Source organism: Mustela nigripes, chromosome 1 (genome assembly GCF_022355385.1).
Source record: "Mustela nigripes isolate SB6536 chromosome 1, MUSNIG.SB6536, whole genome shotgun sequence".
Lineage (NCBI taxonomy): Eukaryota > Metazoa > Chordata > Mammalia > Carnivora > Mustelidae > Mustela > Mustela nigripes.
Genome location: NC_081557.1, coordinates 76,662,728 through 76,733,450, shown reverse-complemented (window position 1 = coordinate 76,733,450; position 70,723 = coordinate 76,662,728). Strand labels below are relative to the sequence as shown.

The 70,723-nt window shown below is 51.4% G+C and overlaps 1 protein-coding gene across 4 annotated transcripts; it reads right to left on the bottom strand.

Moving 5' to 3' along the window:
• Positions 1-10,475: 10,475 nt before the first annotated feature.
• Positions 10,476-60,880, bottom strand: IGSF9B (immunoglobulin superfamily member 9B). Of its 4 annotated transcripts, none has more exons than XM_059413588.1 (20): positions 60,554-60,880; positions 49,268-49,465; positions 47,061-47,207; positions 41,499-41,650; positions 41,107-41,224; positions 39,599-39,740; positions 39,098-39,243; positions 36,371-36,513; positions 35,913-36,053; positions 35,713-35,829; positions 35,285-35,435; positions 34,071-34,182; positions 31,512-31,687; positions 30,259-30,485; positions 29,286-29,370; positions 26,681-26,842; positions 26,261-26,306; positions 24,035-25,684; positions 16,176-16,297; positions 10,476-13,498 (listed from the first exon to the last, which is right to left on the bottom strand). In XM_059413588.1, exons 1-20 carry the CDS (start codon positions 60,615-60,617, stop codon positions 13,290-13,292), a joined length of 4,308 nt encoding a protein of 1,435 aa, XP_059269571.1. In that variant the 5' UTR covers positions 60,618-60,880; the 3' UTR covers positions 10,476-13,289. The 4 variants fall into 4 exon arrangements, with proteins under 4 accessions (XP_059269571.1, XP_059269548.1, XP_059269561.1 ...); XM_059413565.1 differs by lacking the exon at positions 10,476-13,498 and adding an exon at positions 22,487-22,532 and having other exon boundaries at positions 16,213-16,297; positions 34,059-34,182; XM_059413578.1 differs by lacking the exon at positions 10,476-13,498 and adding an exon at positions 22,487-22,532 and having other exon boundaries at positions 16,213-16,297.
• Positions 60,881-70,723: the final 9,843 nt, after the last annotated feature.

The following is a 70,723-nucleotide window of genomic DNA, read 5'->3' as shown; positions in this document are numbered from 1 at the left end:
TCTGTTAGAGTGGGGGCCCAGTTAGACAAAGATGGAATCAAACAAAATCTGTCTTCATCCCATAATTGAAAAGCCAGCATATCTTCTAGTTTGTAAGGATCTCGGGCAACGTAAAAAAAATCTACCAAGTTTAAGAACTTTACCAGCATTAGACTGAGCTGAGCTACTCATTAGTTTTTGCTCGAGTGTTATCCTCCCAGAGAGGCCCATTCAGGCAATGTTTTAGGGTGCAAACAACACCCTCCCTCTGCACTCCACCTGTCCCTTATCCTGCTCTATTTTTTTCCCCAAAGCACTTATCATCTTATTATAGTCTACGTAATTTTCTTATTGTGGTAATTGTTTATTGTGTCTCCCCGCCACTAGATTAGAAGCCCTAGAAGAACAGAAACCTTATCTGCTTTGCTCGCTGATGGATTCCAACTGAATGGAACAGAGACTCACGCATAATATACCCTCAGTACATATTTGCTCAATGAATGAAGAGTCCTTCCTTAATCTCCAAGCCTCAAATCCTTCCAGAATCAGGTTTAGTCATGAGTTTAAAAATTTTAGGGTTAATCAGAGATACCTAAAGCCAGAGGTGAGATTAGAAGATACCAGAAAATACTTCCTAGGTATAAATAAAATTAGAAAATAAACTTTTTTAGCAAATGTTTATTTATATCAAAATACAAAACATTTCTGAAGCAGAGTAATGTTACATGAGGAGCAATTGAATACTCAACTTCTTTTAATCAGTTTAACTTGCAACACTCCCAGGATACCTTCACCGGCTACACATCTTGTCATTGGATATGCCCTTTGTCCTCTTTTTGTTTGCGTATGTACGTGTTTGCTTGTTTTGATTTTTAACTCACTATATGAACGTGCAGTGTTACTGGCGATGAGTTGGTTAGTATCCAGCAAGCCTGAAAGCACCAGCAAGTGGAGCCTGGCATGGCAGCCTGAGCCAACACAGGCTGCAGATCTTCTCCCTAATTGAGTTTGGGGTGTCACTCGGTTTTTTAACTGGCAAGAGTCTAAGGCCAAAGGAGTCCTTGGTAGCCAGGGCAGGCATTATTGCTTAGGGCCACAGAGCAGGTGTGGCTTGGCGGTCATCTCAAACCGGGTCTTCTTTATGGTTTGGGAAGCAGGGGTAGGACAGCCAATTGAAACCCATCTGGAGGGGTGGCAGCTAGAATAGACCTGGAGCCCAGGAATGGAAGTCAAGGGACCCTGCAGGAGGAGCCCCCTTCCCCCAAGAAAGCAAGCAAGAGCTGGAGAGATGAAAGGTTTCTCCCCATCTTGGCAGTCTGTGATTTGGTGGTTGGAGGTGCCTGCCTCTTGGATGGGCTCTTCATAGATGCTTAGCATTTGGAGATTTTGAGGGAAAAGCACCTGGTTAAGAGTGTAGCTGTTTCCATACACCTCCATTCCCCGACAGAGAGGAAAGGGAAGGACAGGAAATAAGGGAGATGACACACTCCCCCTTTCATTACAACTAACCCACTTCCAGAGCCAACCTGGGTCTCCCTTTCAGACCCTCGGTTAGTGCATTCACTTTGGCATTGTACACCTGTAAGCACACACACGTACACATCCACACAGGCACACATACACAAATGCCTGGTTTCCTTTCAGAGCAGAACAGTGTCCCATCTTCACCATCATTCTCTGCTCCAAGGTGTCCCCTTGACCCACAGGTCCCCCAGCCCTAGCCCCAGCCCCAGGCTTGGCACACGCTGGCACTCCCAGACTTTTGAGAAGAGGGTGAGAGAGAGCAGGAAGCTCACCAGAGACAGGCTATACAGAGTGTAAGTATGTTCATATAAGGCTTTGGTACAGCACCGATTTAATGTTCTTATAGTTTGATTTCTAAATTGTCTCTTAGAAGAAAAAAAAAAAAAAGCTTACTGAAAAAATAGTGTTTTTATTTACTTTTGAGTTACATACCTGAAGTTCAAAAAGTAAGCCTCTAGTTGCCATTCAAATTCACACTTAAAGGTGTTCTGTGTGCAGCTGTACAATTTGTTGGTTTGTCTTTAATAATTAACCAAAGTCAGCCAACCAATACCATGAAGTCAGCTGCCCATGATAACTGACTTTAACCAGTCCATACATAAAGAAAAGGGAGAGAACACAAAAGCCACCCCCATGTCTCCCACCCCCAACCCCTAGGGGGAAAAAAAAATCAAATAGAAGACAAAATACAGCAAGATTTAAGGAACCAGTGGGACGAAGGAGGTTCAGGCCAGCTGGCCTCTTCAAGAACAGCACCATAAAGCACCCTAGCGCAGTTATGTGGTAATACTTGACATTCAAGAATGGAAACGAGGTTTGAATGGTCTTCACAAGAAGATCTGGCATGGGTAGGGAGCAACTCCCAAAGAAAGCTGAATAAGGGGAAGAAAGAGGTTGAAATGAGAGCAAGAACTGCCATGATGAAACTGATAGTCACATCCAGGTTCCTCAGAAAAGAACTCATAGAAGAGCCTGCCAGGCATCTGGAGGTATGGAGTTTTTAAGGAGGTCTTGGGGAGGGGGCATTGGGAGCCCCTCCCCGCCCGCACTGCGTAGCCACCCCCACCCTCTGTGTGTCCATAGGCCACCGGGTGAAATGGGCAGAAGAAATTCATACAAAATTGCCTCCAGGTATGTGATGGAAGAAGTCTACTCAGGATGACAGAATCTGCCCTGGTAGAAGAGAAAAAGCTGAAGGTGAAGAGATCCAAGCATCCCTGGCATGAAGCAGGATGTGGTCCCTGCGAGTCAATGGTTGTGGAAAAGGAGCAACGGGGGAAAGCGCATGCCATCCGTGCTGCCCTTGGTCTCTGGCCCCACAGATGGTAGTGTGGAAATGAAATCTGAATGAGATGTCAAAAGATCTTTTGAGATTGATGTATACGACTTGGTACATGAGGCTTTAAACTGCTATTCTTCCCTAAACCAACCATTCCATCTAAAGTTCCAGCAGTTGAGATCATTCCATAAAGCATTCCCTCCCAGTCCCTGGGTACTGCAGTGTGGTTTACTAAACAACAGGAGAGACCCCCACCGTCCAGTATCGTGGCCAATCCCTTAAGGACAAGAGGCGTTCTGTGCAGGCTCTCCTGTTTCCCCACCTCCCACTTTTTATATTTATATTGCCCAAAGTGGGGCAAAATGGACATCTACAGCTAAGGAGAGTGGAAGGGCCTACCAACAAGCCAAAGAGCAATAGATAAACCCCTCTTCCCCAAGCTCCTGGTTGATGATAAAGAGGGAAAGGATATGACCCACCCAGATCCCTGGGTGAAAAATTCCCAGTGACTGAGTCTACTCCAAACTCTTGTTCCATCTAGCAGACAGAGGTAGCAAAAGTAAAACAACTCCACAGGTTCTGCCACCAGCTACCAAAAGGGAAAAGCAAAACCCTTCTACCTTCAAAATCCCTTCTACCACAGGGGGACCAAGGAGCATGGTGCAAGCTTATGTTGGGCTTAGAGCTTAGAACAGCTCATGTTCCCAACAGGGGCTATGGGCCTCGCAGGCCTAATCAGAGCACCCATCCCATCAACCTGTCCCATTCCATTAACTGAGAGGTTCAAAGATAGGAAATCTTGCTTACTCCCTATATAATCAGATCTCAAACCATTTTGCTTCCTGTGCCTTTGTAAAAGGCTGGTTCTTCAGAGAAACTGGAGATCTACATTAAGTTATCTATCCTTCCCCCCTTCAGTGTCTATCTTCTCACCATCTTTCTGAGGGCTTATGGCCAGGATCATGAAAAGGGTAGAAGAAAGCATTACATCCCCTCCAAGCTCCAAAATTCCAAAGTAAGGGCTATGTCCCCTGTCTTCACTTTTCTTTCCCTAAATGAAGAGTCAACTAAAGGTTAAAGAATGAAATGGGAATGTGGTCAACAACTTTTGACCTTGTATACTTTGATGCTGCTGAGGATTCTTAAGGATCAAGCCTTGAGTATAATGTGGGAAGAAGTAGAGTTTTAGAGCAACTGTAGATCTACTGAGGGTACTAAATATCTGAGAGGCCTGGGATGCTAAAGTGATTTATTTTGCTGGTTGCATGAGTACCATAAATGGGACAGGGTTTATGGACAAAGAAAGGATGATCACTTTAAGAGAAACAACAAACAAACAAACAAAAGCCAATAATGGAAAGCCCTCTTTGTGTGGAGGCTTGGGTAGGTTAGAAGGGGTTAGGTTGTGAGCTGGGAAGGGACATAGAATGTGCTGCTTTGTCTCTTGCCCAACCTCCCTGAAAAAATCTTACTAAGAAACACCTGGCTATATCCTCCTTTGGCCTCCTGGAAGACTGCAGAAAAAGTTAGTGAAGGATGGACACACAGCCAACTGGACTCATATTAAAGCCCTTCCTGTACTACATGGACAAAGCCCATTTTCCTTCAGTATCCTTGGAAAATCAGAAGTGTTTTCAGCAAGTTATCCTGGGGCCTCTAGGATAGTGCCTGAGAGAATGTCAGAGCCCTATAAGGTCTACACGGGGGTAGGGGGGGCAGTCAGGCCAGAAGTCAGAGTCCAGTTCCATCCTAATCTACTCTTCCCTTAAAACCCCCAAAAGATAAAGAGAGCCCCTTCCAGTGGCTGAAGCATCTGAGTCTGTCTAATGATCAGACTCCCTAAGACAAAAGCTCTTGGGTAACATGACACTTTGGTTGGGAAGGAGGAGTTAGTATTGCCTTTTGTAGCTGATGAGCAGGATGAGAGCAGAGAGATTGCAGCCACAAGTCTCTCCCAGGCTGCCTGTACCATCTGGCCCTTTACCAGCTTCAAAGACATTACTCTGAGCTCTTGGTAAGTCGGAAGAAAAAGCTAGCATCCAAGAGACAATTGTTGACTCTGCGAGGTGCCCAGCCCTTGCAGCATGTGAGGTCTTGAATTCTCAAAGAGGTATTCTTCAGGCCACACAGAGTTTCCTCCTCCAATACAAGTGAGCTCCCACTCTCTAGAATCTCCAATTCTGGGCCAAATTCTCCCAGTATATTGTTGGGTTCTGTTGGTTCCAGGCCAGGTGGCAGGAGGTTCTACACAGCCTCATCCTTCCCATCGTGCCCACAGTTCTCTCACACCTCATCTTCCACTCAGTATCCCAGGATCGGACCATCCCATTTCCAACAACACCTCATTTTCCAATTAAAATAATAACTGTAAAAAGCATATACGATATATCTATATTAGATATCACATTCACAAGGGTTCCAAGAATCTGCAGCAAAAATGACCAGGGTATTCTTCTCCATGTCTGAGCCTTTGCAGGCAGCCTGGCCCAGCTCTCTCAAGATGCTGCTGTCTCACAGCCACACCCTCCAGGAGTGTTCTGAGTCAGGGTCCTACAACCAGGATAAGTACTTCTGTAGGCCCACAGGTAATCCTAACCTTCTCCTTTCTAATGCAGCTAAGACAGATTCCTTCAGAGGAACTGGGTGCCAACCCTCAGCAATAAGAGGATAGATTCACAGTCTTCAACTCTCCATACTCACTGTAGTAAGCACCTGTGCCAATGTGCTCAAGCCCCAGTGTCCTAACTAGTGACAAGAGATACTGGACCTGTGTTCCTTGCGGCTATCAGATCCAGCAGCTTCCCACAACCTTCAGCTCACTTGTCCTTTCTGCAAGTGTATTATTTGTTTTGCTATTTTTTTAAAATTTCATATACACACATTTCTATCAGAAAGACCCCAGCAGCTCTGAAGAGAGAGTATCTCAGAGGAAGAAAGGCATGGAGAAAGGACGGGGGAGGTGGGGACATCAAGGCATGAGCTAGTATTCTAGACCACCTGCGGAAGGCAGTCCTGCTCAAAACATCTCTAAGCACAGGTACAAAAATAAAGCAAACTATGACTTCATATAGATATATAGATATATAGATAAGCTAGCTAGATAGACTTTATATAGGTTTTCTGTATATTTATATATGTGCACCAAGGGCGTGAGCCCCACTCCTCCTGCCTAGCTTGAGTCTCCTGTCCTCCCACTTCCCACTCCCCAGATGCCCCGTTTGCCTGAAGCCTCCCACTCTTGACGACTGCATCTGATCCTTGCACCCACCCACCTTTACACAAGTTCCCCTCTCTCCTCAAAATAGAACAAATTATATGTACTTATATAATTTTATATACAATCTCCATAAAAAATACACTAAAGATGGTATACTCCTAATTTCACCCTCCTACCTAAACAGAAGTTGCCTATCAAAGAGTCAACCAGAAAGAGGGTCGTCTAGGCCTGCCTGGTGCTACTCAGGCAAATTAGTGTGTCCTTATAAACCCTACACACACACACACACACACACACACACACACACACAAACACCCCAAACCACAAACAAACACACCCCATACCAACACACAACAAACGTGCCAGACACAAACACCCGCATTCCACAAACACACATACCACACTCTGATATACACATACCACAAACACGCCAAACAAAAACACCCACATCGCACCACAACACACGTGCCCCCAAACACCACATACACACCATAACCACTCACATCCACACACTACATACATACTCTCACACCCCACACATTCACACACGCAGACAAACCGGACACCCTCACACCCACACAGCGCACACATTCTCACTTCCTGAGCCCAGGAAAGGAACACAGACTAGACAGCTGGCTGGGCCTGGAGGCCGGGGACATGACCTGGCAACTTTAGAGGGGCATGTGAGACAGCCCCATTTCTCTGACCAGCTAGGATGCTGTCTACTCATGACAGACCTCTGACGGTTCATGTAGGCAAGAGAGATATTCATTGACAGAATGAAAATTGCCTTCCAAGGGTTGCAGGATGACCATGAGGAGGTTTATTCCTCTCCATCACAGATGAGATTTCTAGATGACCGAAGCCAAAAGGAAGCAAAAAGCCTCTAAGTCCTCATCACCCATGAGGGGGGTCAGCATTTGCCCCTTCCACTACTATGGAAAAACCCCACACATCACCCAAAAGCATGCTCACAGTATTTCTAAGGCTGAAAAATGTAAGTCCCCTATCCCAGCCCCACCCGACTCCCCTCCCAGATTCCCTGCCCCACCCAACCATCTCCCCATCATAAACCATGCACACGTTCAAGATCCCTGGAGCCATAAAGAAGTGGGGTAAGAAAGGAAAGGCCTAACTGGTGTGTATATGGAGTGGAGGTGGAGAGCTTGCCCTAGTTCCTAAAATAAATCCAGGAAATCCAGTGCCAGGGAGAGGTGGGGATGGTAGAGCACATTTCGAGACTAAAAGGAAGAGGCCCAGACAGACATTCACGTCCCTGTCTAGGGAGACAGGAAAGGCAAAGAGCCAAGGTACCAGGGACAGGGACTGAGAATCCGTACCCGATTCTCCCCAATCTGGCTCTCCCAGCCAGGCGTCCAGAGCTAGCAATCACTTCTTCAGCCCTCTTCAGAAACCCCAGCTACTAGTATAGACCCATCACAGAAAAGAATACCTAAGTGATTTCAATTGCTGGTTGTTGTCCTACCAACGTATTTATTAATCAAGATATTGCAATTTTTCCTTTTATAAGGTATGACGAGCTATTAATGATATTTGTACTAATGCCTAATTTTTCTTTATCCTACCCAGAAATCTTTGGGGTAAGGAGGGTCTTTAATTCAGACCCAATCTATTGGAAATTATTTGATCAGCTTAAAACAAGGTTATGAAAATACTTCTACCCTCTCAGCAACCCAAAACACCGAGCACATGGTGAGGATATTTGTTCATGAAAGACTTATTTGAAAGTATAGACAGGGGGCCCAGAAATAAAGCACTGGGCCAGTTTGGTTTTACAACCAGTTGGAAGGAGGGGTGGTAATGGGTCCCCTCCCTAACCTAGCATCAAGCTGGTAGGAGGGCTAAAGTCCCACCTGGGCTTGATTTTTATGGACTTCTTCTAAAGAAGAGATTTTTAATTCTACCTCTCGATCTGAAAAGAGGCAGGGTTGGAGACATCAAAAAGGACAGTGGAACAGTTGGTCTAAGCTTAGGGAGAAACTCGTTTGTCCTTCTGTGTCAATCAGACTGTGGCCATACCCTGTCAAAGGAGGAGAAAGTGAGAATCAAACCTCTAGGTATAAAGCCACCGTGTGGCTTCGTGGTCTGAAGGCAGTCTCTGTGCCTCAAGAAGAAAAGGTGACAAATAAAAAAGCAAACCCCAGTCCTTCCTCTCCATCACCAGCAACATCTTATGAGCGGTTTAAGATCATGGGAGACAGGGAAAAGGCCATCCGCCGCTTCCACTTATGAAAACAGACGAATGAAGCTTATGAGAATGGGTCCTGCTTCTCTAACGACACAGAGGGGGCAATACGATGGGGATCTCAAGACAAGTCTAGCTTTGGGCCTGAGGAACTCTTAAAAACAAACACAAGAAGCTGAAAGACATCACAGAGAATATGACCATGTTTGGTTTGGGCACTTAGTGTTATAGGCTAATTCTAGAGGAAGCAAGGAAGTCCGGCTAAGCAGCAAGACCTCTTACAAGATCCAGTCTGGGCCTATGTGCCAAGACACCTTACTCTTTTTTTAATGACTATATCACCCTCCCACACCTGTCCCCCCAAATGACCTTCACTGCTACTACTCTCCAGCCTCCCCCCCCCCAGACAACCGCTCCTTTTTTTTTTTTTGGTGTCCCCCCCCCCCCCCGACTTGTACACTGCACCCTTAGGGGTAACTAAGTTATCACATGCCCCATAGAGAAAGGTAAGGCTTAATGTCCCTCCGCTTTGGCCTGTCATATCTCAGAATCCCCACCTTCTTTCTACTTTGCGATTGACCTAGCTCTATATTCCCTTTCCAGCCTTACAGACACTACGCCAAAGAATCTGACCTCCTTTCTGTGCTCCAACTCTCTCCCTTTCTTGAAGTACCCCACCCGATCAATTCCCTTATTCAGTTTAGATCTGGACCTTCTCCCCAAAGCAACAAGTGCAGCCCTATAGGGCTCCAGCCCTCCGGCCTGCCAGAGCCTGTCTCCCTTTATTTTGGAGAAGATATGAAGGCAGAGCTTGCCCAAAAGGGCTGGTGAAAATGCACACTCTTCCCCAGGGGGAGCAGTGGGGATGCACTCAGGGGAGCTGCCTTTCACTCCTACCCATCTCTCCCCTTTGACTCCTTCCTACTGCTCCTTGGAAATCCCTGTGATGGCGCCCAAAGCTTTACATGCAAGCAAAGCAAGCCCAAGATTAACCATTAGCTTCTCTTTTCTTATGTTTCTATGTAGTAATAAAATGTACTTTATGTACAATTCTCCCCCAGCCCACCCCAACCCCCCAGAAGGCTTTTCTAACAAAACTGGAAGAAACAGCTACAGCCACGCATCCCTTGGCCCTGGATTCTAATCCCGGCAAGTGGCAAAGTCACCCTGATGCTTTGTGAAGTCTGTTTCTCCCTTGAAGCTATTGTTTTGTCAACTCAGCAAAAAAAGCCAACCAAACAACAACAACAAAAAAAAAACTCAAGATTTTTTTTTTTTTTTTTAAAAAAGCTTGTCAGAAAATTCCACATCTGAACCCTACCCAGTTTCCTCTGTGTAAAAGACATAGGAAAACAACTGGAATCAGTACAACCCTAAATATTTTCGATCCCAAATCAAAATAAAGACAGAGAGCATTGAAAAATATTAAATAATTACTCACCCCAATCCACCCCTGTTTGAGATGCCCCTAAGAGCATGATCATTGGACACAGGCTCTTCAAAGTGGGGCACAGACCCCACCAGGCCTGTGGGATGAAGCACCCTTCCTTCCTTCCTATAGAGAAAGTAGAATCTCCAAAGATCTCTCATACCACCCCCCACCCCATCTCTCAAGGAAAGAAGCTAGGGAGGCAGGTGGGGAGACACAGTGGTAGGGCTCACCAGCACATGCTGAACTTGGTCACAAATGATGATCCACACACATGACCCCACGCAAGCCATGAAACCCACTCAGTGTGGTCAGCCAGCAATCAAGGAACAGGATTCGCCTTCTCCTTATTGCTCATTTATTCCCCAAGCAATTGCAGTCTCAGACCCTCCTACATGCTTTCAGCTTCAGGCTCCTCCAAGAATCATGTACCCTTGTCCCAGTCTGCAAATCACTTAACCCTGAAACAGTCACAGTTTCTAGTCAGGGTGCAGAATGAAGGGGCAGGCAAAAGTCTGAGACACAGGAGTAGGTTCTTATCCGAGCTGCTTCTACAGCAAAGGTACCAGACCATAAAAGACGAAGTCTGGAAGACATTTGATGGCCCACAGAGTGGAGCACAAAAGTCATAGGAAGCTCACGAGTGCACATGGCAATTGTTCAAGGGCAGAGTACAAAGGACATTTGGTCCCTAGAAATGGCTACACCCCCATCACACAAAGGTGCACAACCACACCCTCACATATGTGCACACACCCAGCATGGGAGTGTGTACCTACGACCTTTAACCTCCATCACACAGACAGAGGGGACTATATTCTGCCAATTTCCACTGCAGCTCTTCAAGGAAGGACTGAAATAGCTCCCAGGGGTGCAGGAAGGCTGCCAGCCTTCAAGGACACTGTCACAAGGAGGCCGTCTTGGGAGGAGAAGTGAGTGTGAGGCCACTGAGAGATACGTTTGTTGTGTGTCCTTTGCCTAGCATTGGGGATGCCCCAGCACAACTGCCACTGGGTGGCCAGCAAAAAACCCAGCTCCCACTATTTGGTCTGATGTGCTGAGGTAAGGGGCACTGCCAGAGGAAGAAGAGAAGACAGGAGTCAGCACCTTTGTTAGCCCTGGAGATAGCTTGCTGGTGGGCCCCCTGGGAAAGCACAGCCACAGTCTGAGGCACCTCAGCCCAAAGACTGGCTCTCAGCCTTGTAGGATATCCAAGAGAGGCAAAGCCATCCACCTCATCTTCCCCTCTTCTTTGCTAAGCTCAGGACCTGGAACTCCTAGTGCATGGGGATCAGAAGATTGGCCCAACTCACCCTGAAGTCCTACAGCTCTGGCATCCCACATTCACATTTCAGCCAGGATCCACCCTGGTCAGCAAGCCACACACCAAGAAAGGCTACAGACTGAGCCAGTGTGAGACCCGTGTCCGTTCCCCACACGCCCTAGGAGAGGTACTCAGCGTGTCACCCATCGGGCACGGTAGCAGAGGTAGTGCTTCCTTGGAAAAGCAGACGGAGTTGCCCAACCTCTGCTTTCCCGTTTCGCTGGAGCTGCTGCCCAGTGGTAAAGTCAGGGGTTTTAGATGCCCAGAGAATGGCGTTAGCCAGAAGGTCCAGGATCCACCCCAAGGGTGCAGGCCCAGCCCAGAAGAGTAGAGCAATCAGCAAGATGAGGGCCAGAAACTGCCCCCTCCCTCCTCCATCACAATGACTCATCGCCCTCAGAAATGAACTCTGGTTGTGTGACATGTGACAGAACAGTCCCCCCTCGCTAGGCGAGAGAAAGGAAGCACCAGGGCTGGTGTGGCAGAGAAGAATCCACTCCCCTAAGATGGAAGCTCCCAGTAAGGAGCAGCTCCCCAGCTCTCAGAGCCTCCCCCTGCCAAGGTCATCAGAGCTAAGCCACTAGCAACTGCAGTGAGACCAGCAGAAGCCTCCTGGGCTTTGACCTGGCCAACATCCAAGCAGACAACAGGGGAGAGGCAGATGTCCCCAAACCCACCAAGACAACAGCACCAAGAAGGAAATACTTCAAGGAACCTGATAGCCACCTTTATTCCCAGGCAGCCAGGGGGCAGGCTCCAACAGAAGAAGAGGGGAAAGAGCAGACACACCCCCATATATCTTCAGGACCTTCTGCCCTGCTCTTGAGCAGCACCATTATCTCATTGGGAGAGAGAGATCCATCTTTAGTCACTGTAGGACAGCCTCACAGAAGCTTCTGGGTGCTAAGAGCTTGAACTAGGACAAGATTTTGGCAGAAAGAAGGATCAGAGCCCAGGCCCCTACCTACCACCCCTTCCACCTTCACCCTCCACCTCAGCCAGCTCCATGTAAATAAACCTCGAGGGAATGAGGGGTGCCAGGGGACCCCCAGAACCCAGAAGCCTGAGGCACCCTTGCTTCATCCGATCCCATCCTGTTGGAGCTTGGGTCCACGGGTTGGAGGAAGGCCCAGGGCAAGGAAGAGTCTGCAGGCGGCACGTGCAGAGATGGAAAGGAGCCGCAGGCGGGCTCCCCACAAGTGGCAATTAATCAATCTGGGGAATTAGCTCCCACAAAAAGAAAGGAGGAATCCAATCAGCGCCTTTGGAACAGCACTCCAGAGGGTGCCGAGCCAGAGGCAGGATATAAATAGAGCCGCGGCAGCCTGGCGCTCCACACAGATGGCTCCAGAACAGGAGCCGGCCCTTGGGCCACAGGGCCCCCAGCCCCAGCTGGACCAAGAGGGCCTGACAGATGAGCGTGCGTTTGTGCAGGACCTGCCTCTTGGCCCTCCTGCTAAGCAGCTTCTACTTCTGTAGCAGGAGCCAACCCGTGGAAGAAAGAAAGACACCAGTCTGCCCTTTGCTGGCCACCCTCTCTTCACCTAGGAACCAAGAAGTAAGGGCTTGCATTTAGTTCTGTGGTAACTTATTACCTCCCCCCCAGAGCAGGCAGCTGGCCATCATGGGAAGCCCCATTCCTGCTCTGGAAGGGAGAAGGTAGAGAGATGAACGGTGAGTTCAGCGGAGAAGGCATGAATCCTGTTTCAGAAGGAATGACACCCTGGACAGACATCAGGACGCCCAGCCGGCTCTCTGCCGATCCTCCTTACAAACCGCACAAGTCTGCTGCCCTCCTCTTCCTTCCTTCACTGACCACAGAAATAAACAGCACTTTGCTTCAATGTACATATATATACATAGAGAAACCCACAAACTACATACAGATGCATTTGTATCTATATCTATATATATGTAGAATTGGAAGATGGGGTGGGCCGCCCAGCCCTCTTCCAGGACTTGAAAAAACTGAAACAGAAGCAGAGAGCAGTAAAAGCCATTGCTTTCCCCTTCTTCACTTCCAAAGGTATTTGAAGAGGTGAGAAAAATCAAGCCAGTGAAGAGGGGAGAGGCGGGAAGGAGGCTGATCTCTCCCTGTCCCCAGTTCACTTCCTGATCTCTACCTACAGGTCTGCCCCTGGCCCGCTGTCCCCAAAGTGAGACCAGCTGGCCAGGATTTGGAGGAGGCTGCACTCCTGCTGGAGAGAGGATGAGCAGAACAAAGGTCGGAGCAGCCCCCCAGACTACCCCTCAGCTGGCACACCGTCATCCTCCCTCCCCCGCCCCTCAGCCCAGCGTGACCACCCTAGGACAACTTAGAGTTGTGTCGCGTCACAGCAAGGTGGCGTGGCCAGGGTCATCATGATCCACGCTGTTAAGAATCGCTGTCTGGTCTTCCGGAAGCTGGCGGTGGCACAGGTCTGAGAGGCGGGCGAAGGGGTCAGGCCGGGAATGTCTCTTCTTCTTTCGGAGGCAGACGGCTTCATCGGGCCACAGAACCTGGGAATCTGGAAGCTGCTGAGCCTGGGAGGCAGAACCGTCTAGGGAGAAGGGAACAGGTGAACCAAACAAACAGGAAAAAAATCAAGTGGGTGAAAAGGAAGGTGGTCCCCCTCACACGCTCACCATTTTCATCTGCTGAGACATATATCCTGGCTCTCCAGTATGAGAATAAGAATCACCAAGTGCAACAGGGCCCAGGAGCCTGGTGGCCAAAGGGCCTCCTGTTCTAGAATCATCTGTGCTGAGAACCAATGACCTGAGTCTGCTCCCCTGGTCGTTCCGAGGGTCAAGAAAGCAGGATGGGTCTAGTCCATCAGCATTTCTTTTTTATCTTTTATTTAATATTAAATACTTTTATTTAAATCTCTTATCTAGTATTTCTAGTATTTATATTGTTATTAGAGTAATATCTGTTTATTTTTTAGTGCCTCCTGGGAACCAAGCATCATTCTAGGTTTGAGGATCCGGGCTTCTAAGAGTGGGTTGGAACTCAATACACTTTCTTCACCCTCTTGTCCCCCAGCAGTGACAGACTTTACCCAAGATTTCCATCCTTGCAACAGAGCCAGGTGTGGCCCTTCCTAGACTCCCTGGGCCCCTCTTCTATCGCATGGCTCTTCTGCAGATACAGCAGTTAAGTGCTGGGTGTCTAGAAAACTATACTTGAGTGTGGAGTAAGAAGGAAGAGACAAACATTAAGGACTTAAAAAAATACAGAAATGAAATTTCCAGATACTGAAAGACCTACAGAGAAAGAGGCAAACAGGGCCACGCGAGGGCAAAGGACTACAGCACAGTTCTAGTCTCAGAAGAGGAGTAGAGTCTCGAATGACAAGCCTTCCAAAGCTCTGAGGGAGAAGGGTTCCCAGCAGAAGGAGGGGCAAAAGTGAAACCCACGGCTTTAGAGCGAATGTGCCGTACTCGAGGGACCGAAGGAAGGCTATCATAGCTGAAGCAGAGCGCGCAGAGGTCAGTGAGGCAGGGAAGACGGAAAAGGGTATCGTAAGGAGTTTGAAATCTGCTCTGGTTGCAGTGGGAAGCTTCTGGAAGGTTTTCATCAGATGCGTGTGTGTGTGTGTGTGTGTGTGTGTGTGTGTGTGAGTGTGCACACTGCCATGACTGAAAGACGATGCTGTTACATCTTATAAGATCACTTCGGTTGCTGAGTGTAGAACATACTGTCGGAGGAGCAAAGGATGAAGCAGGACAACCTGGAGGCGAGTGCAAGGGTCAGGGTGCGGAGGGCAGTAACTCAGAGTTCAGTTTCAGCCATCGAGGTGGAAAACAGTGGTCAAATTTAGGATCTGCTATCAGAGTTGGGAGCATAGACCTTACCAAATGGATTGGACGGGATGTGTGAGAGCAAGAGAAGGAGCAAGGCTCACTTCCCCAGCAGCGAGGTCGGGAGTGGTGATCTTTAAGAAGCTGGGAAGAAGCGGGGAGAGACAGATTTGAAGAGGATGATCAATAACTCTATTCTGGACATTGCAGAGGCTTGTAAAACATCTAAGTGCATGTTCAGCAGGCAACTGGAAATATGAGATTTGAGTTCATGGAAGAGACTGGAGCTAAAAACAGACATTTGAGAGCCATCAACATGTTACAGGGCACAGGATGGTGAGACAGAACAAGAGGGAGTACAGGCATCTGAGGTGGCTCTTTCTGTTAAAACAAAACAAAACGTAAATACATAGGTAGGTAGGTACATGGCTCTTCAAATGCAATGGGCTTAAGGGGGCTGAACATTCAGCTTTAGGCTCCAATTTCTCACCCAAACCCTAAAAAAATCATTTTTCCTCTTTTCTGCCCCAGTATTCCCATCTATAAACAAATAGGATAAGAGCACCACCCAAAGGCTAAGTGAGAAACAAGTGCTCACTTCTTCCAAAGATTCCGGGGGCCTCTGAGGACCTCTTTTCCATAACCCAGTCCCTAAAGAAAGTTACTCTCCAGTAATTAAAGATCTGCAAGGAAACGGTTCAGCTGCCTTTTTTTTTTTTTTTTTTTTGACACCTTGTGACAAGATTCCTAAAACCATGGATTAAAAGAAAAAAAAAGAGTACATAATAAATACTAAAGAATGTTCTAAGTGTAAAAAAGGGCTGAATTTTTTTTGCACTATCTTAGCAGCTACTGATCAATGCTGGATATAAACATCAGACATACTTCAATAGAAATGTCCTTTCTATGATAAGGAGATTTCATCCTATCTCTCTAAGAAAAGTTTGGTCATCCTGCAGAGGCTGCGTCATGCCATGATGTCCCCTAAGCACTGAGTAGGACCCCATAATTCCCACGTCCGACTAGAAGGTCTGAAATAATAGAGAAGAAATATATAAAGAAATAGAGATAGTTCCAAAAGATATATGGCAGAATGGAAAAAATTAAGATACTACTTATGTTGTTTTAAAATGCATTAAAAAAATACATGTATTTTATCAAGGTGTATGCATGGAAAGTCTCTGAAAGCATGCATCCTGCCAAGAAGGACACTTCCCAGAAGGGAAGAAACAATCAGGAGGATGATCAGAGACTTTACCTTTCTAATTTTCACATGAAAATTATATTTATGTATTACTTGGTAATTAATATTAAAAAGAGATAATAACACAAGCTGGTGCATTTAATTCTAGAGAAAACCCAAAGATGGGATCCTGAACCAAACAATCTCACAATATCGGCAGAGAGGGGGGAAAGAGAGGATCCGCCATTTACCGGATCGTTTCTTTGACTTCGAAGAGCCCTTGGATGACTTTTTGGGCTTCTTTATCCGTTGGTATTTCAGAGCCTCCAGCCTCTCAGGTGCAGCAGCATTCCCGGGTGCAGGTGGATGTGTTCTGGAAGGGACAATTAGAGAGGCACAGGTCAGCTCCCAGAAGAGGGAGCTTCTGAAGAGGGGCTGGAAGAAAACCATACAGCTGACCCACAGGAGGACAGAGTCCCAGGCATCCACAGTGGTTCCTTGACACCTGCCTCTTGATTGCTCCTGGAAGGGAGAAAGGCCAGTAGAAAGCTCCAGCGGTGGGAGGCCTGCCTCAGATGGAAACCAATCTGCAGGGCAACCAGAAGACCTAAGAAAGGGAAAGAGAGACTTTAATCTTGAGTTTCATCACATGTCACTCAAACCAGGAGGAAGAAAGTCAGAGAAGAAAGCAGCTTCAGTGACCAAAGTTGTTCGAAAGCATCATAACAAAGACCTTTAAAAGAAAAGTAAAAGGGCAGGTTAAAGCAGGAGGTGAGGAAACCTATCCCAGTGAATGGACTATCCTCCTTTGGAAAAGAGAAGGCCAGGGCCAAAGAGAAACCCCAGATCCAGTGAGATGGAGGGTACATAAAACCCAGCTTCACTGGGCTTCTTCCCGTGTGCCCACCAGACTTAGGCAGAACCCCAGCAGCTAACAGCAACAAATATTTGTCATCTGCCCACATTTCAACAGGGGGGGTCTCCCTGACGCTCTCAGATGTCACCAGTCATGCACGAGAATAAAAGAAGGTGGGAGTAGATTTACGACAGTTAGTGGCCCAATTTGGCAGCCTTGCAAAGCCCTTGCCTTCAGTAGCAAGTTCCCAGTGAATCTCTGCATTTTACGATTCAGTAGAGAAATGGGTTGGGAGAGACGCCACGTGTGTCGGTCTCTCCTCCTCCCTCAGCTGCGGGACGGATGCTGTCATGTGCCTGGTGGATCAGCCATGAGATTAGAACCGAGCCCACAGTTCCGCTGGAGCCTGTGCAGCCCCTGTGACAAAGGAGACCAAAGGGAGCCGAGAGAATGGACTGTCTGTGACAACCGGTAGATACTGGAGAGACTTTTCCAAGAGTCATAAAAGAAAATCTAGAAGACAGGGATCAATGTCATTTCTTCTCAAAGTAAGCCAAACGTGGAGCCCCAGGAATAAAGGCAGAGAGAGAGGAGTTGCTCTTTCTTTCCCACCAGGGCTGGCCTTAGCATGCCATCAGGGGAGCAGAGACATTCTAGGGCCACAGTGCACAGAGGTGAATCACATTCTTCCTCAGTCCCTGCATCTCCCTCTCCCACCTCCATCACATTGGTTTTGGGTAAATCCTGATTAAAAGGAGGACAGCCAACCCTGTGAGGGGAAAAGAAGTGCCCAGTTGTGAGCAAGCAATCTGAAGCAGAACAACAAATGACAGAGGATGGGAGGTCTGCAGCCCCATCTCCCCAGTCCTCATCACACTCGTGGGGATAAAGGAGGAAAAAACTTACAGACTAATTGTTGATAAGCCTCTGGTCTCTGGGATTTCCTGCATTAACTGCCAATGAAGCAACCTCCATCTTCTTTGATGGATGTCATCACTCCATAGCCTTTTAGTAAATGAAGTATCAAGAAGCTCCTCCAAAGTTCAGGTCAGAGACAGCTTCTAGATTTTCCACATTGCCCTGACAGCACGGAGCTCAGAGGCCCCACCTACACACACACACACACACAGGCAACACATGGTCTCGGAGAGAAATCCAACTCACCATGAGGTCTTCCACCCCCAAAGACCCAACCTGCAAATTCCCCGTCCCCTCCTCCTTCAGACTCTACTACAGAGATCCTACATAGCAGCAGTGGTGGCCTCAAGGGAATCTGGAAGGCGGGCAAAGGGTGGTGATGGCTAGGGTGTGAGGGAGTATGACTCTGCAATGCTGGCAGGATGTCCTCACCCCCTTCTCACCCTTCACTAGGGCTTCAGCTACCTAAAAGGAAAATCAAAGGTATGAATCAGCCGTTCAGTTTACTTCTCTCCTGGCCCTGGCCAGCCTCTTCAAAAGAACCACACAAGGTGAGCAACGCATGGTCCAAGGAGGCATCTGACAAGCAGGCAGCCCCAGGGAGCAGTGATTAAACCACATAACCCAGGGTGCCCCATGAGGGCATGAGAGAAACTGGTTCAGAACACTCCTAGGGTTTTTCCAAGCCAGGTGAAACTTCCAAGGATACTACTACTAAAATTAACATATCATTACATTTATCATTTCTATCACATAGCATTTATTTACCACTTACCATGCCCAGCACTGGTCTATGTTCTCTATAATAGTTTGCATTCATCCTTACAATACCCCTAAGAGGTAAACACTAGACTGATCCTGTTTCTCAGAGGGAGAAAATGAATGCAGAGGGTTAAGCAGCTTGTCTACTTAATCCAGTTAAAATGCAACAGAGACAGTACTCTCAACATCAGGCTAAACTGCTCTTCCAACTTCCTCCTCAAGGAAAATGGTCCAGAGGCTCTCTAGAAGAAAACAGAGTTCCCACACTTCACCTGAGCGGTAGGTCACTCCGCCGTGCCGCAGTAGTCCCGGACATTCTCTGCTCTGGTGGCACGGCCAGAGTAAGACAGACCAGGGATGGGAAAACGCTGGCTGAAGTTATATCTTCAGGCGAAAATTCCCAAACAGTAATGATCCATGGAGGAGGAAAAGCCAATTTTCCCTTGTGAAACAGCCAAGCGCCAGCCCTTCCAGGACACCTGCTGTCCACCTGTTTTCACTTGGGCTCAGTGCTCAAACACAGAAACATGACAGAAGGCTCCTGGAGGCACCAAGACACTCCACCGATGCAGGAGAGAAAAATATAAAAGCAAATGTCTGGAAGGACGGGGTGGGTGAGGGGGCAAAAATGGATCTTTATTTTTAGCAAATGATACAGAAAAGACACGTGAAACAGGGCCCAACAGACTTTACCTGCAGCATGTTAAGTCCTTTGGAATCAAATTGCCTCTCTTTTCTAGGAAGGGTGACCATGTCCCCAGTCAATATCAAGCCCACAGTGACCTATCAGATAATGAAGCTTTTGATGCTGCTGTCTGTCAGACAGTGGAAAGCATGGGTTAAGCAACTTCATCCTATCCCTGGAATAAAGTTGGTAAGAGAATCCGAGGTTGACCAGCAGGTTACCCTGTTAGAAAAGCATCCAAACCTGGGCTCTCTAAGAAATGGAGGTCACTGTTCTCTTCCCAATCAAATTCAATTCTTCTAAAGTATACAGGAATCCAGCAAACTCTGGCGCTTTCCTCCTCACAGGAAGTCAGAGTATGAGGCCTAAAGGCCCAGAGGTTTTTCTGGATCTTCCATGTCATATGGAGTTCCCCGTGAACCCCAGTTCTCTGTCCCAGCGATGCTTCTCTGCAGTTCAGAACTACCAAAAACTGCCTGGAATTTACTCTCTCTCTCTGTCTGTTTTCATAAAATCCATACAAGACCCAAATCACAACCATTTAGCCCAGGGCCTTGGCTGCTTAGCTCTCTGCTTACCTAGGATAGTGGAGAAAAAACACAGACAAAAAGGCTCAAAAAATAGGCAAACCACAGGTCAGAGAAGTCAGAATCCACTGGACAGTTCCTGCTCTTACTGGCCTAATTGCTGACCACTCCAACATTTGTCGGCTGTCCCCAGTCAGCAGGCAGAGGCAGTGATTTAAGGAGTGTTTTTCTCCTCTTCATAACTGCCTGACAGCAGACTCTGCTCACCTGACCTTAGACCATGGAGGGTGGATGAGGACATCCACTTGTATATAAGGCATGGCCGGGAAAAAGGTCTCCCCACTCTCCACTTATAAAACAGAAAGCCAGGATTGCAGAGGTCAGCTCCCACCCAGCAGTAATGACAGAGGGCAACCTTCTCCAGTGGGATCAGGGGACAAACCCAGTGTTTGGCCTCAGTGCTTGGGAGACTCTTGTTTCCAAATGGGAGCTCCTTCCTACGGTCCACCCAGTAAAATGGGGGCCCCATTCACCCTTCCAGACCCACCTGATTAGAGAGGCCAAGGTTGGCACTAACAGGAGAGGGGGCTTGAGGGGGAAGGTGAGAAGAGGGCTGCTCCTGGTATTGAGACAGGAAGCCGAGAAAACCACCGGCCTCCCAGCGGGCCCCAGAAAGGGCTGGTCCACGCAATACAACTCCCCACTCTGAGATGGGAGTTGGCAAGAGGAGAAAAAGGGGAGAGAGAAAGGAGGAGAGGCGGGAAGACCACTGCAGGTACAGGGGAGAAGGAACAGGAGAGAGACTGAAGGAAACAGGAACAGAGCAAGAACGAACGTAGACAAGACGTGTCACACCTTCTCCAAGCAAGACCAAGTGGAGACACATGCAAAGGAGCAGCATGAAGACAGCGTCTGAAGAGGAGCCTGACGCCTCCCAATGGCCCCAGCAGCTACTGCGCCCGGGGGAGGCTCTCAGCAAGCGGGAGTGAGCGGTGGCTCTTGCTGCCCAGCACCATCAAGGTCTAACTCCAAGGCTGCAGGGAGCACTTAATTCTCCTAGGCTGGGGATGCTGGCCAGGCCCCCAAGGAACCAATTCGCCCTCATCACTGCCCTTGGTTTCTGGATTTGCCACAGCAGGGAGAATATGATAGCTCAGCTCTCAGATCTGGTGCAGTGGGGAGGTTGTGCAGGGAGGGGTCAATGACTGGTGAGGGGAGTGGCGGTAACAACGGGGAATGGGGGTCCAGGCACTTTCCAGGAGTGGAGTAACAGCTGGTGCTGTAGCTATCACCTCTCTGGGGGTGAGAGAAGGGTCCTAACTGGGGTTCAGGGAGGGAGAGCAGGAAGGTGCGGGATGGCCCAGTCATTGTCACTCTGGAGCATGCACCCAGGAGGCCAGAGGAGGCCCCTCAAGAAGGTAGGCCCATAACTCCTTCCTGATACCCTCCCTGCTCTCCAGTGCTAATGGCCGCAGTGTGGTACCCAACTAGCCTCAGACACAATCCCACGGCCTCCTGGCTGTTAACGAGTTTATAGCTGCAGATCATAAAGAAATGGCAAAGCAGTCCAATCCTTCTTCTGGGAGGCCACTTTTCTGACCGAAGCCTTACAGTCCTGAGTTAGGATAGTCAGCCTCCCTTGACATTTCTAGGTGTGCAAGGGATGCAGATGCTTCTCACCTAGAGAAGCCAGGAAGCCCTCCTGTTCCCACTCTGCTTGTTCCCAGAGGCACAGGCAATGGTGTCCATGGCAAAAAGAAGCATCTTAGTCACCAGAAAGACAGTCAGTCTCGGGTGACCCTAAGCCTCTTAAAGAGACTTGATAACCGTCTAAACTGCCCAAGTTCCTGAGACCTCCACCTGGAAGAACACCAGAAGAGGACCAACCTCTGTGGAGAGCAGAGGAAAGAGCACAGCGCTTCACTGCTCAGCTTCCTCCTGCCACGGGGGAAGCCTGTCCTCTACCCCTGGGACTCTCCTCCCAAGACCCCAGAGCTGTGACCCAAGGAGATCAGGAGTGGCTACTACAGGGATCTTGAAAGCAATTTGGACCTGAGGGCGAGGTCCACATCTCAGTCCTGTAACAACCAAGAACAGGCTACCGAAGGCAAGGGACATGAGACATGGTGACAGTCCCCTGCCCTTGCCCTCACAGGACTACAGGTGACCTGGTCCTGAGGATGACCCAGCTGAGGGAAGGAGTTGCCAGTTGAGGGAAGGAGCTGGGCCACACCCCAACCGTGTGTTCCTTGAGATTAGAAAGATCTCAAGAAGGCTGTGAGGGACCAGCAACCCCAGAGGAAGATCTGAGTCTCTGGGGGACTAGCATGGAACTGGGGAGGGGTGGGGGGCGCTGCCTGAGGTTGCTGGGAAACCAGGGCAAGCAGGGGTGGTTCTGGATCTAAGTGTGGCCTGATGTTTCCAGAGGTGCAGAGATGCAAAGTGGCTCTTAGGCATTCTAGCCCCTCAGGGTGCATGCAGGGTCCCAGGGGGCTTCTGTGGGAGGCCCTGGGTGTGTGGGCAGCAGGGGTCCAAGTGAGGAAAACTGCAGGGAGGCTCTGGGAGAGGCTTGGCATGTGAGGTGGGAGTCAGAAGCTGCAGCTAGGCAGTGCCCGAGCGTGGCCTGGTGAGGCTGTGGGAGCAGCATGATGTGGGGAACCCAGAAGCCGTGGGGTCCAGAGCAGCGGAGGCTGCCGCCCACAGAGGGGGTGAGGGGACATGGTTTGGATTCCCCTGTAAAGGAAGCGATGGCCCTGCGGAAGCCCCGTCCGCCTGTCCGCCCCCCGCCCCGCCCCAGCCGCGGAGCTCCCTTACCTATTGAGCTGAGGAGAGGCTTGTCTCGACAACACTGCCCAGATAGCTGAGATCAATCAGAAACAAAGCAGTTATCAACACGGGCGTGGGGGAACCACCCACGCACACCCAGAGGGGAGGAGGGGAGGAGCACGGGGGCCAGAGAACCACAAGCGAGGCCAGAGAATGGGGTGAGGGGAAGGAGAGGAGAGAGACAGAGAACCAGACGGCACGATGGACGAGGCAGATGAGCGCTGCACAAAGCACAGACGACAGGGCTGCGGCGCACAGCACCTCCTGCACAGACGGAGGCACGGGGTCCCGTGGGCGCGCCACGCCGGGCGTCCTAGCTAGAGCTCTCCGCCACCTTCTCCGCCTGCCAGGAGCAGGGGCAGTGGGAGGAGAACCCGTACTTCCAGGTACCAGAGAGGGTGGGAGTGCCTGGGGCAGGGGAAGGGCGCTGGGCTCCCTCCTCTCCAACCGCCTCCCATCCTGCCTAAGACCAGGCCAGCCTCCTCTGAAACACTCTGCTCCCCTGCACAGGCGGCCACATCAAGAAGAGAGACCAAAGGACGGAACCAGAGAGAGAGAGAGAAAGGGAGGGAGGGCAGGAGGGACCAGGGGGCCCTACGGAGACTTTGCAAACCCTTCGGAGCCAGTCGGGCCAACCCCAAGAAGATCGAGGAGGAAGAAAGACAGACAGAAAGCCAGACTTGAGAAGAAAGGAAGGGAGAGGGGTGGAGGGGAGAGGGGGACAGGGGAAGAAAGACGAGAGAAAAAGAGGCACAGACGGGCGTCCAGGCTGACTCTGGTACCTGGAATACCAGCTGCTACAGTTTAGAGTGTGCTCTCTCAGGCAGGCTGATCGCAGGAGCTTGTCTGTCTGTCTGTCTGTCTGCAGCTTCCTGCGAGGCACACAGGTTGGGGTAGGGTATGTGGCTCCAGGATCACAGTTCACAGGCCTGAGATTTTGCTCTCCCAGCCTCCAGGATGTGCCCCCTGGAGAGTTTGTTGGGTGGGGGGGACCCCACTCACTAGGCTGCTAAGGCCAGGAGATTGGGAAGAGGAGCCCCAGGCCTGGTGGTCCAGGGAAATCAGGCTTCAGGGTCCTGCCTAGCAGGGAGGGTGGGCCGGGAAAGAAAAGGAGGCTGGATACAAGGTCTCTGGGTAAACCCTGAAATCACCCAAAGCCAGGATCACAGGGATGCAGAGAGCCCTACATTGCAAGAGTAACTGAGGTGACCTCTCCCTCAGACACATCACACTCCCCCCAACCCCCCGCCCATGTGCGTCTACTCCCCCATCACCCTGGGGGCCTCCTGAGAGCTCTGGGCTGGGTGGAGACGCTCCCTCATGCTCCTGGCAGGGTACCTGGGCAGGTAAGCCCCACCCTCAACCCCATATCCACACCCCGCTGATGCCAGGACCAGAACTCTCCCGAAGGGATGCTGCAGCATGTCCAGACAAGCCCTGTCATTTGGGTTGATGGAAGGGGCGGAGGGTGGGTAAGGAATGGGGGGTGGAAGATGACCAGGTGGAGGTGGGCAGGAGAAACCAGCTCACACTCACCCTGAAGTAGGTAATGGCGGTGGGGGGGGCTCTGGTCTGAGCAGTTCCTCCCCCATCCTTCGAGGGGAAGGCGTCTGTCCAAACACATCCAGGTTGTCCGCAGGCCCTGCAGGGCCTGGCGGAGGGGAAGGGTAGCCTGTGGCCAGCGTGGTGAAGCCCATGGTGGGCCGGTAGCTGGGGCTCCCGCTGCGGCTGCTCTGGGAAGGGGAGCCCGTGGATGGCGTGGATTTGCGAGAGAAGCTGACAGCGGCCGGCGGCTGCAGGGTGATCTCCGACATCTCTGCCTGCTGCAGGAGGCCCGGGCGAGGCCGGGCCCGGGCGGCAAGCTCAGGGGAGCCGGTGCGGGAGCTGAGGGGGCTTTGGGTCAGAGGCGAGAGCCGGGAGGGCTGTAGCACCACTTGATGTAAACTGGGCTCGGCGCGCCTGGCCTGCCGGGGGCTGGGCCGGGGCCGGGGCTGGGGCTCGTACCACCGGGTGTCCAGGCCAAATGTGCTGGGGCCGCTGTGCCCCCCGGGCTCGGCCGGCTCGGGGTAAGGCAACACGGGGATGCCCATACCTTGGCTGGTATGTCTTAGCTGCCCTTGGCTCACCAGAGGTTGCATAGGTCTGTCCTGCCACTTAGCGGAGGTGGGCACTGGGACGGGGCCTCTGCCCGGCGATTTGCCTGCCCAACCCTTTGGCGCCTCCAGAGACAGGATGCCTGGGTAGGCCGCGGGCACCTGCAGGGAGGTGGGGGGCAGTCCTCGGGGGAGGCAGGCCTTGGGCTGCAGACTCTCGGCTACATCACAGGGGTGCAGCTGGTGGGGAAACATCATGGCCGGGGTTTCCAGGCCCCCAAAGGGGAATTCTGGTCGGCCCCAGGGCTCAGGGGAGCGCCCTCCTGTGGGTGTCTGAGTCAAGGGCAGCGTGCTGTTGGAAGCATTCTCTCCGTTTTCCTCAGGAATGGTGGGGTGGCCGAAAGGCCCCTCAGTGTGCAGGGGTGGGGAGGACATGACCGAGCTCAAGGGGCTGCCCACTTCTGGCATGTAGAAGGGCGGCGGCTCCACCTCCCCAGGGCTGCTGCTGCTGAGGTACCCATAATACTGGGCATGGTGGAAGGGCCGGGGGGCGGGGGGTCTGGCCTGGCCTGTGGCCTGGAGCCGACCTTCCAGGCCGCCGGGGCCCTCCAACCCACGGGGCTGGAACCGAGGGCTGTATGCTGGTGGTGGCAGGTAGGACTCCTGGCTGGACGACAGAGGAGTCAGCTGGGACTTCAGGGCAGCCACAGATGTGGGCACCAGTGGGTCCTCGTTCTCCTCATCCGACTGGCGGAACTCGGGGTACATGTCCGTCTCCTCGGCAAAGGGGAAGCCCTCAATGCGCCTGCTCTTCATCGAGGGCTCCATCTCGGACGGATCCATCACGAAGCGGCCATCGGGGCCTCTGCTGATGAGCTCGATGGGCGTCGTGGCCTCAGCCTCGGCCTCGGCCTTGGCCACACTGTACTTCTTGCTACTGATGGCCCTCTTGGTCTTCTTGTACAACGACAGCTCCTTCTCCCGGGTGGGACTCAGCATCCTCTTGGCTGCCGGCTGGCCTTGGTCATCGGAGGACTCCGACGGGGCCCGGAGTGTGCGGATGCTCTCGGGGCTCACCTTGCCAGAGGACAAGCTGTAGGGGTGAGTGAAGGAGCAGGAGCATGAGGTGGGAAACGCCTGCTCCTCCACTTCTTTTTCTCCTCTTAACGGACCACCACAAACACTTAAGACAATACTCAAAAAAAGGGATGCAGATGGGCCGCATATTTTGGCGGGAAATACTTTGCTCAACGCTCCGCTGTCTAGATATGTCCCGGCCATTTCTGAATGAACACCCGCATTTCTGCTTTCATTCTGCCCTGTCCTTCCTGTCTGCCCCACTCTGTCTAGTTGCACCCCTAACTTCATTCCCAGCGTGCTCAAGAATGGCAACCCCACCTTCGTACCAACTTAAGTGAAACACACTAGGAAGGCACATCCATTAAGATGGAAAAAACATCACAGAAACCCATTCCAAAGCTAAAAAGAAATGGGTTGCCCACTAATTTGGACTGTCCACACTACTGCTCCCTCGGTGCACGTGGCCAACTTAAAAATACCACGCAGATCCGCGGAAAACAAATAGTTTCGAGGGGCTGAGCGGGGCCAACCACCTGCCTGTGTCCACCCTGCACCTCTGCCCACACACTAGCACAGCAGAGGCACTTACGGAGACTCCAGGCTCTTTCTGCAGTGAGTAATGGAGAGTGGAGGATCTGGAAGGAAGAAGAAGGGGAGGAGAGCCTACTGAGGCCAGAGACCCCAAACTCGTCTCAGGCGTCCACAGGTCCCGGAGCAAAGCCACAGAGGGGAGCCGCTCCTTCCAATGCTTGGTATCTCTGGGGCCAGTCCCCAGCCCTGGGCTCACCACCACTACATGTGTCCTCTCGCCCATTCTGGCCCCTCACTCCCTCCCCAGCATCCTTCTTCCTTACTCCCTCTTCCAGATCAAGTCCCACTGGCGATTCCACCCATAAGACCCCATTTCCCTGTTTTCAAGGGGACCCATGCTAAAAGTGGGCCATCTCTTCCAACAGGGAGCATTTGGAGCTGGGCCAGGTAGAGCAGGGCGGTGGGGGCAGACACCCACCTTTTTTGCGCTTGAGCTTACGCTTGCGCTGCTTGTTGACAAAGCAGGCGGCCAGGGTGCTGAACAGGATGGCAGCTGCCAAGAAGCAGATGGTAGCTACGATTCCAGCCAACACAGGCCGAGCTAGCCCGTCATCGGTCAGGTCCGGCTGTGGGAAGATGTCTGTAGGGGGTTGCGAGGAACACGCATGACTCCTCCCCTGCCTCCCTCCTATAAAAGCCCCCACCTGCTCTGACACCTAGCCCCCACGTACTTTTCCCTACCTCTGCAGAACAGATAATGTTAAGGCTCGGGATCTGTGCTCAACTCTAGCACTTGGAGAGGTTTGGATAGAGGGGGAAGAGAGAGAAGAGACTAGTTTACGGAAGTCAAGTGATTGCTACAGAGCTTAGAAAGAAGGAATCACATCTGTATCTTACCCCATAGCAGTAATAATTTCCATAATTATGTCTACTTGGCTAATGCTTTTTGTAAAGGGCTCTCATGCATACTACCAGACACCCTTGTATGAGGCCAACAGAGCACATGCTATCGCTTTCATTCCCTAAGGTACAGAAACCGTCGCTGGCAGAATTTGAGCAACTTGTTGGCATAAATATTGCCCATCAGTTCCTGTACAAGACTGTAACTCTGGTCTCCTGCTGGGGATTTGCTGCCTTCTGCCATGCCATCTCGACAAAATTAGAGCCTACTGTGGAGACACCTTGAAAGTAAAATACTACAGCAGAGAGAAGAGGTTGTGACTACAGAATTCAGATCCATCCATTTCTAAGTCCTTACAGCACAGCTGAGCAATTCCTACAGGGAGGGTGAGCACGTCCGGGTCGTCCCGGGTTCAGAATGCTAGAGCCAGCAGAGACATTCAACATAGGTCCAACTTCATTTTACTTAGTTTCACTCTGTGTCCAAATCCATACAGTTCATTAGTGATGGAGCCAGGACTAGAGCCCCAGCTACTGTACCCCACTTCAAAGTCAGTTATAATAGAAAGTGTCAGTCTTTAGATTCTGTGGATTCTGATAAATTTGGCCAGAGCTCATCATTCTGCTGAAAATAACAATGGATGAAAATAACCCAAATCACGTTTATGAGTTGAGTAGGCAAATGGAATGTTATAGCCTTTGGTAATGGAGGAGCTTAGGGACAGGAGGCTGAGGTTGCTGTGCCTTCATTCACCCATGGGGAGTCTTCCCAGTATGTGGGCTTCCTTTTGGTGCCAGGCATAAAGCCACTGAACACAGAACAGTTCACTGATGAAAACCCTCAAGTCTTCTATTCTAGCCTTGACTGTAAGCTCTGTTCCCTGCTGCTCCTCTCTGAGTCCCCTACATGGAGGCAAGCCAAGACAGGGTATTTTCATAATAAAAAGGAGAAGGGAGAAAGGGAGGGAGGGAAGGAAGGAAGGAAGGAGGAAAGAAGAAAGAAAGAGACAAAAGCCAAGGGTGCCATGGTGTCTAACATAAGGCAGAAGTCACACCCTATGGCCCCAGTGCTGTGGTGTCACTTAGAACCTCCCCTGTCCTTCCCCAAGTCTGCCTGCCCTGGTGCTTCTGTAGCTCGAAGTCCTGCTGCATGAGCTTCTTGGCCAAGCTCCTTGTCAACTGGTCCCAGAGGTCCTTCACTGCCCATGGAAATGGTGCCATTGCTTAATCACTAAGCAAAAGCCTCTTCCCATACCAAGGGAGCCACTTCACTGGGCGAGGGAGGGGCTCTGCTATGTTTCAGGAACTGTAGCTAGAGAAAGATGTGTAGAAATGGGACCAGGGCCAAGAGAAAGAAAGATAAATGGGGAAAATGCTAGGGAGTTGGCTTTATTTAGCCTGAAAAAAATCTAGGGAGACGAAGGAGTGGAGGAAACAACACCAAACAGCAATTTTCCAAATAAAACCACCATAATTATAAAGCAGTCTTATAATAGGCCTTCAACAAATATGTGCTGACCTGTTGTCTCTCCAATTCACCGCCCCAGTCCATTACAGAGGATAGCACTAGAGGAAACAGGGATTTCATAACAAAAGAACTTAAATCAAGTTCTTCATGACTATTATCATGACAAGATTAGCTATATTTCTTCCTATGGCTATCTTACAGAAAGTGTCATAAATACAGCTCTATAGTTGGAGAAATCCTGTCCATCAAGGGAGAAGAAGGGTGGGTTGGAGGGCCTTGAGAAATGACGAGACTCAGTCTCCACCAGAGCTCTCAGTTGTTTCCACTTCAGCCTCCCTCCCCATATTAGCTCTCTCCCAAAGGGCATCCACATGGCTCTTATGTCCTAGAACTGTAAGAGAACCTCCCCCCTCAAAGTACCTGTGCTGGAGATGCCCTACAGCTGTAAAAGAACCTCCTCCTTACCTAAGCTGGAGACTCCCTATAGTTTTAAGGACCCCCCCCCCCAAGTACCAGTGCTGGAGACACCCTACAGCTATAAGAGAACCTCTTTCCACCAACTACCTGTGCTGGAGACTCCCTACAGCTGTACAAGAACTCCCCCTCCAAAGTACCTGTGCTGGAGACACCCTACAGTTGTCTCTCCCCCCGCCAAGTATCTGTGCTGGAGATATCCTACAGTTGTAAGAGACCCCCTTCCCCCCACTTCGAGTACCTGTGCTGGAGATGCCGGCGATGTTGCTGGGTTCGCTGATCAGATCCTGCATGACGGCCAGAACCCGGAATTCGTACCAGGTGTCCTACAGCCCCCAGGACAAGACCCTGTCAGCCTAGGGACCTGAGACAGCAAATGACCCACTGCTGACCCTCCCCTACCCACCCTGCAACAATCTCTTATGTTACAGTGTACCCAAGGCAGTGGCCTACTGGAAGCGATGAATAACAGCTCTCAGTTTAAAAAAAAAAAAAGCCCTGATCTGTAGCATTTGCCAATTGCCATGGTAAAAATACTCCCAACATGGCAGATTTCAATCTACAACTATAAGTTACTGAAAGCAGAGTTGGAAAGAGATGCACACATGGGTTCTCAGGAGGCCCCATGAGCCAATTCTACCACTAAATGAGTGTCCAGGGAAGGAAGACAGAAAGACAGATGAGATTGTCCATATCCAGGAAATAAGCTGCTTCCTCTCTCCAGCTAGAGAGAGATCAAAGTTTAAAGAGGGTCTGCTAAGAAAAAAAAAAATAATAATGTCTCTTCCTCTGGGGACTCTGAATTGTTAAGGCAGGGGTGCTTCCCTGGACAAAGCTAGAAGACTACCCTTCTGGAAAATTCTTTGCCCAGCCCAAGTTAGACTGCTAGCAGGGAGCTAAGGTGACTGTCTAGTGACATATTCAGGGCTCCTCAGCAGCCCTGCCTGGCCTCGGCTTATGTGGAAAAGCCCTCACAGCAAATAAAAGCCCAGGTTGCCACACACTGGTCCTGAGTCTGTGGGACCTTGGCTGCCATGACCTGAAGATACCAGATCTTGGTAGCAGATCTGAGAATAAAGAAATTGGTGTGGGGCAGCAGTACATGGCTGTGCCTCATACACCTGACACGGGTCACTCAAAGCTTCTGGTGACTCGAGAGAGTCATGTCACTTTCAGGATTTGGGAATAGCAGCAGGGAAACCTAGGCACCTCACCTGTGACAGATCCTTGGCAAAGAACTCTCCATCAGTGCCTGGGATGGCACCATCTAACGTCTCCCAGTGTTCCCCGACACGGTATTCCATGATGTAGCGGTCAATGGGAAAGCTGTGATTGGCAGGGGGGAGCCAAGACAGGAGCACACCCTGCTGGGTCCGATTGGCTGTGAGGCACCTTGGTGGGGTAACCAGCACCAGGGGTTCTGGAGTTGTGATAGGGAATGCTACAGCACAGAGGGAAGAGAGAGAGAAGGGACATGGTGGTGCTGAGGTCCCTGCTCCCTCAACTCTCTACATGCTGTCTTCTGGCTCAGCACGTGCCCCTCAGAACGTATCACATTCCCATGCATGAGTCATTTCAGGACAAGACTGTCACATAAAAGAGCCCTCCTCACCCAAGGGAAGTGGCCCACATGATCCTACTTTCTGAGCACTTCTAAAAACATAGATGAGGGAATGGAGTTCTTCAAAAGGAAAGGGGGGAAAAAAAAGCTAACAAAGGGGAATCATGGGAGGAAGATGGAAGAATTAAATGTAGTCTTTTAGATAAGATAGTATCTTAAGAAGATACTACAATATGTATCTACTTCTAAAGAAGTAGGAATGCCTTCCCCTAGCTCAGTCTACTCTCAATTGCCTTCTTGGCCCAGGTAGGAAAACAGGGCCAGGGAGGAAAGTTCCAGAGTAGGGGTAAACATCCCAACACTGCTGCACCCCTTGTTGGCAGTAAAGGATCCAGGAACAGGCTAGAGGGGTGCCACTTGTCCACAGCTGCTCTCGAGGTGGGATGGAGCGAGCCACTGGGTCCAGGAAGGAAGAGGTGGCATGACTAGGAGATTCAACGGGGAGAACTGGCCACACACCGGCCACCAAATGAGGCCAAGGGCCAGAGGAAAGAATTGGTAAGAGCACAGAAGGAAGAAGGATTTCCAGGCTGCCCTGTGAAGCCACAGGAAGATACAAACATGTGGCTTAACAAGGAAGGATAAATGCTGAGCCTCTTCCTTAACAGCAATCTGTCCAAAAGTGCTCTGATGTGGGACAAGGCACTATGGTCCAGGCAAACCCCACAGAACAGTATGACAAATCCTTCCTGGGAGAGCAAATGACGTGATTATGTAAAGCACATAGGAAGGTGTCAGGCACGAAGTAATCAGTAAGGTTAGCTGCTAGGACCATCACCACCATTACCATCCTTACCCAGCTCCTCCAGGCAATATCCTCAAGACATCCCGGCCCGGGGCCCTCACCTAAAGTGTTCACAGTGACCACCTCACTGAAGGCGCTCGTTCCCAGCTTGTTCTGGGCCAGGACGCTGAACTGGTATGCTGTCTCAGGCTCCAGGGTGTCCACTAGCAACCAGTTGGGTCCCGGCGGCACTGGCAAAGACAGCCAGTCATGGGGCCCAAACTGTGCCCGCTTCATCCTGGCCAAAAGAAAGAGAGGATCGGGGACAAGGGGGGTGGGGTGGGTTACACTGGAGACACAAGAGTACATGCAAGGTCCTCAAGGAGGTGGCAGTGGGCAGACCTGGCCTTCCCAGGTTTTAGGACAGAAAGAGGTAATGACCAAGGTGGGATGACCTACCCAACTTCGGCTGTGCCACATTGCCAGCCGCTGCTGATACCTCCTCTGCTAAGAGGAACCCTTAGGTAGAAGTGACGCCCAAGATTCTGGTCAAACCACCAAGTGCATTCTGGGAGAATCTCACCCTGGTCACAACCCTGAGAGCAGCTCTGCCTTGAGAGAGTCAGGACACACGGAACAAGGCAGGTACCATCATGGGAAGGTGAGGATGAGCAACTCAGCAATGGCAGACCCTATAGGGAAAGAACCCAGGTGACCTCAGCTGCACACCCTCTCCAGGACAGCCAAAAGTGGGATGTCAAGTAACCCAGAGGGCTCACTCTGTCCAACCAGCTTTGAGTCTTCTGAGGAAGTCTAGGGTATATGACAAAAATAACCAGGGGCTTCCCCAGTGAGGACCACAGTCCTTAAGGCCTCAATGGTTAGAGCTCACCATCAAGGGGAAGGTCACACTGTGCGTGGAAAACCCTGAAACTAGGAGTGAAGGTTAGGCCTTGTTCTATACTGCCCACCTAACTCTCCGCAGGCACTGAGGCCGGGATCTATAGGTGCAGTGTCCCTGCATCACCACAGGGGGGAGACATCAGCCTAGGAGACTGAGACCCTGGGCAGCTTTCTTCTTGCAGCCCTGAGCTCAAGCTGTAACTTAGCGGACGCCCGCCCACCGGGTTCCCTCTCTGTTTAAAGGCTCACTACCATGAATGCTCAGAAGTTTGAGCCAAGGCAGCAGAAAGCACAGCAAGAAAGAAGCTGGTGCCAAATGTCTGAGTCAGTACTGGGAGAGTCAGGCAATCAAAATGAGAGGGAAGGAGACCTCCCCAAACTTCACAACCACCCGTACCCCCAACCCAGCCCCGGGCACCAAAGCAAGTGAGCAAAGTGTAATAAAGCGGTGCAAATGAGCAGCAGCGTGGAGCAGGACCGCAAGCAGTGAGGGAGACCCCGGTCTAGGCCCAGACCTGCCACTCGGACATCCCCGAAGTTGGCTTGGCCATGCCAAATGCACTTCCCTGAACACACAGCCACCCGGCAGCACCAAGATTCTTGCAGTGGTCCCCTGGCAGGGTTATCAGGAGCACCCCCTTCCCCCAGGCCGCCACCGCTCCCCTCCTCTGGAGGACCAGAGATAAGCGTTGGAGGATGTTCTGGTTGCAACTCAGAGAGCTCTCCATGCTCACCATCCAGATGCAGTGTGTCTCTCCAGAACTCAAAACCCCTCATGTATTCAGGACATAGCCACCAAATCACCATGACGGGAAAGAGGGCAGCTTCCTTTCAAACTCCCTTGCTTTTGAGAAGCATACCAAGGGTTCTCCCTGAATTTCCACCAGTCGCCCTCTGCAGGGATGTTTCCTCCTTCCCAGGCTCTGGTTGAGCCTGACTGGGAATACACACCCAGATGAGGCAGGTCTGAAAAGGAGGAAGTGGGAGGACTCATCCTTCCTGCTCAAGGATGTCCCACGCTGCAGGTGGCCAGTTCCTGGCTCAGGACAGGAATATGTGGGAAGAGAAATCCTTGGGGAATGAGAAGGAGGTCAGCTATGGTTCCTCTCTCTACCTTTTCTGTGCCTCCTGACCTCAGCCTGATTTTATGCATCTTTGAGATCCCTTACCTACCTTGAGGCTCAGGCAAAGATCTCAAATCACTACATCTGGCCAAATTAACAGCAGAGATAGAAACATACTAGAGACACAGGGTCCTACAGAAAATGGAAATGCTGAGGACAAGGCCAGAAGGCAGACACCACTTCAAAGCAGTGTCTTCCCCAGAACCACTGGGGAAGTGACAATAAAAATTAGATTCTACACTTCTGGCTGAGCTGTTTCACAATGACCTTGAAGTCTAGGAGTCTCTTCAGACTCCAGAGGACAGAGGGACCTAAAAGCAGCATGAACGAAGGACACAAAAAGGGGTTGTGAGATAAGCTGAGGAAGAGTTGCAGAGGGCGATGGTCGCTTCAGACAACAACCTGAACTGGCATCCCAAACCTTCCAGGTTGGGAATGCAGAACGCCCAAAATCCCTCAGACAGATACACCCCTCCCCCACAAGACCTAGTCACTGTGTCAACACACCTCGCTGCCTGGAGGTCTAGCAGGCGAAGAACCATACATATCCTTCTCATAACGTCCACCCACCCTAGGGACTGACTGAAGTCGGGGGTTGGGGGGAGGGAGAAGCAGAGAGCAAAGCATGCGGGGGTGACTCACAGAGGTCCGTACCAAACTGAGAATGTCTGCTCGAATCCTCCATCATAGCCTGGCTCCCAGGACACGTTGGCAGTTGTCATGGAGACCTGGACCCGGACACTGCCCGGGGCATGGGGGCTGGTGCCTGGAGACCAAGTGAAGTCCTCTCAGACTGAAATGAACTGGGCCCAGGGAGCTGGGCACCCACAGTGGCACTGCACAGTAGCAAAATGCAGTGCCCCAAATGCAGTGCTCAGGGGCGAGGGATGCTCGGAGGAGCAGACGCCCTGCACGGTCGGGCTGTAGAAGGAAACCCGTCCCCCTGTGCCGTCCAGTCCTTCTAGCAAGACATGGCGTGAGCATCAGGAATATGGCCAAAGGGAATCCAGAACCTTTGTCACCCCAGGCCAAAGTCCTGTGCTCCCCTGGCAAACACAGAGACACTCTCCCTGAAGGTCACAGGCAAAGCCAAAAAGCCCCTGTCCTGTAAAGTTCTCTGGCCTCATGAGATAGCCATATTTCTCCCAAACATCAAAGTGAGAGGCAGCACAACACAACTGTTAAGAACTTCAGCTTGGGTTCGAGTCCTGGATCCAGCACATCAGCGATGCTCGGAGAGGTGTGCGATCCACGCCAGCCTTCGTTTCAAATGGATGTACACTGGGGTCTTACCAGTTCTCACCTCATAGGTTATAAATGATGGGGCACCACTTGGTATAGAGCCTAAAACTGGTGGTAAACGCTGAAAAGTGCTGGTCACTCTTACAACTGGCTGTCAGTCCCCAGAGAGGCAGGCTACAATGGTACAAGTTGAGGTCATAGGGACATACACCTCAGGCAGAAGAAGTGGAATCATAATGCCTGGCATCCCAGGAAATGGGAACGCCAGGAACCTCCATGCCAGGCCCAGCCTATGGAGCTCAGCGCACAGGTCCCCTCCCAGATCCCCCTCATTCCGTTCTTCCAGCTCCCCTTCTAGGCCCTAGACACAAACCTCTGAGCAGTTGCTCCTGCCCACACACCTGCCCCATTTCTGCGTGGCAGTGTTGCTGGGGACATTCTGCCAGAAAAAGACCTCCCCGGGACAGGCCCCATGTCACCTTCCCTTAGGCAGGGTGTTACGGAGGGCTAGGGCTACACAGGGCAGGCTCCGGGCTCAGGGGTGGGCTGATTCAGGAAAGATGCCCAGAAAGGGTGGACAGTGCCCAGCACCCAGACCACAGCCCTCCTGCCCACAGCCCCCGTACCGATGACGGTCAGGTGGGTACTGGCAGTGATGCTGGTGACCACGTTGGTGGCGATGCACTCCCACTCCCCGTGGTCCTCCTTACTCAGGGCTCGGAACTGGAGACTCCCGCTGGGCAGGGCATTGTGCTTGCTTCTGCTGGGCTTCCCTACCTTGGCCAAAAAAGGGGGCAAAGAGGAAGGTGGGAGCGGGATGGCAAAGGAGGAACCAGGTCGACAGGGAAGAAGAGAAGCCACCAACACATCAGAAGGCCAAGAACAGGAGAACAGAACCCGAGCACTAGGCCTGCACCCCCACCGCCCCTCCTCCAGAGGGCCCATCACTCTAGAAGTCAGCCCTGCTACTCAGCACCTGGCTCTGTTAGAACAGAGCCACCACAGGTCTTGCCCATCCGCCACACTTCCCAGGAGCTCCAGAACCCAGAGGTACCTTTCTCCACGTGATGACAGGGAAAGGGTCCCCTGCAGCAGCGCAGGGAATGAGCAGCTCCCGGCCAGCCTCCTGCCTATATTCCCAGCCTGGTAGCACCGTAAAATACGGGGGATCCTAGGGAGACCACAGCAAAGCCATGAAGTCGAGGGTTTGGGGTGTCCACTCCCACAGGGGCCTCTCTCAGCCCCAGGCCTCACCTTCAGGACAAGCCGTGCGGGAGCAGACTGGCCCATGGTCCCCAAGGTGTTGTAAGGCACACAGGTGTAAGTGCCAAGAGCCTCCTCTGTGGCCTCCTCAATCCGAATGGAGCCATCCTCCATCAAGGTCCAACCCAGGTTCTGCCGGAGCACAGACAGCAGAGCAGGGAGCAACGGTCAGGGGGCAGAAGCTCAGTCCTGGCTTCCACCAGGCCAGACCTCAGTTGGCAGGCCTGGGCAAAGCACCAGCTAGTCTAGGGCAGGGGCTGTCTACGTGTCCTGGGAGAATGGCAGAAGCTGCACCAGACTGCAGACCCCCCACCAGAAGCAGCTCTGCTTTCCCAGAGTTTTCTGGTGGAGAGTGGAGGGGTCCTGGCAGGGAACTAAACCCTCATAGGCAGCATCTCAATGGCAAGAGAGTGTATTTCACTGTGACCCCACATGCGTCCCTCTAGCACCTTCTCAACCTGCAGGGGGCGGCCATCCTTGTTCCACTTGACCACGGTGGCCGGCGGCTCTGCATCCACAGGGCATCGGATATAGCCGTGAATTCCCACGGGCACGTAGATGACAGGGGGCATGTTGAGGACACGGGCTGGGTCTGCACAAGGTTCGTGTGGGGTGAGAGAGAAGAAAGGCATGAGGGAAGTCGAGGAGTGAGAAATCTTGGCAGGGGGCCAAGACCCCTCACACACCCCCAGGGTCTCATATAGATACCCTATCTCCAAGGAACTGCCCGTCACACCCACCCACCCATTCAGTAAACTCTGCATGTGTCCATGGTGCTCACAATAGTGCCAGGTGCCGGGATCGCCATGAGGAACAAGACGGACAAACCCCAGAGGCCACATCAGGCCACCCCAAAGCCCGCTCGGATCCATAACACTCCTCAAATGCTTCTACACATGGGATGAATGGCAGAACAAGCAGAACAAGGACTCTTGATGTCTGTATCTCCAGCCCCTAGACTCCAAACTTGAAGTCAACGCTTGACCACACCCTCCACCAATGGCTCCTTATCCCAAATCTCTCTTGGACGCCCAGCAGCACTCGGTCCACATCCTAAGCCAAAAGAGGAACGTCAGTTCTATGCATGAGGTGTTCAGAGGCATGACCACCGGTGGTTCTTTTCTCTCCTCTCCATTGTGCAAGTTGCCCAGCTCCACCCCCCCCCCACTGAGCCTCAGTTTCCCCTCTGTGCAGCTGGAATGCAGACTCAACCTTGGCCACAGAACAGATGAAAGGTTCTCAGGAGAGAAGCAAGAGCAGCACATCCTGTGATGTGGGTGACTCATAACCTTTCGATTTGTCCCATTCCCTCCGAGGACTACCAAGGAGAAAGATCCAGAACTTCCAGTGAGGCAGTGAGGATGAATGAGCTGGTATCTTTTAAGCATTTGGAGCTCTTCAGAGAACAGCATTACATAAATACCAGGCCGAGTTATATATTTAGACATAGCTTCCTACTTTTGTATGTAGAGTTTTTTTTTTTTTTTCTCCAAGATTTTCAAAGGGTTTATGAATGGGAAATACTCTGAACACTGCTTTTTAGCAGAAATAAAGATCCTTGTCTCACCCACCTGAAAAATCTCACCCCCTGGATTGTCTCTGAAGGCAAGAAGGAGGTAAAAAAGGACAAGCAGGAGTGGGTGAGGGCACCGGGGACGGACAGGGAAACCACATACCCCTCTTGACCGAAAAATGGCCCAGGGCTTCGCCGATGGGGGGCTTCCTCCTGGTTAGATTCATCATTCTTCTAAAGACCACCCCTGTTGGCTTTCTCCCTCTGCCACTGCCACCTTCTTGCCCAAGTGACATAGCCAGACAAGATGCTACTACAAGTGGACTCTTCCCTTCCCCCGGCCCTTTCACATCCAGCAAGTCCTATTCAAATAGCTTCCTGACTGGCTTTTTCCTCCTGCAGGTCTGGGTGGGACAGGCCTGATGTCCTGGGTCACATCACATCACTTTTTTGGGGCCTCGAGCCCTTAAAAACTTGAGAATTCCTAATGTAGCGTGCTGAAAGCCTTTTTAGGTTGACGACCATGGAAATGGTGAAATGTTACCTTTGTCCCCACCGGTAAAATTACTGCATCGAGAAGAAAACAATGAGAACGTGAGGTTAGCAGCTGAGCGGGGCTCAAAGGTCCAGCCAGGCTCTGTCACCCTGGCACCCATTCGACAGGAGACAAGTGCAAACACCCAGAGCTGCAGAATGGCCTCAGAGACCAGCCCCACCTCCTGGGGTCACCAACTGTTCTTCTGCTTGTTCTCAGCTCAAATGCTGATCCAGCCATCTCCAGCCTGTCCTCCTTGTCCCCCCGCTGCTGCACGCCCCTGGGGGTGAGCGGCTCTCCCACACCAGCCCTCCAGTGATGGAGAGCCTGTCACCTCCAGTAACACCCCAGCGTCTTTGTTGTCTTGAGTGACAGGGCCATCCACAAACCAAACGGAAGAAATTAATCCTCATTACTCATCCTTCTCTCCCTTTCTCACAATGATCAGCTTGCCAGGGGGTGGGAAAGCATTGACTACGCTGACGGATTCAAGATTAGCAAACTGAATTATTGTGCTTGCACAAAAGCCCTCGATTGTGCTGGCATGAGGAGCAGCTCATCCGTGTGGATCTCTGGCAGCCCTAGAGAAGAGCAAGGAGAAAGCCAGGAGGGAGCCAGGTGTTGGCAGAACTAGATCAAGTCACCCCAGAAGAGGGTCCTGTCCCCTTCACCTCACACACCTATCCACAGTGGGGGAAGGCGGAGAGCTGACAAGAAATCTAACCCTGTGTCAGTGTCACCTCCCTCATATACCTGAGGGAAAAAAGGCACCAGAGACATCTTGCTCACGGTCCAGAGAGAGGTACTGGCTAGCACTGACTGCAAGGACCATTACTCAGGTCTGCCCATCCTTGAATCCAAACCAACTTGGCTGATGGAACGAATCAGCCAACACGTGTAGCAATGCCTGGCCCAAAAAAAGATGCCCGGCAAGTGCTAGTTTCACCTCAATTGACCAGTCCAGGTCTCGCCCTCCTGTTGGGCTATTCCCGCTTCCTGTCATTCCTCTGCCCACGTTCCCTCAAATGACCCTCGCTCTCCTGCTGTCCTCCAGCATCCAGTCCAGCTAATGAGGCCTGTCTCTTCTGGAACCCCCACCATGTGTGGCTCTCCCTCACCCCTACTCACACTGCACAGTTAAGTATGCTGAGGCAGAGGGGGAACGCCCCAGGCTGTTGCTAGGGACGCAGGTGTACTTCCCCGCATCCTCAGGCTTCACTCGGAAGATGATCAGGGTCCCATCAATCAAGATCCGCACTCTCAACTTCAGGTCGCTGCAAACAAACAAGAAGACAAGGAAGGGTGGGGTTGGCATGGAGGGGAGAAGGTCTTCCAAGAGCCAGCACAGCAAGGCAGCAAGGAGTCCCCTCACCCTGCCAATAAGGCGAGAAGAGCCAGCACTTCCTCACATTCCTGGTCCCTTTCAAGGCCGCTCTGTGCAAACATTGGCCTTGCACCTGGACAGACTGGATCGCCTCTCTGTAAGCTCCCACAGCCCAAGGGCAGCCCATGGCAGCCCCTGCTCAAAGGCCTTGCACCTGGGAGGCCTGGTGGATGAGGACCACCACCGCTCCCCCTGCCCCAGGAGCGGGGGGAGGGGGGGAGGGGGGGAGGGGGCAGCATACTTACTTCTGGAAGTAGACGTTTTCATCCTGCCAATACCAGGTGTAGGTGAGGTTGCCGGGATATGCCTCTGCCCGGCAGGTGAGCAGAGCATCCTGGGATATGTTGACAGTGATGTTCTCAGGAGGGGAAACTATGAAGGGAGGCCCTGGGGAAAGAGGAAATAAACATGACCTTACCTGGTGCAGGAGAGAGCAACAGCTCAGGGTCCTCCCAGGAAGTTCTGAGATGACTCAGGAAGGTGTGCCCAGAACTCTGGGAGGGAGCTGGAGGGCAGCACTGGCCCAAGAGGAACAGCATATGCTGGGCAGCTGTCCTAGATATCTTTCTAGCTGCTGCTGTGCTCAGGTCTTACTCTCCTTACAGGTCCAAGATGCAAAAGGTCCTGGGATGTGGTCACAGCGTGCCCCAGCCCCTTGAACCAGCTGCAGACACCTTTTTCGGTGTATGTGTGCCCCTCGCCTCCATGCACACAGCCTCTGTAAATCCTGGCACCCCAAGCCAGCTATCTAACCTCCCTAACACACACACACACTTCCCTTCCTGCCCATCCCTCTCTCCAGCAGAACAGAAGCAGGGCACATGCAAGAGGGACAAAGGCCATCTTTTCAATCCAGAGCAAGGAGTCATCTGGCCTCTGAAGGAGCTGAGAGGCTTGTGCTGCTTATCTGCCAGAGGTCAGGAGGGCAGATGTGGAGCGAAGAGCCGGGGGCAAGCAGAGCCAACAGCAGGTGAAATCCCAGCCCTCCCTTGAGCTGGCTTTCCGGACAGTCCACAGCTACCACCTGGCTCTCTCCTGAGAAGGCAGCTCTTCTCCAAGCTGCAGAGGGACCTCTGACCCACACTGCCACTCAACACTCCAAGTCAGAAGAAGGCAGAAAGAACATGTATCTTAGCAGCCCCGGCAGCCTAGACAGCCACCCCCAGCCCTCGCTCTTCCTCCGGCAGGCAGTGGGTGGGAGGCAAAAGGGTGGCCGGGCTCAGCATAAAAGCACAAAGAGACCCCACCTCCCAGATGCTGCCCCCTCTGGGGCACGCTGGGGCCCTAGGCAGGGTGGACCGGCATTTCCCAGGACTGACCAGGCAGACCCTGGCTCTGCCAAATGCCCTCTGTGTTGTTTAAACGTCTGGGGTTTCGACCTCAGACCTCAGACCTCCTGTCGTTATTTATTGATGCCATCACTAATGGGGTGGGAACCTGAGAGAGGTCCCCTCCCCTGGGGAAGATGGAGGCATGGCAGGACACCATGTGGACAGAAAGAGAAACCCAAACCCCACTCAACATAGTGCCTCCCACCATCCCAGCTGATGGCCATAGCAGGCCACCATGGGGGCTCTGGCTGTGAGCCACACAATACTCAGGAGGAGCCCGACCCCACTACTCATAGGCTGTCCATCTCCCCAGCCACCCCAGCTGGGCCAGCCATGCCTAGGGCAAACCCCTCTACAGCTCAGATGGGCTGGAAGTCCCTGCAAAAGGTCCAGGGCATGAAGAGGAGAGAAACTGCTCTTACCTTGGACAAGCAGATGAGTGGTATGGACAGCCTCTCCCTGGATGCTGTATGCACGACAGGTGTAGGCACCTCTGTCCTCCCTACTGACCGATGTCACTGTCAGGCTGCCATCACTCACCTGGAGCCAAGGAGAGACAGAGCTCAGCACCCACCCTGGGGTCCCCCCAGCACCACCCCCAGGTGTAGATGGACCTAGGGCTCATGCATTAGGGGGATATGGAGCCAGGCACTTCGTGTTCCATCTCCCTCCAACCAGACACCAGCCAGGCTGTGTGCTGTGCAGAGTGTTACCAGTCACGTGAAGTGGGAGGCTGCCGTGGAGAGGGAGGAGGCAAAGGAAGGGTGAGCAAGGAGGAAGAAGTACAGCAGCCCCAAAGGAGAACCACACCTACCTGGTATTTCCCACTAGCACCTAGGAGTGTCCCCTCCTTAAGCCAGGTGACAATGGGCTTGGGGTTTCCAAAAGCTGTGCAGGTCATGGTAACACTGCCACCTTCCTTGGCCTCAATGTATTGGGGGGGTGTTTCTGTAAAGGTGGGAGGAGCTGCAGAGAGACCCAGGGTGGGGTTAGCCAGCCTGCTGCCCCACGTACAGCACCCACACACACCAGGCACCACATCCGCTGTGTTCATAGATAACCCTCTGCGAAGTGCTGGGATAAATGAAGGAAGAGGGAGATGGGCAAAATCATTTGCCCATGAGTCTGACCGGGGGAGGAGAGACCTGAAATTCAAAGTCAGCCCGGCTGGGTGCAAATTCTAAACTTCTCCTGCTGTACTTGGCTAATTCCCAAGAAACAAATGTTTGCTGAGCATCTATTACGAGGCTACTATGCTTAGCTCTAAGGACAGAGCAATAAACAAGACAGCTTTCTCATGGCCTGCACACCCTTGCCAACAGCTCCGAACAGTTCTGTGACCCCCCTTTCACCTCAAGATCATCCCTGATACGCCTATTTCCTTAACCTCAGCCCAGCCAGGCCCCCCCATTTCCAGGATGTCTTCTATCTGAGCGTCATCTAGGCCTAACATAGACCACAGGCCATGGTTACAAGGAATCTTACGTTTCCAGATTCTGCAAAGAAAACCTTCCACCCTTTCTTGCGTCCAGGCAGAAAGACAGCCCACTCTGCAGGCTACTCCCTTCTCAATTCTCTTCTGATTACGCCAGGTTATCCCCACATCACGACTTGCATTGATTGGAGTTTTGACTAAAATCCCATCCTGTTTGGATAATCAGCTGTTAAGAGACTCAGCCTCATTAGTCTGAGCTGCTTGCATAGGCAATCAGGTCAATCTTAACCCATTGGACTATCAGTGCTTTTGAAGTGACAAGGAGGGGCCCCACGGTTGAACACCAGCCCTGGGGTTCACAATGTCAGGCTGGGGCAGGACATTTTTAGCTCATCTTAAGGTACCCAAAGGTCAAGACCAAGTTAACGTGCTAGCCTGTCACTTGTTGGGTAACCCTGGGCAAGTCACTCAGCCTCTCTGAGTTTTACCTAAATCTGCCCCCCTCCGGGACTGAGGTGAGGAGTAAGTAAGATAGTTTGTGAAAGGGATCTTGTAATGTAAATACGTGTGAAATGCTGGTTATTTTGTCATTACTCTTATCATTATCATCTCCCTGGAAACCTCTGAGGCATCCATGAGAAGCTTTGAGATGGATGTCACCTCTCCAGACAGTGCTGCCCTGAGAACCAGTCAGAGAACTTCAGTATTTGGTCAGTCTGCCAACCTCGTGTGCTACCACATACCTCCTTCACTGTGCTGTAGGCCCACTGGCCATCTTTGTCTTCCTTGAATGTGCCAAGAACGTCCAACTTCAGGGCCTTTGCATTTGCCATCCTCTCTGTACCCAGACCTCACTCCTTTGGTTCATGCAAAATTTTGCTAAAATGCCACCTCTGCCGTAAGTGGTCAACCCATCTAAGATAGCACTTCTAGTACTCTCTACCCCCTTGGACTGCTTTATTTTCTTTAAAGCAGTGAGCACTGACTTTCCCTGAGAACAAAGATCTTTTCTGTAAATCCCACTGCATGCCCGGCTTTTCTCCCAGTTCCTGGCATGTAACAGAGCACACAACAAACATATGTTGAATGGATGAATGAACTTAATATACACACATACACACACCTACAAACCAACACAAACTCAAACACACGAAACTTCCCAGGAGCAAGATCATGACAAGACTGCTTTCTTAAATCATTTCCAACACCCTTTGCCTAGTGTGGGCATACAAGGGGAACTGGATAAACTGAGTGAATTAAGAAGCACACTCCAGGGGCGCCTGGGTGGCTCAGTGGATTAAGCCGCTGCCTTCGGCTCAGGTCATGATCTCAGGGTCCTGGGATCGAGCCCCGCATCGGGCTCTTTGCTCAGCGGGAGCCTGCTTCTCTCTCTCTCTCTCTGCCTGACTCTCCGCCTACTTGTGATCTCTCTCTCTCTGTCAAATAAATAAATAAATAAAATCTTTAAAAAAAAAAAAAAAAAAAAAAAGAAGCACACTCCATCACACACGAAAAATACACAATGGACACCTGCAAGCATGGCAATCCTCATCCAACATCTAATACAATAAAAATGATGGCAAAAACCATTCCAAATCCTTATACGGAGATTCTGAAATCCCAACTTCTGAAATGGAATGTGTGCTCATCTCCAACAGAGCCCCTCTTGCCAAGTCTGCCCCTGAGCTAATGCAGCCTCAGACTCTATTACCTCTGGTGTCAAGCTTAAAAGAAAAGATAATAAATTAAATTACGTCCTGAAGTGACAAATTAATTACTAATTACATAATTACTTTATTATTTAGGTGCTAATCAGGAAAGTACTTTGAACAATCTCGAGTTTTCAGGAAAATAATGGTTTGACTCTCGATTATTTACAGAATTAGGTGTTAGCTTGCCAGCTGCATTTCCAGGCTTAATTCTTTTTTACAAGTGCCCTATAATTAATAGTGCAGGTTAGAAACAGGCTGGCCTCTCCTCCAAGTAATTCACCAATCTAAATCAAGACTTGGCTTGGGCTTTTTGGGTCTTTTATACGTGATAAAGGAATGAATAATTGGGTTTGTTTCCACCCAACTGGTCTTCAGGAAAACACAGAAGGGGAATGAGACCATTTATAATTCTAATTTTCCCTGGCCTTTCATTTTCCAAAGGTGATCTCTGTCAGAAAATGCCTGACACTAAACATTCTAGTTTGGAAGCAATGGAATGTTGGCAATCCAGACTCTTTCCTTCCATAATGGAAATATTTATGCTGGAAGGTACCCCAGAACTCGGGGTGAACGGAGCGGGGGAATAAAGGGAGAGCTCTCTCACCTTGAAAGGTGTCTGTTCTGTTCTCCCCATTTGGGAGGTAGGTTTCTTGGTAAGGGCCAAGTATTCTATGGTAAGCTCTGGTTCTGAAGCCTGGGGCAGAGAGGGGAGCATTCTTAGCTATTCTGCCCAACACTTCCCTATGAACGACCTGCCTGCCCTCCCTGACTGCACTGACTCTCATTTCTCTGGGCTTCCAGGCATGCTGTTCCCTCTGCCTGGACTACCCTTCTGTACCTCCCACCCCTGCACCTGGCTAACTCCCTAGTCACATGTCTGCACAGGAGTCATTCCCTCAGAGAAGCTCTCCCTCCTTTGTTCTCCCAAAGCCCATATTGCAATTGTCCCTGGACTTGCCGCCTCTGAAAGTCTCCTTAAGAGCTAGGTCTGGGTTGGGCCCACTGCTGTATCCTCAGAGCCTGCCACAGAGAAAACATTCAAGATGTGTTTGTGTATGTGTGTTACTTCTCTTTATTTACAAGATTTACAAGGAGCACTCCAGTCTGATCTCCAAGCCCAGGGTATACACGTTACTCATGTAAATACTAAATGCCAGGATTCCAGATGTGTTGTGAATTGACAACTACTTTCCAACTACCACAGTCCTCTGCATCTTCCAGTCTGAGGACCTTCCCGTGCTCCTGCCTCCCTGCCACTACATGCTCATCTGATTTCATCTTCTTTCTCTCCTGAGAAAGAGGATGGCCAGCAGCTGACCCACATGTAATTAACGTTCCAGACACTGTGCAAGATGCTTTCTCACACAGCATTTCATCTGATCCTCACAACACCTCCGCAAACAGGCACCGGAAGCTGATACTCAGAGACTTACTTGGGATCCTACAGCTATTGGATTCATGAAATGAATGCAGTGAGTTCGTGAAATAAACCAAACCTTCTCAGGGTCTTGTCCCGTGCTCCTTTCACTCTGAGCAATTAGGAGTTCTCAAAGAATCAACTCCCACTCATGCATGCAGGGACATAACAGAACACACAATTTTTAACTAAATTCTACTTTGCTGTCATGTGAGCACCTACTGAGCACCTGATGTCTCAGGTCGCCGAATGGACACTGCGAGGATAACGTGAAAAGAAAAGGAGATCCAGATTTCAGCCCAGCTTTGGAAGGGTGTTAGAGAGACAGAAACCAACATGGGCACTCTTGGCTCAGTGTTCAGTCAGTGAAGCTTTTAGCAGCCGATTTACCTTCCTAATTATGTTTTGCTTGGGCTAATATTAAGATGAGTTTTCATTCTCGGCACACACAACAGCTGGCATCAAAAGGAGGTGACTCAAAAGCTTACTGTGTGGTGGGGACAGCCCACCGGAGACTTAAAATAAGCCTCCAGTCTCTTGGGACTAACTGACAGGAGCCAACTGCATTGAACGGGTTGGGCAGTCTGGACCAACACTGTTCTAGGACTGCCATGGCTAACAGACCAGTGCCCTGGCTAAAATAGTCTGTTCTTTCAGGACCCTGGAGAGGTTCTCAAGCCATGGAACATGGCCTGACTCCTATGGGAGGAATGATCCAACCCCACAAGACAGGGAAGACAGAGTCGTTCTTCAGAGCAGATCGATACCATCAGAAGCTTCCAAGCCAGGAATGACACCAATTTCTCTCTCCCACCCACAGCATCTATAGTCATAGACATCAAAACCATAAGGACCCAAGCTGTGTGTGGCACATCCAAAGCATATATGCCACTTCTCCAGATTTTTCTCCATGGTTCCAGCTTCTTCTGGCTCCTCCAGAGTATCTCCTCCCAAGTAAGGACTCCCAGGGACACAAAAGAGACTCTCCATCTGGGGACACACAGAAGGTCCAGTGCCTGATGTGGTCACAGCCTCAGACCCAGACTGCAGCCTTCACCAGCACTGGGAACTGGGCCAGCTCACCTGAGGCCTCTGCAAACACTTGAAAAGCATCAACATACAGTGCCAATTCACTTCATGTGAGCTATCAACACCTGAAAGCCATTAAAACGGTTACTCTTCACAGGATCCTTACATTTCCTTGGACAGTAAACCCAGTACAAGCCGGGACCGTGTCTAGGCTTCGTCACCACTGTTTTCCCATCACCAGTGTGGAAGAGGCACACAACAGACCCTCACTGCATGTCTCTCAAATGAACATATTTAACAAGGAACCAAAATATTCACCTAAAAAGGAAAACTGTCATGGTGGAACTCCAGGAATCCCACTAGAGTGGGAAGGCATTTCCTGGGCTAGCAGGGTCTTCCCAAGGCTGAGAAATGGAGCCAGCAGATACAAATTTGGCCTCCACAAAGCCTTAACCCTCCTGGTTTCAAGAACCAGATTCTGACTTCCCTGTAAGGAGCTCTGATGCCAACACCTGCAGCAAACCCTGCCTCATACCTGAGGGGCTGCACCTCCCATGTACCTCCACTGACCCCAGAAGCTCTAGGGAGACAACTGAGGGAGAAGCAAGAGGTGGGAACTGCTAACTCAATGGGGCCCAGCCCTGCTGACTCTTCTTTGCAGCAGAGATTTGGAGCAGGGATACGGTAGTCAGGAAAGAGGCTTTCCCCAAAGCGGGTCCTTGGGGTATAGCCTTCCAGGTGGCTCCCCACCCACCCGTCCCCAGGAGTGAGCCCCATACGCACCGTTGATGGTGAGATGGACCCAGCTGCCGTTGTGAAAGGTGTCATACTGCTGGTCCAGCATGAGCACTTTGCACTCGTACCAGCCCTGGTCCTCAGAGCGGACCTGTTCCAGCCGTAAGGATGCTTTATCATGAAGGCTTGCCCGACCTGCAGGAAGACAGTGGGCAAAAGCCCAGGAGGCCGTCAGGGTGGGGTGAGCAGCACAACACCCACCAAAGGCAGAGGACCCATTGTAACCTTCGGACCATTTCCCATGGCATGGCCCCAAAGTAACAGCCGGCACCAACCCCAGGCAGCAGGTGGCAAAGGGAAAGGTGCACAGCCCAGCCATGGAGCCATTCTCCCAGCCTCAGCTGGCCCCACCCAGCTGTAGCTGTAACTCTGGGTTTGGCACTGGGAAGAGCTTCAGTCCCTTGGGATACTCCTGTCCTGCTACAGATCTCTTGGGACAAAGGAAAGGCATGAGGGACGAAAGAGGGTGGGAGGAAGCAAGAGAGGGAACAAAGGTACAAACAGAAGAGGGTGAGGTAGGGGACCCCAGAGCAGACCCCTGAACCTCATTTCAGGTTGTGTGACATCCCTCTCCCCGCTGGGTCCTCACCCCCTGCACCTGTCTGCCAGGCTTCCCTAGGATAAAGCAGAGGGAGAGCACGCAGGGACCAGAGTGGTGGGGTCCCCTCCCAGGCCGGACAGACTGCTCATCTAGCCAGAGCCCATTGTCCCCAAGAGCTGAGACACTAGGGCCCATAAGCCCGAGAATGAGGATAGGAACGGCAAGCAGAGCAAAGCCCCTCCCCCCGCCAGCTACTCTCCTTAACGCCATCCTCTTCCCCCATTAGGAAGCCGTATTTGTCTCATTCATGGTGATGGTAAGGTAAGACATACAACAGGAGCCAAGCAGAATGGGAGTCCAGGACGAGGAATAGCCGTCAGGGCCTGCCCCTCCCTCACCCAGCACCTTAGCTCACCTCTCACTCCAATGTCACCATGGTCTCTGTTTTCATCCTGTCTCAATACTGGCAATCTGCCTAAAGACCAGAATGTCAAAACCAACCGCAACCAAAAAGAGAATAAGAGATAGGTCCAAGAGGGAGAGAGAGAGAAATGGAACTTTCTGCGAGAAATGCAATTCAGACCTCAGGAGCCAGAAGTAAAGATAAAAGCAAGGTCTGCCAGCTTCCTGCCTTCCTTTGAAAGTCCCAGCACACACATGCATTCATGCACACACACACACATGCTCACACTCACGTTCACATAAGCACACTCACACACAGACACACCCCACACTCTTCTTCCTCCAGCCAGGCAGGCTGGTGGTCAGGCACTGGCAGTGACTCAGAGCGAGGTCCCTGCTGGCAGGAGCAACTGCAGAGCAAGACACCCAGGGTGCCCTGAGGAGGGAGGCTGGCTTGGCAGAGGAGGCAGAAAGCAGGTGCCCACCGCTATGGCACGAACTAGCCCCCAATGTTTGCTTCCGCTCAGGGATGGGATGAGGCCCCAACTTCAGAGCCAGAGGCAGGGAGTGGGCCAAGGCAGACACAGCAAACTCCACAGCTGCAGCCAGCATGCCTGGCCAAGGGCAGCAGGGCTCTGACTCAGCTTCTTCCTGCACAGAGCTGCCCTTCAGCACAGCCCTACTGTCCTACATGGTGGGCTCTGTAGGCTTCCCTGTCCTTTTTTTTTTTTTTTTTTTTTTTTTTTTTTTTTTTTGATTTTTTTTTTTTTTTTGACAGAGAGAAATCACAAGTAGATGGAGAGGCAGGCAGAGAGAGAGAGAGAGGGAAGCAGGCTCCCTGCCGAGCAGAGAGCCCGATGCGGGACTCGATCCCAGGACTCTGAGATCATGACCTGAGCCGAAGGCAGCGGCTTAACCCACTGAGCCACCCAGGCGCCCCAGGCTTCCCTGTCCTTACCACTGCTCCTGTCCCTGCACATCCCTAACTGTGCTGTGATCTCTGTGTCTGCATCACCTCGTCCCTCTCCTCCCCACCACTTAATTAAAACCTCCCGAAGTCCGAAGGATGGAAGGAAAGAGGCAGAGACTGTGCAGCAGAGATAACAGACCAGTTGTAAAAAGATAAGTGGCAACAGAGAGATAGGCAGGAGGAACAGTGACCATGACCACTGAGAGAGAAGGCCAGCTGTGTTAAAACCGGGAGAAGAGATGGTAGGGTGGGGCGGGGGAGCCCCTGCAGCCTAGACCTTACCTGCATACTCAGGGTCCACATGAGGTGGATAGTAGCCAAACTTGATGAAGATAGGGATGGGCACCCCAAACTTGAACCACTCCACGACATAGGGCGGGGGCTGTCCCGTCACCGGATGAATCACGTCGCATCGCAGGACCACACTCTCACCGGCTCTTGCGGTCACAAACTCGGGCTCCTCTCGTAGGCCGTGGGCAGCTAGTGGGTCAGCAAAGTCGGGATGCACAAAGGGAGGTGACAAGGAGATCCTGACCCAGCAGCCCAAGAGGCAGCCCTCTGCCCATCCACTCCCATTCCCAAGGGCAGCTGGCCACCCAGCCATCCTCCTGAAAAGGAACTCAGTCACTCCCCAGAGGGTCCACAGTGCACCCTGAACCCCTTTCTCCCCCCTCCCTACTCATATCTCCACAGCCCTGGGGGCCCCAGGAATCCATGAACCTGAGATGGGGAAGAAAGGGGGAAGAGAAGGAAGCAGTTCTTTCCAGTCCTGCAAGCCAAATCTTCCCTCCCCAAATCCCAAAGAGCACAGCCGTAACCATATCATCCCCCCTGCACAGCCCCGCCCCCGCCCTCAGTTCTAAGAGGTCTAGCTACTGAGAAAGTGGAGGGGGTCTCCACCTCGTTGTGGAGACCCACAGCCTGGGCTACAGGGGCCTGCTGTAGCCGAGAGTATAAATATGGAATCTCTTCCTGTACTGGAGGCTTCCTACCAGAGCCTGGTAGGAACCGCAGAGCCAGCCTCCTCCTACGCCCCACCCCCAGCTCAGCCTGATGTTCGCAGCACAAAACAAGAGTACTCCATACAGGAGCAGGGGAATCCCTAACAAGCTGAGCAGAGGCTGCTCATGGCAACACCGGAGGGAAAACCCCACAGGCCTGACTGGCCTCTCCAGGCCCCTCCTCCCTTGCCCCACTGCACCTGCTGCAGAGAGGGGAGCAGGAGGGGCCTCTAGCCCTCCAATTTTTAAACCCCAGACATCACCACTAGGATAGCAGGATGTTGGGACAGAGCGGGGCCCTTGAGACTGCTGAGCTCAGCCAGCTAAGGGGAAATCATCCCACCTTTGGCAGAGATAAAACATACAGCTGGATAGGGTGCACCCATCCTCTTGGCATCGGGAGGGCAACATGGAGAGAGACTCACCCCCACCCCCACCCCCAAGCTGGAGGACATAGAGGACAGATTAACCCAAGCAGGGCTTCTCTAGCCTGGCAGCCTCCTCCTGAGCCCCTACAGGAGGCGTGCCATCCCCACCTTCAGCCTGAAACTGCTCCCTCCCACACAAGGACTCCATGCCCACAAAGTCACCTTGTCCAGCTTGTTTCCCAGTGAAAGGGACAGCCTGGAGAAGCCTCTCTCTCAGCGTTCCCTCACACTACCCAACACAACTCCGGACTAGACCACAGCTCTCCCCATCCAAACTCACCTCCCTTCCCAGTCCCTGCTGGGCCCCTCCAGGCAGCACCAAGGACAGCAGCTGCTCTACTAGAGGCGCAAAGCCAAGAGCTGAAGGGTCCTCCCACCACAGAAAATATGCCCGGAAGAATAGCACCTGCCTGTCCTTCTATCCCTGTCTGTCTGCCTATCTGTTGTGGTGCCTCTGCATCTGACTCTGACTGCCTCTCGGACCCCTGTGTGCTCCCGCCCATCTCCTTCTCTCATCTCTCTCTTTTCCTTCATGCCCCTGCATCTCTGGCTCCTTCTACGTGTCTGTCTCTCTGATTCCTCCTCTGTCTCTCTGGCTCTGAGACAGAAGTCGCTCTCCTACTCCTTTTCCATGTCTCTCTGCACCACTCTGTCTCTCTTCCAGTCTCTGTCTCTGTCTTTTCCTCTTTAGCTCTCACTCTATGTGAATGCTTCCACTTGTCAGTCTTTCTCAGTTTTCATGTCTCTATCAGTATGTGTGTCTGTGTGTGTGTATTGGGGGAAATATGTGGATTTCCCTTGCCTATGCACCGAGAAGGGGTTTTGCCAGCTTTCCTGTGTGGAGGGACCTCTGTGTGCTTACGTTTCTGTGTTTGCATTTCTCTCCATGTCTGCCTACATGCTGTCTGTTCATCTCTGTGTCTCTCCTACTCTCCCTCCCATCCCCCTTTCCCTCTCCTCCCTAAGTTGCGGAAGGAGGAGGAGGCAAGCTCTTCTAGAAGCTGATTGGCTACTGGTGACATCACTGTTTTCTAGAGAAAGAGCTAAGATCACAGAGTATTTTTGGAGCAGAGCAGAGTGTTGCACTCACCTGCCTGAGGCCCCAGCAGGTTTCCCAATTCCCCCACCCCCAACCTTGCTTCAGGCTAGGTTTGAATTCCAACCCCTCAGGGAAAGCAAGGAGAGAGCTCAGCTGCAGCTGGCCCCTCCCCCACAACCCCAGGGGTACCTAGAGAGGGACAGAGCCTGCCTCCCAGCCTCCAGGAGCACAAAGGCTGATCCTGGACTCAGAATGGGCAAACAGCGGGCACCATGAGCGAGCAGGGGGAGCAACGTGTGTATGCATGTGAGAGTCTGTGTGCATGCGAGTAGCTCTTGGTAAAAGGATGTATGAGTGTGTATGAGTGTAATATGTGCATATGTGTAGCTCTTAGCAAAAGGACAAGGATGAGTGTGTATGTGGCAGAATGTGTATGTGCATGTGTGAGTATGTATATGTGTGTATGTGACTGTGTGCATGCATATGTGAATGTGTGTCACGCAGAATTTCCAGGAGGTGAAATACAGGAGCCTAGAGAAGAGGAAGGAGTTATTCCAGGGCCTGGTTACTGGGTGTGGGGGAAGCATGGGGGAGACAGGCTGTCCACAGCAGGGAGCTTCTTCCCCAGGGGCTATAGCACCCCAAAGCCCAAGGCAAGAGGAAGAAGCTGTGAGGAAAAGGCCAGCACTGCTGAGCAGGCAGCTGCCCACCTTCAGCAGCAAAGCTTGACTCTGTAGCTCCCCAGCTCCCAGGGCTCAGGGCTCTGGGGGGCAATGCCAGGAGGTGGGTCAGCTTTGCAATGGGTCCCTACAATGCCTGCTGCTCAGTGCTGCCTCATTCTCACCGCATGGCAATGAGGCAGCCTCTTTCACACCTCCCCCAGCACTGGTGTTGGCTCCAGGTTTCCACCCCCACCCCCTAGCTGGCCCCTGGGCTCAGGACTGAGCACCCAACCCAAGGTCGGCCCTCTTGAGCCAGTCAACCCCACCCCTCCTCTCTGTGTAAGGACCCTTTCAACCAAGGATAGGCAACAGAAGAGGGGACTCGGTGCGATACTCGGTGAGATAAGCATCACAAAGATTCTAACCAAGGCAAAAAGAGAGGGTGTTTCCTAAGAAGAAAGTAGAGGGGTGAGAGCCCCTCTCGGTCCAAACCTCCTGGTTTTCGGAACCCTAAAATATTGTGTTTTAAGATTATATTTATTCAAGAGAGAGAAAGAGCAAGAGTGAGACCACAAGCAGGAGCAGCAGAGGGAGAGGAAGAAGCTCCCTGCTGATCCCAGGGCTCCATCCCAGGACCCAAGACCAAGACCTCAGTCAAAGGCAGGTGCTCCACTGACTGAGCCACCTAGGTGCCCCTGAATCCTAAAATATTCATCAGCTTCCTCAGTTCTTCAACACACACGCACACACACTCATCACCTACAAGCACTTCTTCCTAAGCCTGATCTTTTCTGAGCCAAAGCATGTCTGATAAAACACATTCCCCAGAAAAGCCCAAAGCAAGAAAGAAAAAGTAAACAAGCAGGCAGTAAAAAGGGAAGAGGGGCTTGGTGGAGCAGAGATAAACTCTGACCCAGGAGGACACCAAACCCAAATCAAGGAGTGAAAGACTCAAGAAAGGAAGGAGAGAGAGGCAGGGATGGGCACAGTGCAAACTGGACACAGGCAGAACCCAGCCGAGGGCAGGAGAGAGAACTCTGGGGCACAGGGGACACAGAGACACAGGCCTTCAAAGGACCCCAGAACCAGGAAGGGGACAGAATGGAGGGGATTCCTTCAGGGAGCAAGTGGACTTCTCCCCAGCAGGATTGACTGGAGTAACTGCCCACCAGTTCTGAAGGGAGCAAGAAGGAGGGAGGGAGAGATGAAGGGAGAGGGGGAGGGAGGAGGGGAAGGGAAGGACTGATAGTGACCTGGGTGAGGAAGGGCTGCGAGAGGGGTGACACCCCCAGGCCCCTTCCCCACCAAAGAAGCCTACAGCAGTCCCTAGAGATGAGGCTCCAACCTCAAAGAGGAAACCGGCATCTGCAGGGGTGAGGGCGGCATCTGCAGGGGTGAGGGCGGCAGGAGGCCTGAGGTGCCCTGGATTCTGCATACCCGTTTTAGAGGAGGCAAGAAACAGCAGTCCCCTGAGCAGAGCAAATCTGCATTTTGGGGCTCTGCCCAACCCACTCTGGATTTGTTTTACCAGGATAGGGAAGAGAAAGCAGGAGAGCAAAGAAGAACGAGGTAGCCCCTGCTGTCTGGCTGACCTTTTGGGAAGCCCATAGGGTACAAATCCCCTGCTCTCTATGCCAGGTGGTGCCCGGTGGGCAGCCAAGTTCAGGCTGCCATTGGATCCCTCGTGGGCATAGAACCATGAAGATCCAGGCCCTGGCACGGATCAGTGTGCCTGACACTCACAGCCTAGGGCTCTTCCACCAGGGCAGGGCTGCAGGAGGAAGGGCACCTGAGAATGAGAAACACTCTAAATGCCTGAGAAGGTCTAAGATCCTGAGGAGGAAGAGCTTTGGCTGTCAGGCAACCCAACCTCCCCTAAACAGCTACCACATACCAGGCTCGGGGCCGGGCGGGCACGTAACACAAATTTCCCGTAATACTCACAATGCCCACCTGACAGAACTACTACCAGCTCATCTTCACAAATGAGCAAACTGGGAGGCTACCTGGCTCAGCAGTCACTCGGGGACAGGTGGGGGAGTCAGGGTCCAGCTGCCATGTCCCCTTTATGCCCACATTCAGGGATACCATCCTGCCGGACCACAGGCCCAGGCACTAAGGTCTCTCCAGCACTGCACTCCAGACACAGCGCCCTGCCCCTCTCCTCCCTGAGTCAGAAGGCAGTCCCTCCCCACAGGCACACTCTGCTCAGTCCTCCACCAGAGAAGGAAGATACAGTGGACCTGCTGTGGGCCGCAGCTGGTGCTCTCTGACTGGTTCTGGGCTCAGCATCACTCTGCAGTATCTGGCTAGGTCTGGTAGTGGCTGTGGTAAGGGAAAACCTCGGGGTGAGCAGCAGCCTCCCTGATTCATGAGCACAAGTCCTTACTGCAGCCTCCCGTTCTTGTTCCTCCTCCTCCTCCTCCCCCTCCTCCGCCCCCTCCTCCTCCTGGTCCCACTCCTCCGCCCCCTCCTCCTCCTCATCCCCCTCCCCCTCCTCCTCTGGGCACCAGACTCCCAAACCACAGGCCTGTTGTCTAATAATACCAGCGACAGCCACCGCCACCTCCATCTGCCAGCCTAAAAATAATCCCTGCTGAGTCCAAAAAAGGCACAGCCCCCAATAGTCCCCCAATCGCTCCTCCCCAACAAGCCAGGAGGCTCCAGGAGATTCCAGGAAGCCCGGGACTCAGGCTTCCAGGGAGCCTCCCACAGCAGTACACACCCAGAGGGATGGCCTGAGGAAGGCAGAGGACAGACTCCCTACTGCCCAGAGCAACAAACACTACAAGTGTGTGATGGACACAGGACCAAAACATCTGGCCATGTCCTTGTTCCTTCCAGAAGGCAGGTGGACTAGCAGTCATCTGGCCATCATTCTGCCTCCAGCAAGGGCCCCCATATTCAGCCTAGGCAGGCTCTCAGAAAAGTCCTTCCATGGTCTCCCCATCAGTGTCCTCACAGCCCTTTCGGGTCCCACTCCCCATCAAACCTCTCAGGGTGGGAAATTGGAGTTCAGGTGAGCCCAGATGGGCCCTAACCAGGAAAGCTTCCCATCTTTCAAAGAGCAAGGCACTGGGGAGGGAGGGGCAGGAATTGCAGGCCTCCTTCCTCCTGTGGGTGCCTCTCCTTCCTAACCCTCTTGGCTGGGCTCCCCTCAGCAGCCCACGAGGCAGCGATGCTATTAGCAACCTTAATTTGCTCTCAGCTAGATTGTATTTCCAAGAGCCTTTTCCCCATGAGCCACTGACAGGAAGCAGTCAGTAATTCAACCTCCGCTCTGCTCCTTTAATGGCTCCTCGGCAGAAAGGCAAAGCCACACCCCACCCCCACACCCCACCACGCGGTGGAGGCTTGCACCCTGCACACTCACGCATGGCCAAGTGCACGCGTGTACTCCAGAGCCAGCAGGCAGGCAGGCCCAGACAGGTGAGGGCACTGTGGGCTCTGCCTGCACCAAGCACCCTCCTCTCCTCAGGTAAGACAAGATAGGGAAGTAGGAAACGGAAGCTCCCATATATACTCACAGTGAAGCACCAGCATTCTCTACACTGAAGCCAGAAAATGAGGACAGAGGCTCACCTCAAACAATTTGTGAAGGCGAGCCTGTGTGCAAGCTATCTGCCACCGACCTTCTGGGTGGGTGGGTGCCTGTGACCAGAAAGGTGGTGAGGACCTGGGGATACGACAGACTGAGGGACTGTCCCAGTCCCCTCTCTTCTCAGAAGGACAGTTAGGCTGGCTGGCACCCCCTCCAAGCTTTGGCTCACATGGAATTGTTCTCCAAAACCCTTACAGAGGCCCTGTCTCTGCTCACCAGTCTCCTGCTTATTCACGCAAGAGAGAACAGAAAAGCAGGAAAATTCCTAAGAAAAATAGGTCAGCTGCCTCGGGCAGACCAAGCTGGCACCCGTGGGCAGTGCCCCAGAGGGGGCCAGGCTATAAGCTGCCTCTGCAGCCCCAGCACCCTCTCCCATCTCCCCAGGGATCCAACCACTTCTCTACTCTAGAGTGCACTGGGTCAACAGGGAACTGATGCCAGAGCCCACTGTAGCAAGACAGGCCCATTTTCTATGTCCCCCGGAGTTCTACCTGGCTTTGTCTCCCCCTCCCCCACCCTTTTGGCTTCCTCTCAGGACCTCAGGTATCTTTCAATCCAGCCCTTGGGCTTAGCCTCCAACTTCGAAAACTTCTGGGCTGCCTAGATTTAGGTGCAAAGCGGCGGGGGGATGAGGAAAGTCAGGTGTCTGCTCCGAGTGCAGTCTCACTGCCAACCACAGCACTTGGAGGGGAGTGGCTCCCCACGTCGTGCCTGGAGCCTGTCCCCCTGCCCTCCTGCATTCTACACATATGCGTGCAAACACACAAGTAAACACATACACACACATAAGGGTATATACACACACACATGCACACATATAAGCACAGGCATGTATACACACATGTGCAAACGTGCACACCTATACAGGCATGTGCACACATCTGTAGACAGCTCACACCAATTACAGCTCCTTTCATAATTCAGACCGACCCTTCATAAAAGCTGCTTAACCCATCCTAGGCAGCAGACAGAAGGAAACTGCCCCCTGAGACCCTAGGCCCCAGCCTGAGAAGGTCACAGGATGTGTCTGGGGAGGGAGGAGACTTTCAAGGGGAACACAAGTGTGTTACATCTCAGGCCCAGCCCCCTTATCTCCCCACCACACTACCTCCCTCTTTATCTCCCTGCCCTCACACACAGCGCCCCCCACCCCTGCCCCCAGCACACAGGAAGGCTGGGAGAGAGGAGCAAGCAGCCAGCAGGGCTGAGAAAGACAGGGCCAAGGGAGAAGACAGAGCAGCAGGCCAGACTCTGAGAGCTGAACCCTATCTGGGGTGCATCAGGAGAGCAGTGCCAGGAGCCAGGAAAGAGGGAGGAGCAGAGAGATTCTGAGTTTCAGCATCTCCCCAGCTAGGCAGCCTCTGCTCCTTGGGTAACCAGATCCCAACTTTCTGTCTCAGAGCCACAAACATGAAACCACCCAGCTCTGGGACCTGCCTACTCCAAGTCTGGCGCATGTTGGGCCTCGGGCCAGGAGCTGAAAGCTTATTCTTCCCACTGCCCCTCTGCCATGCCCTTTCCGACACATCCCGTCCTCAGCTTCTCCCAGGATGCATGCTGCCAGACACACCCCCGCCTTTGGTGTGTGTGCAGGGGACACACACACACATACAACTTGGCCACTTGCTGAGCAGAGTCCTTCTTTGCTGATGGACTGCCCATGGGGTCTTGCTAGCAGCCTCCTGATCTACACCTCCTCCTTCCCATCTTCATCGGCAAAGGGAAAAACGGAGGGTCAAGGCCAGGCTGAGAGTAGAGGGCACTCTACCAGCAGGATCTGAGTCAGAACCCTTCTTGGTTTGGGTACACTATAGTCAGGGATAATCCAAAGACTCTGTGGTGGACAGGAGGCAGCCTTGGGAATAAAGGCCCAGACTTCTCCTCTATGCCAGGCCCAGGGTCATCCCAGCAGGGCCCAGGGTCCTCCCCCAAGCTTGCTCAGTCTGGGATGCTGAGTCTCCAGTTACCATCTCCCAGAATCCAGATACCTATCTTCTCCATACCCTCCCCAACCTCTCCACTGACCTTTATCACCTTCCAGACACACATGATCAGAGTCAAAAGGGGAGCCCATCCCTAACTCTGTCCCAACCTGACACTGCCTAAGAGCCCATTCCTTTTAACCCTCTGATAGAGCAACCCCTGCTTCAGCAAAACCCTAAAGGTAGCATCTTCAAATCCCTACCTCACAGGAATATCCTCTGCCAGTCAGAGAACAGCTGAGCTCTCACACAGAGCCAGCATTTGAACAGTGGCTGGTATTTCCCATGTGAGCAAAACCCTGCCACACAGGTCTCCCCTCCCTCCCTCCAGGTGCTGCAGTGCTATGACCTGCATGCCTCCTGGGATCCTTCCCACAAGCCTCTGGCCACTGACAAACTCCCAGTTCTACAGATCTTTGAAAGGATTTCCAAGCAGTCCTGAGGTCTGCTCACCCTCTGCTCACCTCCCTGGGATTCAGAGGAACAAGAGGTTCTCCCCAGACAAGGTCAGCCTGCAAAAGGGTACTTGGTTCCTGACAGGGTCAGCCTTCTGAGCTTCCCTCAAGACATTTCTAGCTCCCAATGCCCTGAATGGTCCAAGGGAAAGAAACTGAGAAGGGGTCTGGAACCCCAGAGATACTGAATATAATAATAATAATGTTAACATTTACTGAGCACTTACTATATATCAGGTAGTCATTCATTTCTTTACAGCACTAATGTTCACCAAAAAACCCTACAAGCTCATACTGTTCATCCTATTTTCCACTGAGGCAAGTGACATTCAAAAGGTTAAGCAACTTGTCCAAGGTCATAGGGCCAGCAAGTGGCAGAGCCAGGATTTGAAACCAGATCATTTGACTCTATACCTAAGCCCTTAACCAGCATACAAGTAGTCTTTTTAAGCTAAAAGGACCCCAAGACCAATTGGGGTGGCAGGCTCAAGGGTGCAGATCAAGCCATCCCAGATAGAAGGACCTCTCCACACCCAGAAAGAGGGTATAACCTTCATGCCCAACAACCTTCCATGCTGGGAAGTCCTTCCTTCTGTCTGGCCATTCTGCGTGTTGCTGCAATATAAACCCATTTGCCTTTATTCTGTATTTAAACTTGCACAAAGTCCATTACCCTCACCCTGACTTATCAGGGTGAAGGCTATTTCAGAGCCTCCTTTCAGTGTCTCTTTTTTATTCAAAGATCCCAGCAGCTCCTTTTGTGCTTTCAGCGACAGTCCCATAGCAGGAATGTACCAAAAACTGGAGGGGAGGAGGACGAGGGCACTGGAAGACTACAAGAACATAGGGGAAAGGAGGAGGCTGAGACTAAGGGCAGATTCTCATACACAACTGGACCCACCCCACCCCCACCCCCACTCCATAAGCTTCTGAATCTCCTTAGCCTCAGTGTTCCCACCTGACAAATGGAGTTTTTAAACCACCCAAGTCAACCTACTATTTAACAGAATCACCCTTCCTTTCTCCCTCCTCTGCTTCGGTTTTTAGACTCACTCCCTTCCTCAAATAGCTTGGAAGACACTCCGTTCTAGAAACTTTTTCAAATCACTCCCCTCTCCCCCTACACATACCAAGAGAACTAGAGAACCCTGGCTATAAAAGGCGCCTCCTGCGACCCCCTCTGCCCTAGGGCGGCTGGGAGCGGGTTCTCTCTTCGCGGGGTCCTCCCGGCTGATTACCACCCACCAACCGGCTCTCTCCCAGCTCTCCACTCCTGCCGGCTTCGTGAACTTGCCTGCAGCTGCGTCGTGTCTGTGTGCTGAAAACAGTGAGCTCAGAGTCCTAGCACCCTCCAGGCTGGCTCCTACTTCCATACAAGGGCCGAGAGCCTGGGGTGCCACCCAGAGGCTCGTAGGTCGCTTTGCCCGTCTCCAAAGCAAAAGCGCGCGCGCTCACGCACGCATCACCCAACTCGATGGCTCGCGTCTTGTCTCATCCCCCAGCTCAGAAAGGGAAAATCAGAAAAAGAAAAACCTCCCTCTGCTAGGAGACGGAGCAGAGGGGACCCCTAGTCCACCGTTCTCACCCCGAGCCAGTTCTGCCTCACAGCGGGGAACGGCGGCGTGGGGTCTGCCAGGATGCGGCCCGCTCCCAGGGAACTTTTGCCTGGCCCGGGCCCAGGTATGGCTAAGACAGGCGCGGACACCTGGCAGGGGTAAGCAAAAGCGAACACTCCTTCTCCGAGCCGGCGGAGGGACCCAAGCGCTTAACCAGCTCTTCCCTCTCCTGGCTCCGTGCGCCCCATGCCCCGCGAGGGGGATCCAACTCCCAGCTGCCAGATGTGTGATTGGAAGGGGTGTGAGCTGGAGCGGGAGACGCCCGCGGGGCCCAGAAACCTGTCCGTTTAGCTAGCGGTGGGTGCCAAGAGTCCCAAGGCTTTGGGTCGCGCCTCCCTGCAAGGGCTCGTCTGCGGAGCGGTGGCGCTGCGCGGGGCTCGAGCGTGCTGCAGCCTACCCAAAGACCCGCAAACTCCCCGGCAGCCAGAGTTAGGAAAGCCGCCGACTCCCCAGCGCTAGAAGAGGCTGCTGCTCCGGCAAAGAGCACCTGTCTTGGCACACTGGTATGAAGTCCTGAGGTCGAAGGTGGGCGAAGTCGACCCGAATCCTAAGATCTTTTCCCAAGTTCCCAGTAGCGTATGGACTCGGGCCCCTTACCCGCCCGGCCCCTCCGGCCCGCGGCCCCTAGCCCTTCCCGGCAGTGCCCCGGAGAGCGCCTCGCTGGAACAGGAGCCTCGCCCGCGGAAGGGCGCAGCGCTCGGCCGGGCCGGGGAGCCCCAAGCGGGAAAGAAGGGGCTGAAAGCGCCGGAGAGGGCCAGAGGAGGGGCGCTGCACTTCAACTCACCTTGAGCCGCAAGACCTCGGGTGCTGATCACACTTGCTATCAAAGTGGCCACATACCAAATCATAGTACTACCGCGCGCCAGCCAAGAGCCTCATCCTATCGCAAAGTGCTCCTGCGCCCGCACACTTCTCGCGCCCGAGCGCCTGCTCACGCCCGCTCGCGCCCGCCTACGCCCCGAGCCGGTGCTCCTGCAGCCCGGGCGGCCCGCTCTCCATCCCTCCCCGGCTCCACTCGGCTCGGCGCGCAGCCTCCCCGGCCCCCGGCGCAGCGGCACCTGCACTACTAGCCCAGGCAGAGCGCAGCCAGCTCCACGGTGAAGCCTAGCCAGGCCGGGCCTCCGGGACCGCCCCCGCCGTGCTCCCATTGGACAATGCTCGCAGACCTGGGGGCCGATTGGCTCAAATGTCTGTTCGTCGCGGCGCGAAGGAGGCGAGCCCATTTCAAGGTGCGTTGAAGTGTGGCGAGCACAGAGCCGCAGAATCATGCGCATTGCCAGGGAGAAGGCGTTGTAGCGTCTCCGCTCTGTTCTGTTCTCTGCTCACACTGCATGGCAAGTTTCTGGTGAACGGAATGGTAGCTTCTCGAGCTTGCAAACGGGACCCCGGGAATCTCAGTTATCCCCAGACGGGTCCGAGGGGACGTCGCCCCCGCCCACCCAGGAAACCCAACATCCGGTTTTTAACCAGCAAAAAGCTGTTTCCTGGAGAATGATGCTGTTTCCATGATGGGGAAACCCAGGAACAGGCAGCCTGGGAAAGCTAGTGAACGTCCTTCGCTGGAGATCTTTTCAAAGAGGTCACGGGATACCCTCCCCCACTCCTATCCACACACAGATATTCCTCCCTCCGCAATACACCCCCTTCAACCCAAACGTGATGTTAAGTCAAACTCCATCCGGCCTGAAGGCAAGGGGATGACTAAAATGACCTCCAAAAGTCGCTCCAATTTAGAATGAGTCATTTGGCCCAGCTGAGGGAGTGTCAGAGACCCCTCCTCAGGAAAACAAGTACATACACACATACTGCCACCCCCAGTGCAGGTCACCGTTGCTCATTACTAAGTCTCTACTTTGAGCAATAAAAGTTTTTTTTTTTTTTCCTTCTCTTAAAAAAAGCCTGCCTCTTCATGCACAAAATCCCTCTCTTCCCACATATCTGGGAACCTAGTTGCATCTCAGCATCAGGAAGGCAAGATGGATTTGTGAAACAGTTTAGGGGTTTGGGATGGAGGGACCCAGGGAAAAGGCCAGATGGACTTATTCCTACAAAGGAAGATAGATGAGGCAACTGGAGGGTTCCCATATTTCTCAGTCTTTCTACTCTAACCTCTCATCCCCTCCCCCAACACAGTTGTATCTGCAGAAGAAATAAATGAGTGTCATGGAAACATCTACTATAAACAATCACCTCACACCAGTGTTCTGAGGCTGCAGAGAAGATGTTTGTTCTTTCAAGGAGTGAAAGCAATGTGAGAGTGGCACAGTTCTCTAGGATGGGCTATGGGCCAAGGAAGGAAGACATAGGGGCAGCAAAGGAGAGCTCAGGAATTTCACTCTCTCAAAGCACTCATTGACCACAAAGCACTGACTCTAGGACATGAAGCTCCTAAAAGAACAAGAAGGAGACTTGCTTCTGGGAAAACACATCCCCACACAACATGGCCACACATCAAACCTGGCCTTGACTGCTGGAGGAACAGCCTTCCCTGAAACCTGAGACTTTTCAGCTCACAGCCAGCCAGGAGATGAAAAATTGGGACCCCTAGGAGAGTAGCAGACCCACTGATAAAGTTTTAGCATCTGGATGTAACCTGGAGAACCAGAACATCCCTACTTACCCACCCCCTCCAGTCATGCAAACACACTCAAGAGCATAACACTGAGGACATCTCTCCATGAGTCTTTGCTCTAGGCTCCCTTTGTCTGCCTCAATGCTTTTCTTGGAAATATGAAGTGGATTAGAAACTCTGAGCCCCCATTGACAGGCTAATTTCCAGCTAGCTTACCCAAGAATGACAATTTCATTCTCAACATATATCTAAGCACACATACACATACTTTCCCAGGGTTCCAGGTCTGTAAAGCCTTATGGGGCTCCATTTGCAGCAGTAGTGATAACTGAATACTTTTGTTCCAAAACCTCTAAGCAAGTAACTGGCATAGAGAGAAATGCTGAATTCCCAAGGGCTAGTCCCAGCTCCATAAAGAAGGCAGAGTGGGAATCATCTATGCTCAGGAAAATGTCCTTCCAATGACCTGCAGAGTTAAAGAAAAAGATGGAGCCACTCTTGCCATCCATCCTGATTGTATCTGCTGCTTTGCCATCTGCTTTGTCCTACTCAGTGTGGAGATTTCTGCTAGAGAATTAAGACTCTGTCAAGTTGGCAGCAGAAAAAAACAAAAACAAAAAACATAAAAAGCTTAAAAGCATGAGTTGCGTTGGGAAGAACTACAAAGGAACTTTCTTAAAAAGTGACTACATTTCTACTTTTTTAATTTTTTAAAAGATTTTTATTTACTCATTTGAGAGAGAGAGAGCACAAGCAGGGAGGGGCAGAGAAAAGGGAGAAAGAATCTGAAGTCGACTCTGCACTGAGCACAGAGCCAGGCCTGGGACTCCCTCCCACAATTCTGATATCATGACCTGAACTGAAACCAAGAGTCAGACGCTCAACAGACTGAACCACCCAGACACCCCAAAACTAAATTTCTTCTGAATAAGACTATTGGAGATGAAGAGGAACAAGAAAGTGAAGACAGAGAGAAAAGGGAAGAAAATTGAGGTACAAAGGGAAAAGTTAGCATCATTACTGTCGTCATCATCATCATCAGACATGCCTCAGTTTGGTTTCACATGAGCTCAAAGAGCTAGACTATTTCAGGTTACAGTGAGGAGTCAGTCCGATTAAACCTTCACTTCTTGGCATATGGCTAATTTCTGGACCTATAAGGATAGCAGACCCTCCCTGGCATGAACACATATGGTGGAGTATTCAAGATGAGCATGGACCCCAGCTGTCCAAGAGGGACATTAGGGAAGAATAGGAGCTGCTCATGGGAGTGTACCTAATTAATCATTAATGACACCAATAAACAGAGTATATGTATATCAAGGAGAGGTATATGACGTCCCTTCTTCTTTTTGGAAATACAAAATTCTAGTCTTATTGGTTACTCCATGAAGAACCATATCTGGTTACCTACCTCCACATCTCCATAGGCCTTGGAGCTGACAGAAGCTTCAAACCTAGGAGAAGAGGACACCATCCTTACTCCCTCTTCATATCCACTGAGTAAATAGGACTCAAAGACAACAATCCACTCACCTGTCACCACTTAGCTTCCTCAGCAGATCTAGACATCTCTGTAGAATCTAGGTTAGAACACTTGTTGGGACAGCTGCTTGTGAGAAAGAGAGGCAGCTCTAAGTCAAAGCAACTTACCCAAAATAAGCACCAGAAACCATGTTTGGGGTTTATATAACTAAGGAACTGTATCAGTTATCTTGCCTTGTGAAAACCATACCAAAATGTAGTGACTGAAAACAAGAGTCATGGATTTGCTAAATATCTGCCATTTAGACAGAGCTTGGTGGTGGCCACTCTTGTTTACTTCATATGATATCTGACCAACTAGGGAATGAAGGTTGTATTTCAAGATGGCTCACTTACATGGCTAACAAGTTGATGCTGGCTGTTAGACGAAGCTGTACACAGAACTGTAGTTTTCTCCATATGGGCTTCTCCACAGGCTGCTTGGGCTTCCTCAAAACATGGAGGCTGGGTTCCAAAAGATGGCATCCTAATAGAACCAAATGGAAGATATATTACCCATATGTCCTAGCTTTAGAAGAGGCTTAGCATGACTTCTGCAAGAGTCAAAACTCTGCCTCAATTTCAAGGCAGAGGATGTAGGTCCCTACAGCAGCAATGTCCATGTTCCATTGTAAGGAAAGCTCATGGGATGGGAGGGAATGTTGTAGCCACTTGGGGATGATGTGCTCTACCACAAAAATAATCTCCAAACTTGAAACAAAAATAAACTTTAGAGAAAATCCCTAATAAGAAAGGGTTTGCAAACATCATCTAGATCTTAGGATTTTCTCACTTCAATTCAAGCTGCTTCCACAAGTCCCAGGCACAGGAGGATGTATGCTTGACCCTTATAAAAGTCTAACCCATGTGTGAAGCAAATCCTCTCACCTCGTTCTCTCTTAATACACCAGGGACCAGTCAGCATGGTTTAAAAGAACTTGGAAGGAGAGAAGAAAATAAACAAAGGAAATTGGATTTCCAAAATATAAATATCTAATCTTAAGATCTGATACAGGAGAAGTGGAGAAAAGCTTTACAGGATTTTCAAAACTTCTTATCATAAAAATTTTCTATCTAGGCTCACAGAATTTTACAGGCACCCTGCTTGGCTTACTTCTCTCCCAGATCCCTGCTCGTCTCTTGGGCAGCTGGCCTCTGGTCATATATTGTTTTTCCAGACATAAGTAACTACTCTAGCAATCTACTTTTCCCTCTCCAAAAATAAATTCCTGAAGACTCTGTCTTAATAAAACTCAAACTGAATTGTGACTCAAATTTTTCAGAGGATCCACTGTTCCCTATTCTGCTCCTGTTTACCCTAAGACCCATATCTTGGTTAGGAGGAGGTGTCCAGCACAGAGACACATCTAGTCCTTTCTGGCTTAATACACTTGTTCTGATTATCATAGGATCATCTTATGATATTTCATCCAGATGAATCTCCAAGCATGCGGAAGAGAGGCTGTCAGAACCCTAACCACTACAGAGGTGCAGTATGACATTGCTTAACTGTACCCTAGCCATCATGTGCCTATGATAGATAGATACCCACCAGTGAGTGGGTAGGAGATGAGATGACACTCTCCTACAAACTACTTTGGTCATATATGTCTGCACACTTACCTTTTCCTGGAATTTGAGCCACACTATATTCATTTCCTGCCTAGCTGACAGGGGAACAAGTTCTTGCTCAAGAAAGAAAGTGGGTCCACAATTTAAGATAAGTTTATTTGAAAACCAGATAGATATCCCCCTCAGCCATACCAACTACTTTCTTCTTGGCTTTCTAGGACAGCTCTGAACAATCTCAAAGAAGGTGTGCTTCATGTTTCTATAACTTAGTTTAAGAATGAAGAAAAGAGGGCCTCTGCTTTGGATCAAATTTGTCCACAGAACCCAGGTACTCTAATGTTAGCCCTCCTTATGAAGTGCCCCACAGGAATATGTTACCATCAATCTTTACCAACCCTCACCTTGCCAAGGGCTACATCATAGAAAATGTGATTTGTAGGACTCCCAGGCAACTCTCGCCCACCTGAGTAAACTCTTGCCTACATAAGACCAAAGGCCCAGCAGTAAGGTACTAGAACAGATGGGCAGCGGTGGTTCCCACTTATACACTCTGGCATTCAGGAGTCTAAAAGACAGCTGGGAATCAGAATTCTTCTGAACCATCCCAGCTCTGGCTCTACCAAGTGGGGGGATCAGTGTCAATCTTTTGTCTGAGTTATAGTTTCTCTTTGTACAGGAAGGACAGCAGACCAGAGATAGGAATGAAGGACTGCAGGAGAATGATCTAAAGGCTCTTACGTATTGTTGCTCTGTCTCAGTCTTCAACAGTCTCAAGCTATAGCCCAATTCCATGCCTCTGTTACATTATATAGGAGGAAAATTGGACCTGACTTTATCCCCAAGCGTCCTGAATGGTCAGGGATTCTAGTATGGTATAGGAGTTTCCACAGAGGTATGGATTCATGGGTTAGAACAGCTGGCATCGTTGCTATTGGCAAAAGATTGATATTAGCAGATCAGGAGGATATGGGGAATCAGCCAAGAAGCAGGTCATGCTAGAATGGAGATCAAGGGCTTAGGCTCAAGAAACACCGGAAGAAGGAATTCTCCAATTAATGAGTAGCCACTGCACACCAATTCACAGCATTGAGTATTCTAAGTATTGAGAAGGACACAACAGTGACAGACTGGGATTCCTATCACTCAAGACCTTATATCTGATTGGAAAGCTAAAGATGACCCCCTGAGCAGCACTTAAGAAACTGCCAACATGGAACCTGGAGAGAGAGGGTGGCCCCAGCTGGAACTGCTATAGAACCTCAAGAAGGTGGAAACAGTAGGAATAAATGAGAGCTGAGTGGAGAAAGTGAGGTGTGAGCCAAACCTCAGATGAAGGAGAATGAGAGACAGAATGGGTCCAATAAGGCCCTGCAGTCCTGGGAAACTGCCAGTCTGTAACTCCCTGAGAGCAAAGAACTGGTCTATCTAGTTTACTGCTGTCTAGTGTCCCCCCGGTACCTGCCACAAAGTGGGTAATTCAATAGAGATTCTTGGGAAATGAACATATAGAAGTGGTAATGAGTGACATGGCTGGCATGTCTGAAAAAGCTTCCTTGTTTAGAGCGGGGACTGTTTTAGGGGAAATGAGGAAATAGGTCAGCTAAGAAAGGTGAGAGGAGGAGTAGGCAAAGAGGAGTAACACAAGTGAGTGTGGGGTTAATTAGAGAGGAAAGGAGGGAGGCAGTGAGAAGCAAGTCTGGGCCCAAGCGAAAGATGAGGAGAAAGCATCTCTTTTGGCTCACATAAAACCAAGGGGTAAGGAGGTGGGGGGTGGGGAGTGACAAGGAGCCCAAGCAATGATGTGGGAAGGCCTGTGCTTCTGCTTTGGACCCGCACATGGATGGGCTGGGGATGGGGGAGGAGAACAAGCTTTGGAGCCACAGCTGGAGGGCTTTAGGGGGTCGATTTCTGGCACACATTCGACCCCCAGACCTCTCATTCTTGGACCCCTCCACACTTAGTTCTCAACCCCCACACAAAAGGGCCTTGTGTAGAAGTGCTAAGAGATGCCAAATGCATCTTTATTCCCTTGCCTCCCCTCCCCTCCTTCCCCAGAGCCTTGGCTCAAGCATTGCTCTGCCAGGTGCAGGAAACAGGAAGAGAGGGGCTGGGGACCAGACGTGAGCCAGAGGTCAGATGGAAATGTCAGCCCTGCCCTCCCTGGGTCCAGTCCCCCTTAACTCTCTGGTGCTTCCTCGACGGCTCCTCATCAGCTGCACCCCCATCTCACCCCGTCCCTTTTGTCCCTACCCCCATCCTTCCTTCACTGCCCTCCTTATCACAAGACCTCACTCCTCAATGCTCTCCTCCCTGTTCCTCCCCTTGTTGGGATTCAGAGTGGTGTGGAAAGCCTAGAGACAGAACTGGATTTATTCTTGGAAAAAACATCCATGGCAGAGGGTACCACAGCAACAAGTTTCCATGGTGCTTGGACACAAGGTAAATATGCTATGAAGGAGCAATTACCGGACTCAGAGTCGGAAGACCCGAGCTCCACCCCGGCCTTACCTCACCAGCAGCGTATCCTGAAGCAACTTGTGCAACTTCCCTAAGCCTCATTGGGAATTCCACGAATGTCCAACCATTTAAGCAGCAGCTGGCATTCACAAGTAGGTATTGAGTACCTATTGTGAGCCAAGCACTCTAACAGGTGCAGGATGAGCAATGCAGACATGGTTCTTCCCTTCATAGAACTTACAGTTGATAGCCGGTAGCGTTGTTCAGAAGAACAGAATGAGTAAAAGGATTAATGCGGTGGCCATCCCATAGTAGGTGTTAAAGAGGCACTGTGCACAGGAGGTATTTCAGAAGCCCAGTGAAGACGGTGGTCTGGATGCATAGTCCCCATGATATGAGCTGCTGTATACATGTAGCAGCTGCTACAACACTGATTTAAAATTAGAAGATGGTGCTGAACTTCTAACCTTGCTTGCAGCTCGGTGTCTGTTTCTAAGTAGTTAAAAACTAGAGAACAACATGAGATAGTGAAGATTTATTTGCATAGGAGACAAGATTGTCCAACCTGGGAAGGCCCAGATATGTGGGAGATTCTGGTGGATATGCTTGAGAAGGGTGTATTCCTGGGGGTAGGATGGGAGAAATAAATAAATAGTGATTTATTTATGTAAATATAAATAGATATTTGGGAAAGGAGAAGAATTCATCCAGAATCCTGACTTCTGAAAATTTAGAAGCTAAGCTGCCTCTCCATCCCTTTCTAGGAAACCAACTTGGAAAAGCTTGTGGACTTGGGGGTAGTCACAGCTGCCAGGGAAGCCCAGGGCAGGAGGGTTTTGTGGGAGGAGGCCGGTTCAGGCACTGAAAAGAGAGTCTCACAGGGAATCCCGGACAATGAGCTGATAGAAGGAGGAATGTGGAGAGAAGGAATGAAGGGGGCAGGCTGCCATGACGGCTGCTTTCCTGGCAACTCCCCAAGGTTAATGGAGGGACACCAAGAAGTCACTGCAACATTCCAACAAGAGGGAGGCTAGTCTGAAAAGAACATTTGCTGTGGGGAGAAGGGGCCTTTCTCTGCCCTAGGCTGCTGTTCCTTTGTGAAGGTTCTTTGAGGCATGAGCCCTGCAAAAACACGTGGGGTGGGGGTGGGGGGTGCAGAGTGGATGCTTCACCATTCATCATCCAGGCAACTGGTGTACCCCTGGCAGACAAGAAGGGGTTGGAGGCTAGTTTGACTGCCTTTGGACTCTGAGATGACAGTAGCTGGGAAATTTCTATGCATGGAATTCCAGAATTTAACTGCCGCATGAACTATGGGTATTTAAAGAAGGACAGGGAGAAAGGGAGAAAACTGAGTGTTAGCTGGAAACTAGGCAGTACCTTTAGAGGGAGGGAGGATCAGGAGTGTGGAGTAGGAGATGCTGACACTTCCCAAGCTCAGGGCCCTGTGTCCAGATTGAAAGATTTGGTATAAAATGCCAAGGCTTTTGCCATATGGTAGGTTAATACAACTAAAATCCATGTCTACACACACACACACAGAGGCAATACACTGTGCTCAAACTGCTCTCAAGACTCACATACACATATGCAAAATCACACACATGAATGCAGGATGCTCTGTGTGTGCACACATTCACAGGTAGCATCTTTTCATATAACCACACCTATGTATATGTCTAAATCTGTACATATTTACAAAGTCCACATTCTTTTAAGCTGATCACATGAGCAAGTGGATGCCATGCCATATCCTCGTGCATCACAAGGCTGACACACATTAATCCATTTTTATATGTATATGGGATCTCCTGCTTTCCCATAACAAAGCTCCGAGCATGGATGTCCGTAGAAAGTTCTTCTCTTCTTCTGCCCAAATCAGGTCCCACGGAGACTTGTCCACATGAAATCCACCTTCTCAAACTCATCCTGAGCCCAGTGTCCAGGTTGCCCTAGGCTTCACTCTAATTTTTGTCTCCAGGGTACCCAGCTCCCCATCCCCAACCTGTTACAGACACTGGGTAGCAACTACCAGCAGGTGGCGCCAGCAGGAGCCTCATGTAACCAAGATTTGTATTAATGAGAACAAATCCACATTTCTGGTGGGAAAAGTGGTCATGCCAGTGTGTAACCCTCCTTACTATGTCCAGGGATGAGCCCAGTAAATGGATCTACTAAGAGCACCAGGCCAAGGAAAGCCACTCCCAAGGAAGGGGAGGAAGAGTACAAAAGATGGAGAGTTCCAGGGAGGATGGGAAGCTGAAGATCAGGGCTAGAAACGAGAAAGGGGAAATCAGAGAGCATTTCTGCGTGATCTGCCAGAGGTTTGCAAATGGGTTCTTCTGTTTTGTGTGCCAGAGGTTTGCAAATGGGTTCTTCTGTTTTGTGTGCACGTGTTTTAGTGTTGTCATGCACATTTGAGTGCTGTATTATAACGCTGATGGGTTACTTGTGTGTCAGTGAATATGGAAGAAGTAAGTGTGAATTAGCTTGAGAGTGCAGGTGTGTGAGTGCATCTGTGGATGCTGCTGTGTATCGTATGGCCCGGGAGGAATAAAGATGAAGCTGAGCAGACTAGACTCCTCACAACTACAGTGCCACAGGCACCACACACACACAGTTGTTAGCCCCCTCCCACACGTTTTTCACACACACACACTCCAGGGACACACACACACACACTCTCTCTCTCTAACACCACCCACACAGACAGGTGCTATGCCACCATGTACAGACCTGCCCACCCACACACTTTCACACATATATACGGGCCCTGTACAGAACCACAGGAATACATACAGATGTAGCCAGCACGCACACAGACACCCA

Bases quoted from the DNA above. Each gene is read 5' to 3' on its own strand.
- IGSF9B (XM_059413588.1), bottom strand. From the start codon at position 60,617: ATGATTTGGTATGTGGCCACTTTGATAGCAAGTGTGATCAGCACCCGA. The intron at 35,830-35,912 runs GTGAGGCCTGGG...TGGTCTCCCTAG, and splicing joins CCGCACGGCTTGTCCTGAAG to GATCCCCCGTATTTTACGGT. The intron at 16,298-24,034 runs GTGAGTGTGAGC...TGTCCCTTCCAG, and splicing joins CCGCCATTACCTACTTCAGG to AACACATCCACCTGCACCCG.